Genomic DNA, 72,089 nt, shown 5'->3' with positions numbered 1-72,089 from the left:
AGCTTCACCTTATAACTTATGGGGTTGAATGTTTCTTTGGTATCTACTGAGATTTGCCTTAGATTTACCTTATAACTTATGGGGTTGAATGTTTCTTTGGTATCTACTGAGATTTACTTAAACTTTACCTTATAACTTATGTGGTTGAATGTTTCTTTGGTATCTACTGCGATTTACCTTAGCTTTACCTTATAACTTATGGGGTTGAATGTTTCTTTGGTATCTTCTGAGATTAGCCTTAGCTTCACCTTATAACTTATGGGGTTGAATGTTTCTTTGGTATCTACTGAGATTTGCTTAAACTTTACCTTATAACTTATGGGGTTGAATGTTTCTTTGGTATCTACTGGATTTACCTTAGCTTTACCTTATAACTTATGGGGTTGAATGTTTCTTTGGTATCTACTGAGATTTACCTTAGCTTTACCTTATAACTTATGGGGTTGAATGTTTCTTTGGTATCTACTGAGATTTGCCTTAGCTTTACCTTATAACTTATGTGGTTGAATGTTTCTTTGGTATCTTCTGAGATTTGCCTAAGATTTACCTTATAACTTATGGGGTTGAATGTTTCTTTGGTATCTACTGAGATTTACCTTAGCTTCACCTTATAACTTATGGGGTTGAATGTTTCTTTGGTTTCTATTGAGATTTACTTAAACTTTACCTTATAACTTATGTGGTTGAATGTTTCTTTGGTATCTACTGCGATTTACCTTAGCTTTACCTTATAACTTATGGGGTTGAATGTTTCTTTGGTATCTTCTGAGATTAGCCTAAGCTTTACCTTATAACTTATGGGGTTGAATGTTTCTTTGGTATCTATTGAGATTTACTTAAACTTTACCTTATAACTTATGTGGTTGAATGTTTCTTTGGTATCTACTGAGATTTGCCTAAGATTTACCTTATAACTTATGGGGTTGAATGTTTCTTTGGTATCTACTGAGATTTGCCTAAGCTTTACCTTATAACTTATGGGGTTGAATGTTTCTTTGGTATCTATTGAGATTTACTTAAACTTTACCTTATAACTTATGTGGTTGAATGTTTCTTTGGTATCTACTGAGATTTGCCTAAGCTTTACCTTATAACTTATGGGGTTGAATGTTTCTTTGGTATCTATTGAGATTTACTTAAACTTTACCTTATAACTTATGGGGTTGAATGTTTCTTTGGTATCTACTGAGATTTGCCTAAGCTTTACCTTATAACTTATGGGGTTGAATGTTTCTTTGGTATCTATTGAGATTTACTTAAACTTTACCTTATAACTTATGTGGTTGAATGTTTCTTTGGTATCTACTGAGATTTGCCTAAGATTTACCTTATAACTTATGGGGTTAAATGTTTCTTTGGTATCTTCTGAGATTTGCCTAAGCTTTACCTTATAACTTATGGGGCTGAATGTTTCTTTGGTATCTACTGAGATTTACTTAAACTTTACCTTATAACTTATGGGGTTGAATGTTTCTTTGGTATCTACTGAGATTTACTTAAACTTTACCTTATAACTTATGGGGTTGAATGTTTCTTTGGTATCTACTGAGATTTGCCTAAGCTTTACCTTATAACTTATGGGGTTGAATGTTTCTTTGGTATCTATTGAGATTTACTTAAACTTTACCTTATAACTTATGTGGTTGAATGTTTCTTTGGTATCTACTGAGATTTGCCTAAGATTTACCTTATAACTTATGTGGTTGAATGTTTCTTTGGTATCTACTGAGATTTGCCTTAGCTTCACCTTATAACTTATGGGGTTGAATGTTTCTTTGGTATCTACTGAGATTTGCCTAAGATTTACCTTATAACTTATGGGGTTGAATGTTTCTTTGGTATCTATTGAGATTTACTTAAACTTTACCTTATAACTTATGTGGTTGAATGTTTCTTTGGTATCTACTGAGATTTGCCTAAGATTTACCTTATAACTTATGGGGTTGAATGTTTCTTTGGTATCTACTGCGATTTACCTTAGCTTCACCTTATAACTTATGGGGTTGAATGTTTCTTTGGTATCTACTGAGATTTACCTTAGCTTTACCTTATAACTTATGGGGTTGAATGTTTCTTTGGTATCTACTGCGATTTACCTTAGCTTCACCTTATAACTTATGGGGTTGAATGTTTCTTTGGTATCTACTGAGATTTACCTTAGCTTTACCTTATAACTTATGGGGTTGAATGTTTCTTTGGTATCTACTGCGATTTACCTAAGCTTCACCTTATAACTTATGGGGTTGAATGTTTCTTTGGTATCTACTGAGATTTACCTTAGCTTTACCTTATAACTTATGGGGTTGAATGTTTCTTTGGTATCTACTGCGATTTACCTTAGCTTTACCTTATAACTTATGGGGTTGAATGTTTCTTTGGTATCTACTGCGATTTACCTAAGCTTTACCTTATAACTTATGGGGTTGAATGTTTCTTTGGTATCTACTGCGATTTACCTTAGCTTTACCTTATAACTTATGGGGTTGAATGTTTCTTTGGTATCTACAGCGATTTACCTTAGCTTCACCTTATAACTTATGGGGTTGAATGTTTATTTGGTATCTACTGAGATTTACCTTAGCTTCACCTTATAACTTGTGGGGTTGAATGTTTCTTTGGTATCTACTGAGATTTACCTTAGCTTCACCTTATAACTTATGGGGTTGAATGTTTCTTTGGTATCTACTGAGATTTACCTTAGCTTCACCTTATAACTTATGGGGTTGAATGTTTCTTTGGTATTTACTGCGATTTACCTTAGCTTTACCTTATAACTTATGGGGTTGAATGTTTCTTTGGTATCTACTGAGATTTACCTTAGCTTCACCTTATAACTTATGGGGTTGAATGTTTCTTTGGTATCTACTGAGATTTACCTTAGCTTCACCTTATAACTTATGGGGTTGAATGTTTCTTTGGTATCTACTGAGATTTACTTAAACTTTACCTTATAACTTATGGGGTTGAATGTTTCTTTGGTATCTACTGCGATTTGCCTAAGATTTACCTTATAACTTATGGGGTTGAATGTTTCTTTGGTATCTATTGAGATTTACTTAAACTTTACCTTATAACTTATGGGGTTGAATGATTCTTTGGTATCTACTGATATTTACTTAAACTTTACCTTATAACTTATGGGGTTGAATGATTCTTTGGTATCTACTGAGATTTGCCTTAGCTTCACCTTATAACTTATGGGGTTGAATGTTTCTTTGGTATCTACTGATATTTACTTAAACTTTACCTTATAACTTATGGGGTTGAATGATTCTTTGGTATCTACTGAGATTTGCCTTAGCTTTACCTTATAACTTATGGGGTTGAATGTTTCTTTGGTATCTATTGAGATTTGCCTTAGCTTTACCTTATAACTTATGTGGTTGAATGTTTCTTTGGTATCTACTGAGATTTGCCTTAGCTTCACCTTATAACTTATGGGGTTGAATGTTTCTTTGGTATCTATTGAGATTTACCTTAGCTTTACCTTATAACTTATGGGGTTGAATGTTTCTTTGGTATCTACTGAGATTTGCCTTAGCTTCACCTTATAACTTATGGGGTTGAATGTTTCTTTGGTATTTACTGCGATTTACCTTAGCTTCACCTTATAACTTATGGGGTTGAATGTTTCTTTGGTATCTACTGAGATTTACCTTAGCTTCACCTTATAACTTATGGGGTTGAATGTTTCTTTGGTATCTACTGAGAATTGCCTTAGCTTCACCTTATAACTTATGGGGTTGAATGTTTCTTTGGTATCTACTGAGATTTACCTTAGCTTCACCTTATAACTTATGGGGTTGAATGTTTCTTTGGTATCTACTGAGATTTACCTTAGCTTCACCTTATAACTTATGGGGTTGAATGTTTCTTTGGTATCTACTGAGATTTGCCTTAGCTTCACCTTATAACTTATGGGGTTGAATGTTTTTTTGGTATCTACTGCGATTTACCTTAGCTTCACCTTATAACTTATGGGGTTGAATGTTTCTTTGGTATCTACTGAGATTTACTTACACTTTACCTTATAACTTATGGGGTTGAATGTTTCTTTGGTATCTACTGCGATTTACCTTAGCTTCACCTTATAACTTATGGGGTTGAATGTTTCTTTGGTATCTACTGCGATTTACCTTAGCTTCACCTTATAACTTATGGGGTTGAATGTTTCTTTGGTATCTACTGCGATTTACCTTAGCTTTACCTTATAACTTATGGGGTTGAATGTTTCTTTGGTATCTACTGAGATTTACTTAAACTTTACCTTATAACTTATGGGGTTGAATGTTTCTTTGGTATCTACTGAGATTTACTTAAACTTTACCTTATAACTTATGGGGTTGAATGTTTCTTTGGTATCTACTGCGATTTACCTTAGCTTCACCTTATAACTTATGGGGTTGAATGTTTCTTTGGTATCTACTGCGATTTACCTTAGCTTCACCTTATAACTTATGGGGTTGAATGTTTCTTTGGTATTTACTGAGATTTACCTTAGCTTCACCTTATAACTTATGGGGTTGAATGTTTCTTTGGTATCTACTGAGATTTACCTTAGCTTCACCTTATAACTTATGGGGTTGAATGTTTCTTTGGTATCTTCTGAGATTTACCTTAGCTTTACCTTATAACTTATGGGGTTGAATGTTTCTTTGGTATCTACTGCGATTTACCTAAGCTTCACCTTATAACTTATGGGGTTGAATGTTTCTTTGGTATCTACTGAGATTTACCTAAGCTTCACCTTATAACTTATGGGGTTGAATGTTTCTTTGGTATCTACTGAGATTTGCCTTAGCTTTACCTTATAACTTATGGGGTTGAATGTTTCTTTGGTATCTACTGAGATTTACTTAGCTTCACCTTATAACTTATGGGGTTGAATGTTTCTTTGGTATCTACTGAGATTTACCTTAGCTTTACCTTATAACTTATGGGGTTGAATGTTTCTTTGGTATCTACTGAGATTTACTTAAACTTTACCTTATAACTTATGGGGTTGAATGTTTATTTGGTATCTACTGAGATTTGCCTTAGCTTTACCTTATAACTTATGGGGTTGAATGTTTCTTTGGTATCTACTGAGATCTACCTAAGCTTCACCTTATAACTTATGTGGTTGAATGTTTCTTTGGTATCTACTGAGATTTACCTTAGCTTCACCTTATAACTTATGGGGTTGAATGTTTCTTTGGTATCTACTGAGATTTACCTTAGCTTCACCTTATAACTTGTGGGGTTGAATGTTTCTTTGGTATCTACTGAGATTTACCTTAGCTTCACCTTATAACTTATGGGGTTGAATGTTTCTTTGGTATCTACTGAGATTTGCCTTAGCTTCACCTTATAACTTATGGGGTTGAATGTTTCTTTGGTATCTACTGCGATTTACCTTAGCTTCACCTTATAACTTATGTGGTTGAATGTTTCTTTGGTATCTACTGAGATTTACCTTAGCTTCACCTTATAACTTATGGGGTTGAATGTTTCTTTGGTATCTACTGAGATTTGCCTTAGCTTTACCTTATAACTTATGGGGTTGAATGTTTCTTTGGTATCTACTGAGATTTGCCTTAGCTTCACCTTATAACTTACGGGGTTGAGTGTTTATTTGGTATCTACTGAGATTTGCCTTAGCTTCACCTTATAACTTATGGGGTTGAATGTTTCTTTGGTATTTACTGCGATTTGCCTTAGCTTCACCTTATAACTTATGGGGTTGAATGTTTCTTTGGTATCTACTGAGATTTACTTAAACTTTACCTTATAACTTATGGGGTTGAATGTTTCTTTGGTATCTACTGAGATTTACCTTAGCTTCACCTTATAACTTATGGGGTTGAATGTTTCTTTGGTATCTACTGAGATTTACTTAAACTTTACCTTATAACTTATGGGGTTGAATGTTTCTTTGGTATCTACTGAGATTTACTTAAACTTTACCTTATAACTTATGTGGTTGAATGTTTCTTTGGTATCTACTGCGATTTGCCTTAGCTTCACCTTATAACTTATGTGGTTGAATGTTTCTTTGGTATTTACTGAGATTTACCTTAGCTTTACCTTATAACTTATGGGGTTGAATGTTTCTTTGGTATCTACTGAGATTTACCTTAGCTTTACCTTATAACTTATGGGGTTGAATGTTTCTTTGGTATCTACTGAGATTTACCTTAGCTTCACCTTATAACTTATGGGGTTGAATGTTTCTTTGGTATTTACTGCGATTTGCCTTAGCTTCACCTTATAACTTATGGGGTTGAATGTTTCTTTGGTATCTACTGAGATCTACCTAAGCTTCACCTTATAACTTATGTGGTTGAATGTTTCTTTGGTATCTACTGAGATTTACCTTAGCTTCACCTTATAACTTATGGGGTTGAATGTTTCTTTGGTATCTACTGAGATTTACCTTAGCTTCACCTTATAACTTGTGGGGTTGAATGTTTCTTTGGTATCTACTGAGATTTACCTTAGCTTCACCTTATAACTTATGGGGTTGAATGTTTCTTTGGTATCTACTGAGATTTGCCTTAGCTTCACCTTATAACTTATGGGGTTGAATGTTTCTTTGGTATCTACTGCGATTTACCTTAGCTTCACCTTATAACTTATGTGGTTGAATGTTTCTTTGTTCTTTGGTATCTACTGAGATTTACCTTAGCTTCACCTTATAACTTATGGGGTTGAATGTTTCTTTGGTATCTACTGAGATTTGCCTTAGCTTTACCTTATAACTTATGGGGTTGAATGTTTCTTTGGTATCTACTGAGATTTGCCTTAGCTTCACCTTATAACTTACGGGGTTGAATGTTTATTTGGTATCTACTGAGATTTGCCTTAGCTTCACCTTATAACTTATGGGGTTGAATGTTTCTTTGGTATTTACTGCGATTTGCCTTAGCTTCACCTTATAACTTATGGGGTTGAATGTTTCTTTGGTATCTACTGAGATTTACTTAAACTTTACCTTATAACTTATGGGGTTGAATGTTTCTTTGGTATCTACTGAGATTTACCTTAGCTTCACCTTATAACTTATGGGGTTGAATGTTTCTTTGGTATCTACTGAGATTTACTTAAACTTTACCTTATAACTTATGGGGTTGAATGTTTCTTTGGTATCTACTGAGATTTACTTAAACTTTACCTTATAACTTATGTGGTTGAATGTTTCTTTGGTATCTACTGCGATTTGCCTTAGCTTCACCTTATAACTTATGTGGTTGAATGTTTCTTTGGTATTTACTGAGATTTACCTTAGCTTTACCTTATAACTTATGGGGTTGAATGTTTCTTTGGTATATACTGAGATTTACCTTAGCTTCACCTTATAACTTATGGGGTTGAATGTTTCTTTGGTATCTACTGAGATTTACCTTAGCTTTACCTTATAACTTATGGGGTTGAATGTTTCTTTGGTATCTACTGAGATTTACCTTAGCTTCACCTTATAACTTATGGGGTTGAATGTTTCTTTGGTATTTACTGCGATTTGCCTTAGCTTCACCTTATAACTTATGGGGTTGAATGTTTCTTTGGTATCTACTGAGATTTGCCTTAGCTTCACCTTATAACTTATGGGGTTGAATGTTTCTTTGGTATCTACTGAGATTTGCCTTAGCTTTACCTTATAACTTATGGGGTTGAATGTTTCTTTGGTATCTACTGAGATTTACCTTAGCTTCACCTTATAACTTATGGGGTTGAATGTTTTTTTGGTATCTACTGAGATTTGCCTTAGCTTCACCTTATAACTTATGGGGTTGAATGTTTCTTTGGTATCTACTGAGATTTACCTAAGCTTCACCTTATAACTTATGGGGTTGAATGTTTCTTTGGTATCTACTGGATTTACCTTAGCTTCACCTTATAACTTATGGGGTTGAATGTTTCTTTGGTATCTACTGAGATTTACCTTAGCTTCACCTTATAACTTATGGGGTTGAATGTTTCTTTGGTATCTACTGAGATTTGCCTTAGCTTTACCTTATAACTTATGGGGTTGAATGTTTCTTTGGTATCTACTGGATTTACCTAAGCTTCACCTTATAACTTATGGGGTTGAATGTTTCTTTGGTATCTACTGAGATTTACCTTAGCTTTACCTTATAACTTATGGGGTTGAATGTTTTTTTGGTATCTACTGAGATTTGCCTTAGCTTCACCTTATAACTTATGGGGTTGAATGTTTCTTTGGTATCTACTGCGATTTACCTCAGCTTCACCTTATAACTTATGGGGTTGAATGTTTCTTTGGTATCTACTGAGATTTACCTTAGCTTCACCTTATAACTTATGGGGTTGAATGTTTCTTTGGTATCTACTGGATTTACCTTAGCTTCACCTTATAACTTATGGGGTTGAATGTTTCTTTGGTATCTTCTGAGATTTGCCTAAGCTTTACCTTATAACTTATGGGGTTGAATGTTTCTTTGGTATCTACTGCGATTTACCTTAGCTTCACCTTATAACTTATGGGGTTGAATGTTTCTTTGGTATCTACTGCGATTTACCTTAGCTTCACCTTATAACTTATGGGGTTGAATGTTTCTTTGGTATCTACTGCGATTTACCTTAGCTTCACCTTATAACTTATGGGGTTGAATGTTTCTTTGGTATCTACTGAGATTTGCCTTAGCTTCACCTTATAACTTATGGGGTTGAATGTTTCTTTGGTATCTACTGAGATTTGCCTAAGCTTCACCTTATAACTTATGGGGTTGAATGTTTCTTTGGTATCTACTGCGATTTACCTAAGCTTCACCTTATAACTTATGGGGTTGAATGTTTATTTGGTATCTACTGAGATTAACCTTAGCTTCACCTTATAACTTATGGGGTTGAATGTTTCTTTGGTATCTACTGAGATTTACCTTAGCTTTACCTTATAACTTATGGGGTTGAATGTTTCTTTGGTATCTACTGATATTTACCTTAGCTTTACCTTATAACTTATGGGGTTGAATGTTTCTTTGGTATCTACTGAGATTTACCTTAGCTTTACCTTATAACTTATGGGGTTGAATGTGTCTTTGGTATCTACTGAGATTTACCTTAGCTTCACCTTATAACTTATGGGGTTGAATGTTTCTTTGGTATCTACTGAGATTTACCTTAGCTTTACCTTATAACTTATGGGGTTGAATGTTTCTTTGGTATCTACTGCGATTTACCTTAGCTTCACCTTATAACTTATGGGGTTGAATGTTTCTTTGGTATCTACTGCGATTTACCTTAGCTTTACCTTATAACTTATGGGGTTGAATGTTTCTTTGGTATCTACTGAGATTTACCTTAGCTTTACCTTATAACTTATGGGGTTGAATGTTTCTTTGGTATCTACTGAGATTTGCCTTAGCTTCACCTTATAACTTATGGGGTTGAATGTTTCTTTGGTATCTACTGAGATTTACTTAAACTTTACCTTATAACTTATGTGGTTGAATGTTTCTTTGGTATCTACTGCGATTTACCTTAGCTTCACCTTATAACTTATGGGGTTGAATGTTTCTTTGGTATCTACTGAGATTTGCCTTAGCTTCACCTTATAACTTATGTGGTTGAATGTTTCTTTGGTATCTACTGCTTCTGTCTTAATTATAGAAAGTGGCGAAACACTGAATATTTGGTGGAGTGATACCCCTGAAGATATCACACAAAAATAGCAATGCTCAAGTGTCTTTTTTTTTTTTTTATAGATGCAATCTTAATTCACTAAAAATCTGCATTTTTAACCAAATTTTGTAAAATGTTGACTGTAATGAAACAATTACCATCCCATAAAAGAAAACGTCTACATTTCAACATATGGTTTTCAACATATGGATTTCAACAATAGACATATGTCTATACTGTATATGACAGGTCACAAATAGCACCGATTCTTATGAAATTTTCCAAAGACTTAATAATTATCAAAGGTACCAGGATTATAATTTATTACGCCAGACGCGCGTTTCGTCTAAATAAGACTCATCAATGACGCTCAAATCGAAACAGTTATAAACCAAACAAAAACAAAGTTGAAGAGCATTGGGGATCCAAAATTCCAAAAAGTTGTGCCATATTCGGTTATAAAGGTAATCTACTCCTGATTTAAGAGAAAATCCTTAGTTTAAAAAAACAATTCAAGTGTTGTCAACAGGAAATTTATAAAAATGACCGCATAATTGATATTCATGTCAACACCGAAGTGCTGACTACTGGGCTGGTGATACCCTCGAGGACGAAACGTCCACCAGCAGTGGCATCGACCCCTTGGTGTAAATAGTTATCAAAGGTACCAGGATTTTAATTTAGTACGCCAAACGCGCGTTTCGTCTACATAAGACTCATCAGTGACGCTCATATTAAAATAGTTATCAACCAAAAAAATACAAAGTTGAAGAGCATTGGGGATCCAAAATTCCAAATTTTTTTGCCAAATACGGCTAATGTAATCTACTCCTGGGATAAGAAAATCCTTAGTTATTCGAAAAGTTCAAAGTTTTGTATACAGGAAATTTATAAAAATGACCACATAATTGATGTTCATGTCAACACCGAAGTGCTGACTACTGGGCTTGTGATACCCTCGGGGACGAAACGTCCATCAGCAGAGGCATGGACCCATCCTTAATCCTGGGAGTAACATGATTATGTTGGAGGTTTAACTTATCAGTGATATCTACTCTTATTCTAGATTGATGGAACATGGAGTGTGTTAACCAGTACGATTTTTTTATTTATTTGATTTTTAATAGTATTTATATGCAGAAACCCTGATAATGAATACATACGTCCTTTAAACCACAAGAGGCTTTAAAATATCGACAATGACGTCTGCAATTTAGACTGAGAACTTTTTTTTTCTTCAAAATAAACATACAGACACTATGCAAAGAAGATTGTTTTAGTTGACATATACAAGACCCCACTTACAGTGACTTGACTGTTAGTGTTGTTATCCACCAATTGCAACTTATTAAAAATTCTGACCAAATTGCAATTTGTTTTATAAAATCAAATTGTTCAACTGGTCAGAATTTGAACTAACTGCTGTAGAAAACCACAGTCAAGTTGTGAAAGTGAAAGGTGATAAAATAAAACACACCTACAATTATATAAGATTTTAACTCCACTTTTATGATGTTGTGACAAAATCAGTTAATCATTTTTTTATTATTTTAAATTGCTATAGAAATGTCCAAACTAAGCTTTCATATAGTTTTTCTTTCTAAACGTATATTATATTCATAAGAATCAGACATTATGTGAATTAAAACATTTCATATATAGTAAAATATGTGTAAAATTGCAATATGTTTGTAGAAAGTGTCCATGGGGAGATAATCATTTTTCTTTCAAAAAGTCTTTATTCAAAAGAATAATATTTTAGGTGATCTCCCCATGGAAACTTATCAAGAGCTTTTTGTTATCTCACACATATTTTACTGAATTTATGATGTTTTATTTAAAACGATATCTGATTCTTATGAATATAGAATACTTTTAAAAAGAAAAACTATATTAAAGCTTACTTTGAACATTTATATAGCGATTCAAAATAATATCAGTTCCTTCATGGAAATGCCTATAATATACCTATACAAACTGATAAACTGATTTTGTCACAACATTATTAAAGTGGAGTTAAAGTCTTATAGGATTGTAAGTATGTTTTATTTTATCACATTGTACTTTCACATTTTGGCTGATCAATTTGTTCAATATTTTGACCAGTTGAACAATTTGGTTTAATTAAACAAATTGCAATTTGGTCAGAATTCTGAATGAGTTGCAATTGCTGAATAGCAACACTAACAGTCAAGTCACTGTACATGTAATGTTGGAAGGAATATTATTTTTGCTTTTTTTATCAAGTATATTCCCATCTATTCGTTAATAAAGTAGGTGTTTACATTTTTTAAAAATCGTCTTAACAGAGTTTCGGTCTTCTAAAGTAAAAACATATTTTTTCCATATCAATAAATATATAATTTATGGTTCAATAAACATTACATTGAACACCAAATCGGAGGACTTACCTTGTTTGTATTGGATACCAAAGCTTCATAAAATTCCGTACAAACAACGGTATATTGCTGGCTCATCTTCATGTTCCACTAAAGAATTGTCCATTAGATTGACTAAAATTCTGTCCGCAGTGAAAGAGGGTCTTCAGAAATACTGTGAAACTGTTTACTCGCGTAGTGGTATTAAACATATGTGGATTCTTAAAAATTCTAAAGAACTTCTAGACACTTTTAAATCTCGGTCTTTTTCTGAAATGAGTTTCATCAAAACTTTTGATTTTTCAACCCTGTTTACCACCATTCCCCATGTGAAATTAAAAAATCGCCTAAAAGAAATAATCCACAATGCCTTTCTATATAAAAATGGTAGCATACGCTATAAATTTATTACTTTTGGATTTCACAGGGCATTTTTCGTTAATAGTGACAAACAAAAAGGTAAAACATGCTACATAGAAGAACAAGTGGTCAGTATGAAACAAACTGTGCGCCTCTTCTTGCCAACCTCTTCTTATTTTCATATGAATCGGAGTTCCTCCAGACAAAAACAAGAGGATCAAAGAAGCCAGATTATTTAATTTAACTTTCAGATACTAGTATATTGATGATGTTCTTTCCATAAACAATCCAAACTTTTCTGATTGGGTTCCATTAATATATCCCCCAGTATTAGATTAAAGAAACAACAGAAACGGCTTCCTCCGCCTCATTTGTAGACTTATATCGCGAATTTGACTTACACAGTCATTTCAGTACCAGAATCTATGACAAACGAGACGATTTTAATTTTGAAATTATAAATTCCCCCCACCTTAATTGCAATATACACACTTCACCTGCATATGGGATATATATTTCCCAACTTATTCGATATTCAAGAGCTTGCAGCTCCTACTCAGACTTTGTAAAACGTCATCAGTGTCTGAGTAGAAAGTTGATGAACCAGGGGTATGTCAAAGAACGTCTCGTCCTTTTTCTAAAAAAAAGTTCATCGGAAGGTACCAATACTTTGTTGTATAGATTCTGCGTACCGATGTTGTTTATCATCTTAACAACGAGTTGTATTGTTCTTTCATTTGTCTTTGTTCTATTATTAATATTACTTTTACTGTTGAATGGTTTTATGTGATATCCGTTTGACGTAGATCGGTACTTATACATCTCGTCAATGTGTTTGTATTGGCTTTAACTTTTTAGTGGTTTGTTTTATGTATGCGACTTTTTGTATTTCTATTGTTCTTATAACGTGACTTTGTACGTTAAAAGATCCCGTCAGTATGTTATTGTTCTATTATATGTCATGATATATTTCTATTATATGTCATGATATATTTCTATTATATGTCATGATATATTTCTATTATATGTCATGATATATTTCTATTATATGTCATTATGATATATTTCTATTATGAATTACTATATATATACGTTGAACCACAAACGTCAAAATCATTCAATCGCGTAGTGGAATCAACTGTTTTTGGATTTTTATAAACTCTATATATAACTTCTGGACTAGTTCAAATCTCGGTCTATTTCTAAAATTTATTCTTACATAGTTTTTAACCCAGTATGCTAACATTGCTTATGTAAATTTAAAAATTGTTTGTATGCACATTGAATGACAAATTTATGTGACGTATAAAAAAATTCTGACGTCAGACACTCAAATCCATCAATGTATTCGTAGATAGTATACACAGCCAAATTTTGCTCACATGAATTTTACGTGAGTCTTATTTCACGTTACTTTTACATGAATTTCACGTTAATTTCACGTGATGTAATTTCATGTGAAATTTACGTTAAATTTTCACGTTAATTTCACGTGAAATTCACGTTAAATATTCACGTTAATTTCATGTGAAGTGATTTCACGTGAAATTCACATTAATTTTCACGTGAATTTCACGTGAAAAATATATATAGTGTCTAAGTTGTAAAAAAATAACTTAAAATCAAAAGTTTTGTCAACATCTCATACCTTGTATTATATGTATCATATATTCCCTGGGAATCTTTATTTAATTTTAAAAATTCTAATTTCACGTGAAATTCATGTGAATATTTCACGTGAAATTCATGTGAAAATATTCATGTTATATCCACGTGAAAAATTTCAAGTTAAATTAACGTGAACAATTTCACATGAAACAACAATGAATCAAAACCCCTGTGAAAGTTATGTTTCATTTTATCTGAATTAAAACATGTGTTAATAAGACAAATTTAAATTTATTTAGTTAAATTTTTGCAATATGAGAAACAAATTCACCTGAATTTTACACATACTATTATTCATTCCAATTTTCTTTTTGCAAAATTGAATCATTTCACAGCTGTTTTTCTTTGTGTCTCAAGAAGTACATAAAAGTGGGACATAGAATCAATGTAAATTATTAATATTGATTCTTTATATGTACCCATGTTTTGACTATTTTATTAATTGGGACTGTTTATTTAACGCATCATGTAAATGTAGCGGAATTTGATGAGACTGTTATTAAAGTGAGAGGGTTAGCGCTATAGAACCAGGTTTAATCCACCATTTTCTACATTTGAAAATGCCTGTACTAAGTCAGGAATATGACAGTTCTTGTCCATTCGTTTTTGATTCGTTTTGTTTTTTGATTTTGCCATGTGATTATGGACTTTCCAAATTGATTTTCCTCTGAGTTCAGTATTTTTGTGATTTTACTTTTTTCTTAAGCATGAATTACCTCCCTTGATAATGGTTTGATGGAACTACAAAACATGTTAGTTTTGAATTATATCTTCTATCACTGTTTATATGTATCTCTAGTAGAGTCATTAAATTGGAATTTTGTATACATGTGTATCTCTTATTTGAATTTCAAATTCATAGATGCACTATATTATATTGATGGACTAATTGATTTACTAGTAATGTTACTATAATTATTAACTAGTAAATTTACTTACTTTTACATCTTATGTCTTCTTTACTTTTATACTTTTAAAAAATGTTGAAGGTGACTCCATCTTATGAAATAGAATTCTCACTTACAGTTACTGTCATAGATTCTTTATCATAATTGCAAAGAAATAAAGGGTAACATATATATCATTTACTTCCAAACATGAGTTTTCCCTCTTTTTGACTGTGCATAAAACTTTTCCTCAAACTAATAAATGATAAGAAAATTTGTGAGCAATTTGAATTGCACATAACATAAGGAAATGTGAATAAAAACAGTAAGCATACAGATTTTTTTTTGTACTATTCTTTGTTAACAAATGTAAATTTAAATGTTTATTAATATCTTAAAGTGCAGTATAAAACTGCTATGCTTTTACAAATATTAACTAGAGGCTCTAAAGAGCCTGTGTCGCTCACCTTGGTCTATGTGAATATTAAACATAGGAAGCAGATGGATTCATGACAAAATTATGTTTTTGGTGATGGTGATATGTTTGTACATCTTACTTTACTGAACATTCTTGCTGCTTACAATTATCACTATCTATAATAAACTCAGTAGTTTCTGTGGAAAATGTAACCGGTAGTAAAAATCTACAAGTTTTATGAAAATTGTTAAAAATTGACTGTAAAGGAAAATAACTCCTTAGGGGGTCAATTGACCATTTTGGTCATGTTGACTTATTTGTAAATCTTACTATGCTGAACATTTTTGCTGTTTACAGATTAACTCTATCTATAATAATATTCAAGATAATAACCAAAAACAACAAAATTTTCTTAAAATTACCAATTCAGGGACAGCAACCCAACAACCGGTTCTCTGATTCATCTGAAAATTTCAGGGCAGATAGGACTTGACCTGATGAACAATTTAACCTCATGTCAGATTTACTCTAAATGCTTTGGTTTTTGAGTTATAAGCTAAAAACTGCGTTTTTTCCCCTATGTTCTATTTTTAGCCATGGCGGCCATCTTGGTTAGTTTGGCGGGTCACGCCACACATTTTTTAAACTAGATACCCCAAAGATGATTGTGGCCAAGTTTGAATTAAGTTGGCCCAACAGTTTCAGATGAGAAGATTTTTGTAAAAGATATATAAAATTTACGAAAAATGGTTAAAAATTGACTTTAAAGGGCAATAACTTCTAAAGGGGTCAACTGACCATTTTGGTCCTGATGACTTATTTGTAAATCTTACTTTGCTGAACATTATTGCTGTTTACAGTTTCTCTCTATCTATAATAATATTCAAGATAATAACCAAAAACAGCAAAATTTCCCTAAAATTACCAATTCAGGGGCAGCAACCCAATAACTGGTTGTCTGATTTATCTGAAAATTTCAGGGCAGATAGATCTTGACCTGCTTAACAATTTTACCCCATGTCAGATTTGCTCTAAATGCTTTGGTTTTTGAGTTATAAGCCAAAAACTACATTTTACCCCTATGTTCTATTTTTAGCCATGGCAGCCATCTTGTTTTGTTTGGCGGGTCACGACACACATTTTTTAAACTAGATACCCCAATGATGATTGTGGCCAAGTGTGGTTTCATTTGGCCCAGTAGTTTCAGAGGAGAAGATTTTTCTAAAAGTTAACGACGACGGACGACGACGACGGACGACGACGGACGACGGACGCCAAGTGATGAGAAAAGCTCACTTGGCCCTTCGGGCCAGTTGAGCTAAAAATGTTTGATTAACAACATGCATTATAAAAGTGGTGAATGTTAATAACTTCAGATCCCTGACCCAAATTAAGGAAGTAAAATATTATATCCGGGATTAAAGATAGCAATTTATTTGTTTAAATTGTACACTTTACAAATATTCTATACTGTTTTAGCTCACCTGGCCCAAAGGGCTAAGTGAGCTTTTCAAATCACTTGGCGTCCGTCGTCCGTCGTCTGTAAATTTTTTGAAAAATCTTCTTTTCTGAAACTTCTGGACCAAATTTAACCAAACTTAGCCACAATCATCATTTGGGTATCTAGTTTAAAAATTGTGTCCAGTGACCCGACATACCAACCAAGATGACCGCCACGGCTAAAAATAGAACACAGGTGTGAAATGCAGTTTTTGAGTTTTTTGGTTATTATCTTGAATATTATTATATATAGAGATAAACTGTAAACAGCAAAAATGTTCAGCAAAGTAAGATCTACAAATAAGTAAAATGACCAAAATGGTCAATTGACCCTCTAAGGAGTTATTGCCCTTTATAGTCAATTTTTAACAATTTTTGTAAATCTTAGTAATCTTTTAGAAAAATCTTCTTCTCTGAAACTACTGGGACAAATTTTTAACCAAACTTAGCCACAATCATCATTAAGGTATCTTGTTTAAAAATTGTGTCCGATGACCCGGCATACAAACCAAGATGGCCGCCACGGCTAAAAAGGAACATAGGGGTAAAATGCAGTGTTTGGCTTATAACTTAAAAAACAAAGCAAAAAGAACAAATCTGACGTGGGTAAAAGTGTGTATCAGGTCAAGATCTATCTGCCCTAAAACTTTCAAATGAATCAGACAACCTTATTGTTAGGTTGCTGTCCCTGAATTGATAATTTAAAGGAAATTTTGATGTTTTGGGTTATTATCTTGAATATTATTATATATAGAGATACACTGTAAACAGCAAAAATGTTCAGCAAAGTAAGATCTGCAAATAAGTCAACATGATCAAAATGATCAATTGACCCCCTAAGGATATATAGCCCTTTTCATTCAATTTTTAACAATTTTCGCAAAATTTGTAAATTTTCACTTACATTTCCACAGAAGCTATTGGGCAAAATTCATTATAGATAGAGATAACTGTAAGGAGGAAGAATGTTTAGAAAAGAAAGATCTACAAACAAATTCCCATCACCAAAACACAATTTTGTCATAAATCCATCAGTCTCCTTTGTTTAGTATTCACATAGACCAAGGTTAGCGACAGATAGATGTGTTTGTGTTCTGTTAAATTGTTTCTTTTAAAATTGTTATACGATGATGACTGATGTACCCATATTTTGACTATTTTATTGTTTATTTAACGCATCAATGTAAATATAACGGAATTTGATAAGACTGTCATTCAAGTGAGAGGGTTAGCGCTATAGAACCAGGTTTAATCCACCATTTTCTACATTTGAAAATGCCTGTACCAAGTCAGGAAAATGACAGTTCTTGTCCATTCGTTTTTGATGCGTTTTGTTATGTGATTATGGACTTTCCGAATTGATTTTCCTCTAAGTTCAGTATTTTTGTGATTTAACTTTTTTTTTTAAAACAATTTCAAACTCAACATATCGCTTGTTTAAAACATCGGGTTCATTTTGAAGTATCACAAAACGTGACAGAACAACTTCATATCACTGTAAATATAATGTTATATTCAATTCTTGTTTAATTAATTCTTCATTCATTTGAATGGGATTCAAATATCTTCTTTGTCATCACAACATCTCACACAGATTCAATGACTTCATACCACAAACGATATTATCTTTCTATTTTCTGTTACCAATAACTTTTATTATTGTTTTTTTTTTAATATCTGAATATGGACCTTTTGTACTGCAACTAGTTTTAACATATCTTTAGTATGTTTATGCAATATTTCTAAAAAATAGTAATCTGATTTGAAGAAAAAAGCTTAAAGATTGCTTAAATGAAAGCTTTGTCCGTGTTTGCGTTCTGTTGAGGAAGAGTGTTTTGGTGGAGTCATTTACTTTGTGCCTTAAATAAAAAAATATGCAATAGGTACGCGTTCAGTCGCAACCGCACTATTTCAATCGTCAATTCATATTGTTCATTTAGCAGGTTTCGACTTCAAGCTGTTGAAATATCAACACCGATATAAAAAAAATATATAATCTTTGTACGGGGTAGATACAATGATATATCGACATGAAAGAAGTATATCGACTGCATACAAAGTCGTGATAAAAACGAAATTAAACGTTTATCCATCACATTTCACCATGATTATATTCATGGGTACCACCACGGTTGAGAGTCTTATATATTTAATTCGAGTGGTGCAGCGCTTCGGGAAAGTACAAGGCAACACGAAATATTGGCTCACAATTCAAACGAACAGCAAGCTTTAAAGGACCCCACAATTGTCAGTGTAAACCATACAAACAGGGAAACCAACGGTCTAATCTAAAACAAAAACGAAAAATGAAAAACACTTATGAACCACATCAACAAACAACAACCAACGAACATCAGGTTCCTTACTGAGGACAGGTGCAATCAAATGCAGCGGGTTTAAACGTTTAAAAAGTCGCCGACCTTCATACTACCATGAAGACACACTCTAAAATAGCAATTGAAATGGCTTAACTTTATCAAAAGACATACCAACAAAAACATGTGAACATAAACTAAACGAATAAATTTGATCTATGACACAATGTAAAAATCAAAATTTATACTCTTATCATATATAATGTAAACATATTATTTAATATCAGATGTAACTTTGATTGGATTGTATTTAAAGATTGATATTAACTTCCTCAAATAGTATGGTTGAATCTACAATTGAAAATATTTTCAGTCGTTTTTGATAAATGAAATATATAACTGTTGTGATCAAAACAAAATAAACAAGAATGTGTCCACAGTACACGGATGCCCCACTCGCACTATCATTTTCTATGTTTAGTGGACCGTGAAATTGGAATAAATTCTCTAATGTGGCATTAAAATTAGAATGATCTTATCAAAGGGAATATGTATACTAAGTTTCAAGTTGATTGGACGTCTACTTTATCAAAAACTACCTTGATCAAAAACTTTAACCTGAAATTTGCACTATCATTTTCTATGTTCAGTGAACCGTAAAATTGGTGTCAAAACTCTAATTTTGCATTTAAATTAGAAAGACCATATCATAGGGCACATGTATACTAAGTTTCAATTTGATTGGACTTCAACTTCATCAAAAACTACCTTGACCAAAAACTTTAACATGAAGCGGGACCTACGGACGAACGAACAGACAGACGGACGGACGGACGAACGGACGAACGGAAGCACAGACCAGAAAACATAATGCCCCTCTACTATCGTAGGTGGGACATAAATATAATGGTTCAATCCTTGTACAATTATGCTAATACTTATACTTTATTAATGTTAGAGTTAATTTTATAATCCTGATTCACAACTAGCTGCATTCTGTTCCTGCTAAAATTGGTGAAGAGGTTAATTTCCTATTTACCGCCATTGACGTGTAGATGTGTTATGCTTAGTTTTGAAAAGTGGTAATTTTAGTACTTCTTTTTTGTGTTGTACATCCTTCTCACTCACAGGAGAATCTTGTTTGAGAGGTAGATTAATACTTGGTAATTTTAACTGCTCACTAACTGTCATATTCTGATTAAAGTCGTGAGTAGACGTTTGTCCATTTTGCATACTTGTATTCTGTTCATATTCCGATTGTTGTTTATCAAGAGACGACTCATCTGCTGATATTCCAGAATCTATAAAATTTTAAAGGATATAAATATTTATTAACTCAGATAGTAGGTTTACAAAAATTGTCAAAACTCAAACTTTAGGACAAAATATTGTATATGAAATGAACAGGCAATTTATTTCGTGCGCCGGAAAAGCTCTGCTGGATTTAATTTCATCAGGAACATTGAAACATAAACACATATGTATTAACAGCAGCCAATCAAATCAGACAAATCCAGAAGACAAGTGAGGTAATTTTAAACATTGTATATTCATTCAATTCTAAAGGCAGACAAAAATACAAGATTATTGAAAAAAAAAGAAGCAAGATCACAACCAGTATAAAAAAGGGAGTTATATCTGCTTTGTAAATATTTTGAGTCTAATTAATATGCAATCAAATACTGTTTATATACTTGGCTGAGATATACAAAATCTGGACAACGCTAAATGCCTTACAGACACATTTCGGATACAAGCGACTATTGTAGAAATACGAGGACACACAGAAATATTACCATGACAACACAAACAAACCAATGCAGATAACATTAGATTGCAACAACCCAAAACAGATTAATTTTAATGAAACGTATACGATTTGCACATATTGTTATCACAAGAATATTGTATGTATCATAACATTAGAAAAATAAAAAAAAAAACATACAGATACATCAGTAGAACTTTTCCTCTACGAATGTTTGCTATTTTAAGTGTTTAATCTTCTTCATTTTTTTTAAGCTAGAGCATGCATATTATCATTACTGCTTTTTGCAATATAGCACAGTTTACTTATTGTTATCACAAGTTATAAATTTGACTGTCCTAAATCATTTTTTCCAATAAAATAAAATGATAATTATAATAAGTTTCCATACTACCTTGAAATTCAGAATTGTCTGCCTTTATTCTCTCTACATTATTATGAGCATGTTGTGTTGCTTCAGAAACTGTCTGATATTCTGTGTTGTCGTGTAATGTTTCTGTGTTGACAGTTGAAATAATAGTATCTGAAATACAATGACCGCAAATAAAACAAGTAATAGATAAAGAACAGCAAGATTTTTTTTTACTGGTTTGTTGTTATAGCGAGAATAATAATATTCAACCATATTCTCTCTTTTTTTTAATTGACTATGAAGTACAAAAACCTAAAAATTTAAGGGGACATGACGCAGAAATAGCAACAAACAATGTTCAGATACAAAACACTGTTTTTTAAAAAAATAATGTAAACTTAGCTTAGTCTTGAAACAAAGGCTCAGAAACAAAATTAAGAGAAAAGCTTTTAAAAATTTCACTTAGTTTGTGAGCGGTCGTTCCTGTTAACAAATAAATTGATTAAAATAATCCTATTGAAATTAGTTATTGTTTATATAATTATGCTTATTTTTTCCTTGAAATGAGACAAAATCATTTAAAATATTTTACCTGGACTTTGAGTAAATATACTTTCAGTAGTCTTTGGTGATTTAGTAGACGGACTTTCTACTACAAAATTTGTTTCAGTGGTTTTTGGTGGTCTGCTTTTCGGCTTTGATTTCAATGGTCTCACTTTGTTGTTCGTGACGTTTTTTCGAGTAAGCGGAATGAGTGTTATTTGTCGCACAGGAGTTGGAATAATTGTGTATGGACTCTTCTTTTTCTTATTCATTTTCTTCTTCTTTGTTTTTTTCCGAACTTCAATGTTCTCAACTTTGTGGTTTCTATTAGGCATTGGTCTCAACAGAGTATATGACCGACGTAATGGTTGTGCAAGTGGATTTTGGAATTGTGCCTTTTCAAATTTAGTCAATGAATTGGATCGTATTGGGAACATGTAGTGAGGCACAGGTCTGACAGATGTGTCGTTTTTCTTTATAATCGATGGTATTTCTTTCTTATAGTTAACTTTCTTTTCCTTTATCGACATAAGCACATGTGTTTGTGTTCGTTCTGTAACTAGGGATTTCAGTGATGATGCTCTTGACAACTGTATTCTCCTTGGCGTTGGAGTTTGCAAGTCAAACAATGATTGTGATCTGTGCAGTGATGCAACAGAGCCTGACCTAGATAATATAGTTGTTCTCGATCGAGACATATTTCTCTCAGAGTTAGATATTGGCATGAATCTTGTTGGTGGTCTAGATATTTTGTCATTTACACCATCAACACCAGTATCATCATATCTAAGCCCGTACTTGGAAACTGTATAATCAGCCAAATCTACACATTCTTTGGTAGTTTCCGGAATTGGTCCAAATTTTCGCAAATCTGTTTGTGACTGAAAAGCAGATTTATTTGAAGCTCTCTTAGCTGTTCGCCACGGCCACGGGAGATATTTTGGCGTCGGTGTTTGAGGTTCGGGTAATTGAGGAATGATTTTCTTTCGTTCTTTCTGAAGTTCTGTTTGTGACATCATATCTGAAAATCATTATTTCGTTCAGTACAGTAATACAATTCCACTAAAATTTACATGACCTACATTGAAACAGAGTTCATTATAAATATTACTTAACTTAATATTCAGGAAGAGTTCAGTTCTAATAATTTATGCATTTCTAAGTCAATTTCCCTTGTGTGGACTGTGTATCACTAATATTTAGATACTATAAGTAATCGTATTATTACAATATTTCAATTATGTCAATGAGTTTTAGGATATAATTTCGTCAGTATTTCAGTTACAATGGCAGTTTTGGTTATATGTTATTACAAAACACTAACTTAGAAAACAAAATATCGTGAACTACTAAAAGTGGTCGACTACACAAGCCACGGTTAATCGTTCCATACAAGAAAAAAGACGTCCAAAATATACAAGCAACATCGAACAAAGCATGAGTACATATATCGTCACATAGCACATGCGCAACATGTGGTTGGGTTTGATAAACTGTATTTTTGCGTATGAACAGTGCTACCGTTCAATTCTAAGCCATATGTCTTAGTCTTAAATGTCAAACAGCACCGTCTAGCTACCGAAAGTACAGCAATTAATTTAAGGAAAACGATGAAAGACGAAATGGCTGGGTCAAAATGTGAAACTTCAGGAATAGAGCAAAGATAGACTTGTTTCCTTTGTAATGTAGAACCATTTTGTCAGATACTATTATTATTATTAGCAACAACAACAACATGTTGACTTTAAAAACAATTAACAGATAGAGCATTTTGTTTTCCAACTTACTCTCAATAGACACGTACTAGGCCTTCTAGGTCAGTTAACGTTTCTCGTGTGGAACTTATTGTGGAGGCATACCAACGGACCGAATTTCCATAAACCAAACAACACCCTTGTATTTCAGCTTGATGTTATTTAAAGTCAATAACATTTAATGAATTAAACATTTATTGAATATAACACAATAATTTTGATTCATTGGCGTTTAAAATCAAACAATTAAAATTCTTTAAAAACATATAAGCTACAGCAAATTATCCTACCCTTTGTAATACTTTTCTTTTCAACGGGTGGTATAAGTTCTTGCTTAGGTGCTTCCCAGTAATGTGGAAAATCAGGGTCTAACGATGGTTCATTAAGAATCCTGTCATCATCGTCTGAAATATTCAAAAATATTTTAATTCTTTCATAAACCACAGAGAAGACGTAATATATCCCATTATTGACAAAAATGTTTGAAGAAAAATCAATAAATAAGACGACAGAAGTTGTTAAGATAGGTGTACATGACAGTGTTCTGTGATTATTATTTATCGAATGTGCATACGCAAGGACTCGGTGACCGAGTGGTGTATGTGGCTATAGTTTAATTCTGTATTACTAGTCTGTCGACACTGAGGTTGTGAGTTGAACCACTCAGGTAGTAATTGACAAGAATTATCAGTTATCCTACCCCAGGTCGGAGATTCTCTCCAAACACTCAGGCTTCCTGCAACAATTCAAATTGACCGTCACGACAAAAGTTACATTAAACACTAGCAATAAATCCTTCAATAAATCATTATAAGACTAACATATGTGACAGACATGACACAACGACATGCAACTACTTGAATACAGGCTCTTGACTTGAGACAGGCACACCATACTGTATCAGGGTTAAATATCTTCGAAGGCCACCTCCAACTTTAATCATGGGGTTCGTGTTGTTTATTCTTTAGTTTTCTATGTTGTGTCATGTGTACTATTGTTTTTCTGTTTTTCTTTTTCATTTTTAGCCATGGCGTTTTCAGTTTGTTTTAGATTTATGAGTACGACTGTCCCTTTGGTATCTTTCGTCCCTCTTTTAAACTTGGGACAGTGGTTTAACATTATAACATTAAAACAAGTATAAAAATCAGTTGAATTGAAAAGGCTTTACTCATTAGATCGATACGAAACAGAAAAAAACAACAAGCACTGAATGTGATTAATGATATTGATAATAATATTATATTTTTTAACATGATGCAAATAAATGTTTAGATGATTTAAACTCGGTATATGATGATTTGGAAACTCAGGTCTCTGATGAGATAGATTTACATGCACCCATGAAGTACAGAAAACAAAACTCGCTATCATAAATGAAAAAAGAATAGAGAAAAGCTCTATACCACATATATTGAGATATAAATTGGAATAAAACTCAGACTAACAAAACCTGGAAATAATATTAAAAACAAAGAAATTTGGTAACAAAATTACAAAGTCGTAAATAAATACTTTCTAGAAAGATTACTTAAAAGACTTTTATAGTCATTTAAACCAGTTTTCTCTAAAAGCATAATTACATCCAACAGATTATTATACAAGTGGAAGATGAAAAAATCTTAAAAGCACTTAACATGGTTGTGAAAACTTTTAACACTTTTTTTAAATGTTGCAAATGACATAGGCAATGACACTATTGTTGAAGAAAACACTAAAAATTAATGCTAACACACAATATGATAAACACCTATACATTTTGACACTGCAGACAAACTGGCGAAAAAGATCAATATAAATATGAAAAAGCAACGTAGATGAAGTATAATATAAGCTAATACCGTTGGTGCACCAATATCAAACAATCATATAACATTACTTATATACAACATAATAGTATGAAATGAATATCCAAATTTCCAAACAGACTAAGCTAAAAGAAGCAAAGGTCGTAAGTATATGAAATGATTATGTCTGATTAATTATTTGAATTTTATTGAAAACATATTTCATGCATTTGTCTATGCATTTAGAGAAGGTTATGGATGTCAGACATGAACAACATGTTGTTTAGCCACATTCTGTATGTGCCTGTCCTAAATCAAGACCAGTAAACATAACTATACATTTTCGAACATATGCTGTGTAACTCACCTAATCCTTGAGCTTGTTTTATCTTGAACAACTTAAGTCTTCGGTCGATGATGGCCCGTTGCTTAGCAACAACCTTATGTCTATGAATGCAGTACAGAACCAGTAACAACAAAAGAATTATAAATAATATGGCTCCTAGTACTCCTCCAATAATTGCACCAACATTAACACTATCGGTTGTTAGAATGGGTATTGGTGATTCTGTTGTTGTTGTAGATGTCTCCGTTGTTGTTTCGTCATTTTCAGTTGTTATTTCCTCAGTTGTTGTTGCTTCCTCTGTCGTTGTTGTTGTTTCTAAATTAAAAAAAAAATAGTCTTAATATTTTTGTTGTTGTCAGCTCTATGGTCGGGTTGTTGTCGCTTTGACACATTCACCATTTCCTTTCTCAATTTTATTAATATTTTTTTTGTAAAGAAAGCTTTTAATGGTACAAAATTAGTGATAAAGAGTTCATAAAAAAGTAGAGGAAGATAATTGCAAAACATTGTGGATTGGGAAACAAAGTATTGAAACTTATATTAATCCCTTTCCACTTTGCGGTGCGAGTGCTGCTTTGTAGCGGCATTAGCGTGCTCTTTTTCGAAATCTACAAGGGTTTCTTTAATGTGCAAGCGATATGACTTTCTCTGAATACGGGTCAGCCATTTATCGTCCCCTTCCGACGGACGATCGTCGTTTCCTCAAGACCATACTCGCAAATAGTGTCAAGGGAGAGTGTGTATTCAAATAGATAATGTGGTCTTTTTATTTTCAAGAGACATTATCTATTATACGCCTTTTTAAAAGATGACACAATGTAAAATATCTATGTAATATGTACTATTGATTGGTCGAACTGCATTTAACATATCTATGTAATATGTACTATTGTTCGGTCGAACTGCATTTAACATATCTATGTAATATGTACTATTGTTCGGTCGAACTGCATTTAACATATCTATGTAATATGTACTATTGTTCGGTCGAACTGCATTAAACATATCTATGTAATATGTACTATTGTTCGGTCGAACTGCATTTAACATATCTATGTACTATGTACTATTGTTCGGTCGAACTGCATTTAACAAATCTATGAAATATGAACTATTTTTCGGTTGAACTGCAACTAACATATCTATGTACTATGTACTATTGTTCGGTCGAACTGCATTTAACAAATCTATGAAATATGTACTATTGTTAGGTTGAACTGCATTTAACATATCTATGTAATATGTACTAGTGTTCGGTCGAACTGCATTTAACATATCTATGTAATATGTACTATTGTTCGGTCGAACTGCATTTAACATATCTATGTAATATGTACTATTGTTCGGTCGAACTGCATTTAACATATCTATGTAATATGTACTATTGTTCGGTCGAACTATATTTAACATATCTATGTAATATGTACTATTGTTCGGTCGAACTGCATTTAACATATCTATGTAATATGTAAGCTAATTGTTCGGTATAACTGCATTTAACATATCTATGTAATATGTAAGATAATTGTTCGGTATAACTGCATTTAACAAATCTATGAAATATGTACTATTGTTCGGTTGAACTGCAACTAACATATCGATGTAATATGTACTATTGTTCGGTCGAACTACATTTAACATATCTATGTAATATGTACTATTGTTCGGTCGAACTGCATTTAACATATCTATGTAATATGTACTAGTGTTCGGTCGAACTGCATTTAACATATCTATGTAATATGTACTATTGTTCGGTCGAACTGCATTTAACATATCTATGTAATATGTACTATTGTTCGGTCGAACTGCATTTAACATATCTATGTAATATGTACTATTGTTCGGTCGAACTATATTTAACATATCTATGTAATATGTACTATTGTTCGGTCGAACTGCATTTAACATATCTATGTAATATGTAAGATAATTGTTCGGTATAACTGCATTTAACATATCTATGTAATATGTACTATTGTTTGGTCGAACTGCATTTAACATATCTATGTAATATGTACTATTGTTCGGTCGAACTGCATTTAACATATCTATGTAATATGTACTATTGTTCGGTCGAACTACATTTAACATATCTTTGTAATATGTACTATTGTTCGGTCGAACTGCATTTAACATATCTATGTAATATGTACTATTGTTCGGTCGAACTGCATTTAACATATCTATGTAATATGTACTATTGTTCGGTCGAACTACATTTAACATATCTATGTAATATGTACTATTGTTTGGTCGAACTGCATTTAACATATCTTATATCGGGTTTGTTACTATGTATATGTACTATTGTTCGGTCGAACTGCATTTAACATATCTTATGTCGGGTTTGTTACTATGTAATATGTACTATTGTTCGGTCGAACTGCATTTAACATATCTATGTAATATGTACTATTGTTCAGTCGAACTACATTTAACATATCTATGTAATATGTACTATTGTTCGGTCGAACTACATTTAACATATCTATGTAATATGTACTATTGTTCGGTCGAACTGCATTTAACATATCTATGTAATATGTACCATTGTTCGGTCGAACTGCATTTAACATATCTATGTAATATGTACTATTGTTCGGTCGAACTACATTTAACATATCTATGTAATATGTACTATTGTTCGGTCGAACTGCATTTAACATATCTATGTAATATGTAATATTGTTCGGTCGAACTACGTTTAACATATCTATGTAATATGTACTATTGTTTGGTCGAACTGCATTTAACATATCTTATGTCGGGTTTGTTACTATGTTTATGTACTATTGTTCGGTCGAACTGCATTTAACATATCTATGTTATATGTACTATTGTTTGGTCGAACTGCATTTAACATATCTAATGTCGGATTTGTTACTATGTATATGTACTATTGTTTGGTCGAACTGCATTTAACATATCTTATGTCGGGTTTGTTACTATGTAAATGTACTATTGTTCGGTCGAACTGCATTTAACATATCTATTTAATATGTACTATTGTTCGGTCGAACTACATTTAACATATCTATGTAATATGTACTAGTGTTCGGTCGAACTACATTTAACATATCTATGTAATATGTACTATTGTTTGGTCGAACTGCATTTAACATATCTTATGTCGGATTTGTTACTATGTATATGTACTATTGTTCGGTCGAACTGCATTTAACATATCTTATGTCGGATTTGTTACTATGTATATGTACTATTGTTCGGTCGAACTGCATTTAACATATCTTATGTCGGGTTTGTTACTATGTTATATGTACTATTGTTCGGTCGAACTGCATTTAACATATCTTATGTCGGCTTTGTTGCTTCACAACTTGGCTTAAATATTGTTTTTTTAAAAAGCAGATCTTCACTTTTTTAGATTTTGAAACTGACTGTTAGCATATTTGTTAGTAATATTTTTACGCTGTAGTAATGTTGATAATATGGAATAATAGAAACAACCATTTCTGATAAATTACAAAAAAGTAACAGTTTTCTTAACATAAAAAGGTAGTAAGATTTTTTTTTTTAATTTACTCACCACAAGTACCTGTAACAGAAATTTTTCTATCATAGATATAGTATTAACATTTTTGGGTGTCGTTAAAAGAACTCTAAGTCACAACGATCTTTTGTTTTGTTTTGTTTTGTTCATTTGTTGCGTCAAGTTTTCACCTCCTTATAATAAGTATCTCCATTTTAACATATCCATACAGAGATATATAATTGTTTGAAGTGTTAAGTAATGATTGATATGTGACATTATTCAGGTCATTTTTTATGTATACAAATGTCAAATACATGTTTATTTGTGTCTGACCTGCTGGCGTTTCTATATCTTCGTGAGGCCAAAGTTGAAAAAAAAATGTTTTTTAAATCATTGATTGCTGGCAAAGCTAAAAATGAAAGGAAGCCAAATATATGAAGATAAGGAAAAGCCAAACTTGTGTTTCACTTTCGTCTGTTTTTATAGATGTTTAATCGTAATTTATCAAAATTTAATTCAAATGTGAACCTCTTTTGAAATAAAAAGTTATAAATTAATCAGTCGACAATTCACTGGTTGTTTTTGTTGCTGTTTATCATCATAAATCAGGCCATTAGTTTTCTGATTTGAATTGCGTTTCATTTAACATTTCGGGACCTTCTATAACTCTCTGTGTGGTATAGATTTTGCTAATTATTGAAGGCCATGCAGTGACTTGTTTATTTACGTGTACGTCAGTTTATCTCTGTTGGGGAGTTTTTAATTGGAAATCACAAAACAACTTCCATTTTTAAATTAACAAATTTTTTTTTCATTTTGACACAACATAGATTTTATATTTTGAAACCTACATCTGTTATTCCAAAGGTTAATGAAAGTCCACAAAAAGATTTTATACAAATATATCATGCTTACAAGGGGTATTTGCCGGTTGAGAGGTACAAATTTCCAGAGCCGTTAGGCAAGGTGGAATTATGCCCTAAAAAAGTAAAGCTTAAATGTTGTCTGCCCTTTATAGAAATTATTGTGTTATCACACGCCCTGAACATTGCTCTATCATTGTTTAAGCGTAAATCCATTCTCAAAATTTGAAAAAAAAAGCCCTACGAATTATTCAGAATAATGAATACTAATTCAAATGTAATCATTTTAAAACAGATATAACCAAAAAGTCAATTACTCATCGCAGATAAACCATATGTCATTTTCATACAAAACGCTGGCTGTAATATTTGATATCAATGAAGATTTCGATGCCGTATTCTTCTCCGTGTTTCTTGAAAGAGCACCGATTTTGAAAAGACGTATCTTTACATGATACGAACATTTATAGATCATTCAGTATCAAATAAATAATTCTATACATTAAAATATGTTTACTAGGTTTTAAGGGTTCAAATGAGTTTTACTGGAATGGTCAATGCGTTTTCATTTCACTTGATATTAATGCACCGGTCTATCTCATATAATAAAATCTGCTCTTTTAATACTACTTTGACATGACAAAAACAAACTCAAATGTGGAAACTGAGGAAAAATGTACTTTAAATCTGCGCATATCAGTTGAAGAATTTGATAAATATATTTTATGTTTTATATTACGTAGATGAGTTTCCGACATATACTCAACACAAAATGACTCTTTTGAACCATATTCTATGTGCTATTATGTAATCCTACGTAGGCTTTATTAACGCGAAGTAGTCCACAATGCACTGCGGTTCCTTGTGTCTTTAAGTCAACTTCACAGGAGCATGTTTACTTGTATTTCGGATATTACTATGCACCAACAAACTAAGTATTGCTATTATGTACTTATGAACATTCACACCACTGTCCCAGTTATATTGAGGATTTAGAGACAGTAACCTAGTGTAATTCTAGATGTGCATGTCACAAGTTATTATGATAGAGACTGTGGTTGTCGTTTGTTGTTTCATTTAAAAAAAATTGTTATCGTACATTGTTTTGTACATAAATCACGTCGTTAGTTTTCTCGTTTAAATTGTTATACTTTTGTCAGACCCATACCTTTATTGCGGTATGGGGTCAAATCATTGTTGAAGGCCGTACGATGACCTTTAATTGTTTACTTCTATGTCATTTGGTGGAGAGTTGTCTGATTCGAAATCGTACCAAGTCTTCTTTTTTCATACAGAATTCTAGCGATCTAGACCTCTCAATTAACAACTTCTGTGATTTTCATATCGGATAAGAGTTGCTGACCTTACCGTTAGGCGTGAGTGTCAGTAGAGCACCATCAGGAGGTCTAGAGCTGTAAGGCTGATCGGCATCACATCGTTTCTTCGCATAACTAACTTGTACATCTCCTGACGTCACACCCTGAACAGCCTTCAGTAGAAAAATATTACTTACATTAATATTTAGATGTGCTGGAGGTAATTGACAATAGCAAATATCTTTCAAATTAATTTATTATTTCAGTACATGTTACATCTTTCTATCCTTTTCTAAAACGACGAAAAAACTACCATAAATAGTCCATAAAATTCTACATATAAAATTAAATACTCCACAAAATAAACCGAAGGTGGTCTCAATTTGACAAGTGTTACTGAAAGAGAAATCAGTTCCTATTCATTTATGCATACACATTACAGTTCTTTGGTCATGCAGAAGATTTCTTTCTATTTCTTTATTTTTGAATTTTGCACATTTATTTTTATTTCAGGAAATGTACATTAAATTGAAACGTGTCGTGTTTAATCTATGATCTTACGTACAGCGCATGTAAATCTAAAAGTAGTTAACCCATTTACACTGGCATCATAATTATACAGCGATGTGTATAGAGTGCCTGAGCCATCATCTATAGTGGCAACACAACCAATTCTTCCTTCAGCTACAAAATATATATGAACATTACTTAACTTTCATTGAAAACATCTTTTTGATAAGAAATGATTATACTTTTGGCAGTTACATTATTGCATGAATACAGTAGTGAAGTTTTTTGTTTTATTGTTGTTGGTTTTTTTTCAGGTTCTTTTAGTGTTTTTTGTTGTTGTTTTTGTTTGAGTTTTTGCTTGTTTATTTTTCTTTTCATTTTTTGAGAAAGGCGTGAAAATTTCACGAAAGTAAGTTTAACAAATGTAGGTACTGAAACGTAATTTAAGATTTTATAGATTGTTGTCCCTGATAGTATCTAGTGAAACGAGAAACTGCATAGTAACAGGGAATGTTGTGTATACATCAAGCAAACATCTCAAATTAAATCGTTCATAGAGTGTTAATTTACGTTTTTGAATTGAGTTAAGCCTTTCAATTGATATTTTATCGTGTGTTTTTCTATGTTGTGATGTTATACTATAATTGTCTCAGTAAAAGGGAGAAGGTTTGGTACCATTAAAATGTTTAATCCCGCTGCAAATGTTTGCATTTGTCCTAAATCAGGAATCTGATGTACATTAGTTTTCAGTACAGTAGTATGTAATTTATATATGTTTCTCGTTTCTCGGTTTTTTTTATAGATTATACCGTTGGTTTTTCCGTTTAAATGGTGTTACACTTAATATCTAGGGGCCCTTTATAGCTTGTTGTTCGGTGTGAGCCAAGATCCCGTGTTGAAATCAGTACCTTTGTAAGAGATAAATTTGTCCTGGTAAAATATGTCTGGGCGGACACATATAACTAGTAGAAAAAGTCCATGGTTACAAAATTTACTTGTATTTTTTTGTCCGATGTAAGTAATTTATGTCCTCTGACTAATTTTCCTAGGTATTCTAGTCCATGTCATTAATATTCCTAGGTAAACACGTCCATGTCCTCTTTATAGGAAAAATATTAATGAATGAAATCATTTACGTTAAAACAATGGAAACTTATGAGTTTTGTATTTATATTTTTTATAAAATGTATGTCCACAGACTAATTTTCCTAGGAAGTCATGTCCGTGTCATTAATATTCCTAGGTAAAAACGTCCATGCCCTTTTGTTTTTAAAGGTAAATAAAAATGTTATCTTTTGATATTGTTATAAAGAGTTGTGTAGCAATTCTTTTAATAAAGTTTATGTTCCCAGACTAACTTTCCCAGGAATTTTTGTCCATGTCATTAATACTCCTAGGTAAATTCACCCATGTCCTGTATTCTAAAAGGAATGTTTTAATGAAACGAATTATTTACATGAAAATGCAATTTTTATGTTTTAAAATATTGTTCGGATCAAGAGCTCGGGCATTACAAATTTAATGAAATGTACGTTCCCAGACTAATTTTCCTAGGAAATCATGTCCATGTCAATAATATTGCTAAGTAAAATGTCAGACCTTTATTTTAAAAGATAAATATAAATGTAATGTTTCAATATTCAGTTTTAGAGTTGTGTTATAATATCAATACAAGTGATGTCCTCAGACTAATTTTCGTAGGAAAATCGTGTCCCTGTCAATAATTTTTGGCTTGGTAAAATCGTCCATGACCTTTGTTTTAAAAGATCAATATAAATGTTATGTTTCAATATTCGGTTATAGCGTTGTGTATTAATATTTTATTAAAATATATGTCCCCAGACTTATTTTCCTCATGTCCATGTCATTAACATTCCTTGGTTATTACGCCACTTTCCTTTATTTTAAAAAGGGGAAAAATAATGAAACTTTCAAATCCTAACTAAAAAATATGATTTTTTTATTTTCAATAATTGTTATAATATGAAAAAAAATACTAGTATAACATCGTAGGACAATTCTACCTTAGAAAATAAGTTCCGGACATATTTTACTACCTATGGACTTATTTTCCTAGGAAAATTTGTCCTGTGACTTAGGTTCCTAGTAAAATAATGATCATGGACTTGATTTCCTAGGAAAAAAAGTCTGGCGGACAGATTTTACTACCCGACCAAATTTACTGTTACACCTTGACCTATAATGGTTTACTTTTATAAATTGTTATTTGGATGGAGAATTGTCTCATTGGCACTCATACCACATCTTCCTATACCTAATTATACAATATAATTAAGAAAATTATTTTAGTGTTCCAAATTACATGTTTTCACTTACAGGAGTATGCAATACGCTCAGCACACTTCGTATAGTCAAAGTTCATCTCTTGTTGTCCAGGACAGGCAGATATAAAACTGTTTGCAGTGCACTTGTCTCCATTGCCATCATTGAAGATGTAGGTAAAGTTTCTGTGTAGCGGGTATGGACAATCGGTCAAAGCATTTTCTTCAGAACCTGTAATAAAAGTATTAAATAATGAATTACTCAAAATATAGGCAGCAAAAGTGTTGATGTTGGATGCACAGGTCATACTTACGAAATTAATTTATAATGATAAATACGATTACCATTATTTCCTCACCAGACAATACTCTATTTAAAGAGATATGTTTGCACAACTGGCCAAAATCAAATTAATCAAAGAAGAAAGTCATTTTAATGGTTGACACTCGATGTTCTGCATGTCTCAAAATTGTTTTGCAATGAATATAAATTCTTTCTTTCACATTTGTTAATTCCACTGATCCAAAAACAGTTCAACCTCAACTTCCCACGACAAACTACACATGTGCCTTATCCCATGTCAGATGCATCGTCAATGGTTGCAATGGTTGTCTTCAAATGTAAAATGTATTCTTACTGGTTTGGTTTTGTTTTGATCTTTTTTATTACTTTTTGCTGTTTTAAAATGACGGTGTTGTGTTTTAATCAGTTAAAGGATAGTAGGCACTGATGGCTGATATTTGATAGGTGTTATACTGGCGTGACAAAAAAGTTCTAGAAATTGGTCAATTTTGTGCTATATGTATAGATCGTATGTTGACTTTTATACATCTTTTGACTTATTTGAGATTTCGGTTGTTGTCTCATTAACGTATACATAGTACCTTCTTTTATTTCTTAATATTTTTATTATTACTTAGTAAAGTGTAAAACATGTTCAAATCCAATGGGTATGATATAGTAATACGTGTTGCCATGCACCTTAGTTCGAAGCTTTTAGATACATTCGATATTCTAAAATCATTGATAAACAGCAGTTAGATTTGATAACTTGTTTTTTGGTGTGGCTAAGATGTTATTGGTTTTAATGAGTTATTAAATTGAGGGGGGGTGGGGGGTCAGAAAATCGTAATGAAAATAAGGAGAAACTATACTCAGCCATACACAGCCTTACAGTATTGAATAGTAGGCGTTCAAAGTCAACATTAGTTACATTTATTTTAACGCATTTCCTTTGTTATAAACTATATGATACAGATAGTTTTATTCACACTATTTCCCATGTTTGATATGCATGATGTTAATATCATATTATTAGTCATTGCATATATGTAAGATGGTCTGGATAAGAGGGTCTATTCATTTCTTTATCTCTAATTTTTAGACTTAAATTATTTTTTCTTCATTTGTTGTGCCTTTTACTCTGCATATTTTGTCCATTTTTATCTATTATGTAAACCCAATTTAATCTCTTATAAAACATGCGAAAATGATAGATTTGTTAGCATATGCGTTCCTTCGATGTTTAAAACTTTCAAAACAGTACAAAAAAACAGCTATCACAAAAATCACAGAAACAAAAACAAAAGCAGACGTTGAGTTATGTAATATGAAGCACTCCATATCTTTTTTTCAAACAGGTTAAACTTGTACATATAATTATAATACCTATTTTCACCATGCTAATGAATTCCGCGGTAGATGGCGTATCTGTACACAATGCTACAGCAGGATTCCCAGGCGTTGCTGTGGCAGCATAAACATTTATACGTTCGTTAGAAAACTGGTTATTTTTAGCTATAATAAAAAATAGATATAAACTAAATCAGATTTGTAGAGACGTTGCTTTTTGGCTTTTATGTAAATATAGAGAGATAAAAGATGAAATTACTATCGGATCAAAAACAAATTATAAGCTCTGACTTTCCAGCATTCATATGACATATTTGCAATTGACATTAAACAGGCAATACAAAAGTCAAAACATTATTAATACAGTTTCTCTCTATTCGTTTTATCATATTTAAGATCTAGTTGTTAAATTCAGACTGAATTTTTTTACAATTCAAAATGCATTTAAAAAAAGATATGTAGATAGCTCTTTAACATCCAGTAACAAATATTAGATGCATATTCAGGATAAGCAATTTCAAATTTGATATGAGTACCAACTCTACTTTATACGAAACCGTTCATCATGATGTCTTCGAGAGGACAATAGATACTTGATTGAAGATACTTTATTATGCAAGTCTTTGGATTGACTCGGCTGGAGTTCGAACCTTCAATCACCCTAGGCGAATCAAAAGTTCGGTTGACTTTAAGAAAAACTACGGTAGTGTATGTTGTATCTTCTCTTTCTTATTGTCATGGATTGAATGCACATAAAGCCCCAGTCACACTGCTACGTAATACTAAGTTTTGACTGACAGCGTAGCGAAACGGGAATATACGTACAACGAAGCGTATCGAAACGTAGTGATCCTTTGTACAAAACTGGGCCTGCTCCGTATGGGGACCGTATGTTTTGAAAATTCAACCAACAATCGTAGCGAAAGTAACGAAATAGAAACCTAGTAAATACGTATCAAAGTTAAGCGGAACGCAACAAAACGTGCTAACTACCTATTGAAAAGTAGCAATGCGTGGTGAAAACGTGGATCTACACGTTCTAATACGTAGCAAACGTGATTAGAACGTAGCACAAACCTAGTAAAACCTATTTTGCAAAATAACGCGACATTTTTGTTCAAAACGTAGTTGAAACGTAGAATTTTTAAACGTAGTTAAAATTGACAGTGTGACTGGGGCTTAATTAAAAGATTATTTATTTCCATGATTATTTTGGCTGAAGTTCATACTTACGTGAGTGCATATAGAAATAATAGCTGTTGGAATTTTCGGCTTGAATATTCATACATATATAAGCGTAGGATGATGTAGAAAAATATTGAAAAAGTTCCGACCTGTAATTAAAAAAATAAATGTTCTACTTACTTTATAAAGGGGTTTTATAACAAGTCGACAATAAGTAAATAAGCCTATGTGAGTCTTCAAGATTTCAAAATTAAGACACTTTTATATAGAATAAGGAATACAAAAAGTTGCCCAAAAGTTTAAACAAACGCTTGCACTTCTTTTGTTGTAGTCAAAAGTTTACAAAGATACCATATTTCCGGAGTTTCAGTAACACAAAAAATATATGTGTAGTTTGAGTTCAGTTATATAGTTTCATATACTTATTATCCAAACATTATGATCCTGCTAAATATTATATGTATTCAATGTTCCTTTAAATCTTTTGACAAAATGACCATCGTTTTTCTTAATTTTCTTTAAATTATTATTTAAATGAGGGCTCTCCCGCTACTTTTGTATTATACTTACTGCAATATAATATATGGAGAAGTAGCATCATTAAAGCATGTCCAATCGGTAGACGTTTTACTGTTTATCTGGAATGCATGTTCTCCTAAAGTTAGTGTATTACTGGTTATGGTGATTGTTCCATATGCATTGCTGTTCCATGTACCAATAAGACCACTGTCAAATGTACATCCGTTTACTGAAAACACGAATTCAATTAATATTTTTATCGCTGAATTTTGAGACCGATTTCATAAGCTACAACTATTGATAATACAAAATGGCATATCGTTAGGCAATTTTAGAATAAAAGAGAGGAAACAAACAAAACAAAAATATTCTCTATAAAGTAATTCACACTTTCTAGATTTACTATTATCTACTGATTTTTATCCTTCAAACTGATTTAATTTGAAAACGAGTGCATGGACCCCTATTTCTTAAAACGACATTTTGTTTCATTTTGCAGGGAGATTGTGCGGACCAAATTTTAAAAAACTGTAAATAGTGCAAATTTTTTTAATTTTGATAAATATACAGCAAAAAAAGACGATTTTTTTTTCAATTCATGACCATTTGATAAATATGATTTATTTCTGAATAAAAAGTGCATACACTTTAGGATACTTATAAAATACAGAAATTGCAAATTATTTAACAAAAACAATTTGTGCTTATCTTTTAAAACAAAAAAGTTGTCTTTCTTTCGAAAGGAAAAATGCGGCCACAAATCCGAATTTTGAGCAAACATACAAAATTTCGACCTCATTTAGCCCAAAAAGTAGCACATTAAGGTATATTTTTATTACATATTTGATTTAATCAGGCCAAAAATAGCCTATATGGACATTTTTATCAAACTGTAAATACGGGATCAAAACTGGATCGTATGCCCTTTAATAGTTTGTTCCGTTCGCGCCTTCTTATTGATTGTAAACTCATCAATTAATATTTTTGATAGGTGCGCATTTATATGTAGGTCTCATGTTTTAATAACGTTATATATTAAATGGTGAAAAGTATAAAAGCAGTTAAATCGGTCAACAAACAAAACCGGTCAAAATGTCAAATATAGAAATACATTGATGAAATATGATTCCAGTTGCCAGTTTTCAATAAAAAGTGGCATGTCACATAATGCTTTATACTTTTTCACAATCCTTCTTTTTAGCGTTTTGCTAAAAAATAAAAAGTTTTGATGTTTAATCAGTGTGTCTTAATAGGGAATTAATATTTATTTGGCTTTGAAGCAAGATTTAAAAGGTGTTTTTGTGTATTTTCTTCATTGAAAATCTGTATATTTTAATATTAGCATGGTACGAAATGGCGTCTTCTTGCACATTGCATGTCGTTGGTGTATGGTGTGAAGTCCTCTATAAAAGTGGCACGAAAGACACCAGAAGGACATTCAAACTCATAGATCGAAAATATTTAGCATGAATGGGAATTCAAAATTGAAAGAATGGCTTACCATGGTTGGTCGTTTTGTGCAACCGATATATTACAAGATACTCTGTTTGTTTAATTTCCATTCGTAGTTGATTACAATTTACATTTTGTCTTTCAAAGAAGTCTTATAACTTAACTTTATACCTACCAGCAGTTGTAAAGACAACAACATACAGTATTGTATGAGAAACACAACTTTTCATTTTTCGTCCACCATAATTTCCATTCGGTAAATATTTGATTTTTCTATTGTTTTGAGGTAAATGGACTGATTAACGACGAAACAAAAGAATTATGTTTAAGCTTTTACCCTGAGTAAATGAGCGGGAACAATAAACATATGTTTCAAATTAAATGGGTTAATTAAATGTGAATGATTAATTAAATCACCGTTAAATATATATGGACTTTCTTTGTTAAAGTGAAATTAAGATCCATTTGGTGAATATGTATAGTAATAATGCCGTGTCCAATCTAAATTTAAATATCTAATATAATGTTATCTCTAATAGAAACTTAAGTATAAACAATAGTAAAGTTACATACGCAATGACAAAAAAATAAAATAATATTAACTGTTAGCACCTTGCACCGTATTTTCGGCACTTCAGACAATTACTGATAGAAAGGGGCAACATATGATGCTAAAACAGTTGTAAACGGACCCAGCAAAAAGGTGACAGACAAGTTAAGAGTATGATATGTTGAATAAATTCAGTTGATGTGTTTCCCTCGGTTTTAGTTTGTAACCCGGATTTGTTTTCTCCCAATCGATTTATGTCTTTTAAACACCGGTAATCTACTGTTGCCTTTTTTCAAAGTATTAAAGGGTCAGACATATAATCACAAACAACAGATAAAATATATAGTAACTCGAACGAAAACCTTTTGGTAACTTTGAAACAGCGACAGACATTATCATAACAGAAAGGTGGAATAAAAAAGCTACTAGAAACACTAAACCTACATAAAGCAGAGAGCCCATGCAATTTAACACATAGAGTATTGCAAGAGATGGCATTACTAGTAACATCAATCCTAACAATGATATATAGAAGAACATATGTCACTGGAAAACAGCAAGTGTATGCCTAGTTTCAAAGAAAGGCAAACATTTCAAAGCTATTAATTATAGACATGTACATATTACCTCCATCTCCTGCAAAATGCTGAAGCATGTAGTTGCCAGCCACATAATGAACCATGGAGATAAGAATAACATCCTCTACAAATGCAGCATGGATTTAGAAAACAATTGGCATGCGAGGTATAACTAATGGAGTTCATCGAGGACAGCACGAAGAACATTGACAATGGACAAAAAACAAACTGCCTCATCGTAGATTTCTCGAATGCATTCGGCAAAGTAAGCCAAAGTCTCTTTATTTATAAACCTGATCAGTATAGACACAAAGGAAACCAGATTGCTTGAATGAAAGGCTTTCTTTCAGATAGAACACAGCCTTTTGTCATAGAAGGTTAGGTTACACCAACAAGCTAGTTAAGTTGGGTGATAAATTGATGATGCAGTTCAATTATAATATATGTGCAATTCTTCCAATCACAGAAAAGAAGAAACCAATGCAACAAAATCACTTCCTCCATGGACACAACTTAAAAAATGTATCATCAATTTAATTCAATCATGTCTGATCGATCTATATGAACATTGAAATAATTTGTGACGGTATGATTACCAACTCAATATCTCATACTGATAGGATGTCAAGACCACTCAGTTTAAGCTATTAACAAATCCAGATTCAAGTCATCATTTTTATTTATAACGTCCTGTACGAAGTCAGGAATATTCCATGTGTTATCAAAGAGTCCGTTTCTATGTATGTTGGTGTTTGTTTTTATAACAGTTACGTGTTTCTGTTGTAACGTTATTTTCCTCTTAAAATAGATGTGTTTCCCACGGTTTTTGGTTTTGACCCGGATTTTTTCAGTTGGATCAATTTTTGACTTTTGAACAGACGTATACTACTATTTATTAAGAATCTGTATTTTTACTGTTAGAAATGGAGCATATAGAGCCTGTTGTGAGGCATCATTTTTGTCTTACAGACTTCACTTTTAGTTTAAACATATTTATTTATAGTGGATTGGAAAAAAAAGTTTTTCAACTTGTATTAATCCCTTTCCTCTTTGTGGGTACGAGTACTGCCTTGTAGCGGCATTAGCCTTGCTCATTTTCGAAATCTACAAGGGTGTCTTTGACGTGCAAGAGATATGGCTCTCTCTCTAAACACTTTTATTTTAGTATTCTGAGGCAACGCGCCCTTATCAATATCAACCATTCAGACTCAATCCCATAATACATTGCCAAATTAATCTCATTCTTTATAATTCTGACATAGATTACATATAATTAAATGTATTTTTAAAGTGTCCTTTCCATTTAATGAAGTTAAACGTTTGTTGACACAGTAACAGCTTTCCCTATATTCATAAGAAAGGTTACAATTATCACTTTATCTCTGTGGGGCATTTCGTGACCAATTTTTCTAAGGTGATGTTTTCATGAGATGGATATAACTTTGTTCGATATACATATATTCCATAAACAGATAAGGAAGTTAGATCTAAGAATCAATCAATTGAGACAAAAAGTATATTTATCTGTTTGAGAGTCTTCTATTTGAGATGGGGATATAACGTTACATAAGTCTGCCTCCCCATACTTTAAGGCTAATTAGTTCATTACCTACAACATGCTTCTATTCAGAACCGGATACTTAATCATGGTTCCATCCCATTTGTTTAAATTAAGCACACATACCAGTACGATATTAAAACTATTGGACAATACACCAGTGCCCAATTCAATAAAAAACAATATGTAGAATGACAAACATGATGACATAACTAATGGTTCAAATAATGTCGGGCAGTATTTGCGTTTGAATAAATTCAATTTAAAATACACACCATCATCCCTTTTAACAAGTTTACAGGACTTCAACTCGTTAATTGTTTTTTTTGTCAATACAAAAAACGAGGGTGTCGCACGAACTCTAAGAAGAGCGTATCCGGATCTATTTACAGTGTTTCATTCTGACTGTGAATGCATCACTTGCAATTCGAATTGAAACACAAAAGTCAAAGAAACCATCGTTTATTACGAACTTATTATAATGTTAATACCAAAGCACAAGCTAATGAGCTGATTGTCCAATTTGTGGCTAGTAATTCATAAGCAATAGTATCGACTATCGAGTACCAGTACCAGTAGATGAAATTGATACTTAATAAATTTCGTGCGTCTGAAGCTTTACTAGATTTACTATCATCTGGAACGCTTAAATTCAAATATCTAAAAGTTGAAGATGTATAAAAACTACTTAGTCCAAAGTGGCAATATCTCTAAAAGACCAATATAACATGTTTTTATGGAACATTAAAATTCAATTGGAACATGTAAGTGTTAAAAGATTTAGTGAAACACCTGTGTTAATATACCTTCTATTCAAATATAGAAATTAATTGATTTCTTTTATGTAAATAAATTTGATTCAAATATCGTATTGATATTTTCTACCAACAGTTTTGCATGTTCTATTGTTTTTTCAATTTATCTAATAAAACATTTTTAAAAGACATAATATTATCAATATTAAAAATTCCGTCTTTATTGTTTCTTTTTTCACACTTTCATATACTTTATCGCCACGGTCTCACATAACTCTTCTGTTTTGTTTCAAGGTCGGGAAGTTTGATTAGTTCATCATTTTTCTGTTGTTCATTATTGCTAACTTCTGAATGTGTCGTTATACTTGGAAGTTTAGTAGCACAGTACGATCTTTGTCTATCTAGTGATGACTCATCGGCAGATATGCCAGAATCTATAATAAAAAGAAAGTACGTTTGTAGATAGATAATTTTGTGTTCTGTTAAATTGTTCCTTTTAAAATTGTTATACGATGATGACTGATTTACCCTTATTTTGACTGTATTATGTCTGTTTAGTTCACGCATCATTGTAAATATAACGGGATTTGATGAGACTCTCATCAAAGTGAGAGGGTTAGTGCTCTAAAACCAGATTTAATCCACTATTTTCTACATTTGAAAATGCCTGCACCAAGTCAGGAATACGACAGTTCTTGTCCATACGTTTTTGATGTGTTTTGTTATTTGATTTTGCCATGTGATTATGGACTTTCCGATTAGATTTTTATTCAAAATTCGGTATTTTTGTGATTTTACTTTTTTCACATTCATATTAAATAAAGGAGTAAACCAATAACTGTTGCATCATTTTTTCTTAAATTGAGTTTGTAATGTTAGTGTAATTCTTCGTTCAATGTCATGATTTTGGACATGAAAATAATGATATTTTCCTTTTTTTTTTAATATAATTTCGAATCATTCAAGGAATTATCCCCTTCATGCAGACTATAATTCTTAGTCTTTAACATTATTTTGAATTCAAGCATTACTGAAGAGACATTTAGAATTATCAAAACGCACTTCCGATGCAATACATTTGGTACCGTTAATATTTTACTATCTCTGCGTCGATGTCTGTGCGGATGGACGTATAGTTCCCGAGGATACCACAAGCATAGAACTTCGGATACTTTGAGACCAAAAATACAGATGTTTTCTTTTTAGATTTGTTGTCATAATTTTAAGTAATAATTTAATTTTGAAATCAAGTAATGGTCATCCCTGGTGTATCTTTATTTTTTCTTCAACGTTTGTACTAGGTTTTGCACTTCAAATTTTTAGGCATTGGGCCTCATCGAAAGTACATTAACTTCGTAATTTGGTGCAATGAAATGTGTACCGGTAATCTTTTTTATAACTCGGACCTGTCGTTAACTATGCTAGTGGACTGCTATTTCCGGAGAGTGTGACCAACCAACCCAGTAGCCAGTACTGCGATACTTGGATACAATTAAGGAAATTAATTTATTTGAATTTGCTGTAATAATTTATAAATTAGTTATTCTATATCTCCAATGCAAAGCTCTGATTTCATGTCCTCGTTTGGCTATATGATTTGGATCTTTTTGGTTTTATCTGTTCTTCTGCTTTGTGTTAGATTTTGTGCTTCGTATATTTTGAAATGTGCATCTGATTAAATCAAATTACATTTTTTTCCAAGAAAATATTTGCATTTTTTCCCAAGAAAATATATGTATTTTTTTCCAAGAAAATATATGTATTTTTTTCCAAGAAAATATATGTATTTTTAAAAAAAAAAAAATATATGTATTTTTTTCAAAGAAAATATAGGTATTTTTTCAAAAAAAAATAAATGTATGTTTTTCAAAGAAAATGTATGTAATTTTATTATTTCAACCAATAAGCTTATAAGTCAATATCTACAGTATCTATAAAAAGAAAACATGAAAAATGAAATTGATTTTTTGGCACAGAACATTACCTTGAAAATCCGTCGCAGATGATTTCATTCTATGTAAAAAGTCAGTTGAAGGTGGTATATTCTCAGTTTGTTCTTGTTTTCTGACAAACGTTTCAGATTTCATTCCAAGGTTTGGAGAAGGGTGATCTGTTTCTTAAAATATAACCATGTAGTTGAGGATAGAGTTATACAAATACAAATGAATAAAATGGATTGGCAATATATTTGAATAAAATAATTTTCATCAATTATAATTTTTGATATGACATGTACAAGTGTTACACAAGTTTTATGTTGTCTCGAACATTTAACTTTTTTCATTGCTAGATACCGTTAAAATAATTTTGTGATGAAAACACGTTACTCATTTAATTTGCATTATTACGGTTTCTTAATTCCTCCCTCATACTTGCATAATTTACCGAATACACAGACACCCAATTAACTAAACGCGAACAGCAATTAGTCGCTTATTGTTTTATGCATGCATCAAGTCGTAAATTTTCTCTTCAGGTTTTGTTTTCATATTTGAGATGGCGTAGTCATTTATAGTTTAAAATATGAGACCATGTTTTATTCTGCATAGGCCTTTCTTGATTTATCTATTTCTGCACGTTTTATATATTAAGATATTAAAGTTTTGATCTTAATAGAACCAGATGAATCGTATTGTAGAACCATATTATGCCAATGAAATCGTTTCATTAATATAGAAATAAAGTTCAAACTACAAAAACAACTTAATCAAAAGTTTTTACATTGATGGCAAGCTTATACTGTAACATATAAGCAATAATTATTAGTTATCATAAATAATAATACCTGGCGTGTTATCATTTTTTGCTGTTGTCGACTTGTTTGACGCACTTCCAGTGTTAAAGTTCGCATTAGTCTTTGACTTTCGCTTCTTGTTTGAGTCTACAGGTTTAACTTTATTGTTAGAGCCTTTTTTCTGGCTTAATGTTACAATCGGAGGAAGAGCTCTTGGTGTAAGACTGTCCATATATGGACTGTTCTTACTTTTCTTTCCCTTCTTTTTCTTTTTTTTCAATGTATTTTTCTTCGGTCTATTTATTTTGTCCGACAATGGTACCATTTCTGTTTTCGATCTTGGTAGAGTCTGTGAGAGAGGATTTTTGCCCATCTTTTTCTCAAATTTGGTAAGTGAATTTGATCTAATAGGAAACATGTAATGTGGAACTGTTTTATTATATGGTTTTGTTTGATCCATTATGGAGGGTCTATCCTTATCATTTATTATTTCTGTTTTATTCACTACATCTGCTTCATTTATTCCCTTCTCTTCTTCCATTAATATTTCTGTTTGTGTTCTGTCTGAGAAAGTTCCGATTGACCCAGTAGATAATGCTCTATACATTTGTATTCGCTTTAGCGCAGGTGTCTGTATATCTTTTGTCAAAGCAGCTGAACTAACTCCAGTATTAATAATTGGTTTGTGTATTATTAACGGTAACTGTGTTCCCTTCGGTGGGGCAAAAGAATTAAATGTAGTACTTGGTGTTGGTATCTGAATGTCTTGCATTGATAAAGGATCTATCGTCGATACCACCTGACTATCAAGATCAGTTGTTGATGTAGCCGGAATATCTTCCATTGACTGAGAACGGTAGAAAGACTCATCAGGACTAGACATGCGTGTTTGTGGGGAAATTTCGGTCGATTGAGACTCTTTCAGAGAGGGAAGCGAGTTTGATCTTGAGATAACTGAACTTTCCCTAGACATGCGCATCAAAGATTTTGGTGGTGGTATAAATTTTGTTGCCTGTCTAGATAGCTTTTTGTCAGAAATGGGAATGCCTGTGTCATCATATTTTATTCCATATTTAGATATTGTATAGTCTGCTAAATTTCCCTTATCTTGTTTTGAACCTAAGGCAGAGGCTCTTTTTGCAGTTCTCCAAGGCCATGGCATATATTTTGGTGGTGGTGTTTTTGGTGGTGGTGTTGGCGGCGGCGGTGGTGGTGGTGGTGTTGGAGGTTTTTCTGGTTCTCTAAAATTTATATTCTTTAGTTTTTTTAGAAGTTCTGTTTGAGACATCGTATCTATAAGATAATAAAAACAACTGATTTTTTAGTATTCTTAATTCTACTGGTCGAATAATAGTTACAGTCACTAGTCACCGCCATCATTTATGCATAACGTGACTATGACAAATAGCTAATATCTCCATACAAAAATAAACCAGTTTTAGAAACTGTGTTTTATTTTATCCGATTCAGTCAAGGAGACGCACGCAGAGTAGTAGGAAGACAATTGTGCAAATATATGATGTGATAAACGTCCTTGATTTAGATAATACAACTATGCTTTTAAACCAGGTTCAACCCATCATTTTGTTTCTTAAAATGTCCTGTACCAGGTCAGGCATATGGCACTTATTATCAGATAGTTCGTTTTTTGTTTGTTTGTGTGTTGGCGTTTGTTTTTGTTGCACTTCGATGTTCCTGTTATACTTTTGTTTTCTTTTATACTTGATGTGTTTCCGTCGGTTTTGGTTTGTAACCCGGATTTTTTTTCTCTCAATCGATTTACGACTTTTGAAACTGGTGTACTACTGTAGCCTTTATTTGCCTTTTATTGTTGTCCATACTATACGTGCTCAATTAAAATGTCATAGTGACGATCTTAAATGAAATAATGAGTAAACAGTTTGAAGATGTAATGGAACCTAGTGTTACCTGTTGTGACGTATCGCCTTAAAGGTCCAATGGGATCTTTTGTGGGCGTGTCCCATGTCTCTGGATATTCAATAGATGGTATTGATTCATCATCGCTCGGATCATCGTCTGAAATATTTGAAAACTAAATAAATTAAACTTAGTTAAATGATATAGTGATATATGTAAAATTAAAAAATCAAAATCAAAAGTTTTTCTGTGTTTTTTAATCTTGTTCTTGGTCATCAAATGGTTGGTTTGATTTTGATAACACAAATATCTGCGATTCTATCTAAGTGTTATGAAAAAGGTATGGTTCCAGCCCACTCTTCTAAAAGTTTTACAGGATTATGTATGTTTTATGTTTTTCAAGTTTCAAGTTTTAATTAATTATCTTTATATTCCGCAATTTTTCTTTTCAGTAGAAAATTCCTTATAACTATCATTACATTTCCAACGACCACGATATGTAATCAACAATTCCGATAAAAAAAAACATCTTCTCTTCAAAAATAGATATGAATAACCTAAATGATCTGCTTTTCACACAAAAGTCTCCAAATAAAAACAAATATGTAAGTTTCATAATACAAAATGCATGATGCGATTTTGTCTAATCAAATCAATTTATTATAACACTAACATACCTATAGTAAAGTTGGTACGTTCGAATTCATGTTAACGCATGTTAAACGCATGTTCAAATATTTAAACTCCAATTTTTTAGCGACATGCAAGAGAAAAAAACGTACCTGTTTATAATTTTACGGAAATAGTTCTAGACACGATTTTATCACTTACCCAAACCATCTTCAACTTTTACCAAGTCATCCTTAGCATCAGGCACTTTCTTTTTCCGCAGAAGACAATACAGAATAAGTAACAATAATGAAATAACTAGTAAACCACCTAATACGGCGCCAACAATGGGCCATATATTACTATCGTTGGAATCAATAGTAGCTGACTCTGTTGTGTTAGTCGTAGTTTCTATCGTAGTTACTTCCGGTGTTGTTGTCGGAGTAGTCGTTGTTGTTGTTGTAGTTGTCGTTGATGTTGATGTGGTTGTTATTTCTGTCCAAATGATTTAAAGAATATTGACAAATGAAAAGAAATTTCTGTGGTGAACATTTTTACTTAAACAAATACATTGTATCATATTTTTATGTGGTGTATAGTTATATTGTCAATCATTTAAGTTCTAGAACAGCACTTTTCTTTGGTTTATACATTATATAAGAGGTTGGATTCATAAAAGTGAAACAGTGATATGTTTCGTAATGATATTCTGTTGAATGAATAAACTTTAAATCAAAAAGTGTGATTTCAAAAAGAGATTAATGCTTAAACCTTTGTTTTTAGTTGGAGAAAATATTGATCGAGTGTTGTTTTTTTTTGATAATGGCAATCGGTGTAGAAAACTTGCCTCGTTATCTTAGATTCAAAATATAACAACATCTGAGACAATATATATATTGCGATAGTTATCCTCTTCTCAGATAACATGTGGCGGTTATGTTAATTCTACGCTGGTTATAGAAAACAAATAAAATGGAAACAAAGGTTGGTAATTACAAAGTTCCGTTAGCAAAGCTTTTTCCTGATTTTGGAAGAATAGTTTACAACTTACGCCAGTTGCAGAGTGTATTACTTTTCTAGTGTAAGCTTTACTATACATTAAGTTGAATACATCGATTGTGAATACAAGTATATAAAGAGGATAATCCACAACCATGCACAAAAAACAAAGATAAAGATAAAGACCATTAGGGGTCAGTGTAATAGGATGTACTATCATTTTTTTTTAAATTAGTGCGTGTGTCGTGTTGATGGCGTATTTGTTATATTCTCTGTAAAAAAAATAGTCTCTAAATCAAAAAATAAACTGTTTCATTTTGCCAAAATCACAGGAACGATTGATAATTAATTATTTGAAGGTTTCTTATATAATTCCATTTCTTCTTTTCGTTATTGTCTCCTATTATGAATATGTTTATGTATCATGAATTATGTTGGTGTAGTTGCCTTTTTTAAGTGTTTATGGCTGCAATGGTTCTCAAGCCAATTTGATTAACTTTATCCATACATACCACATGTACCTGAAATTGTTTTAAATATGAATTAGTATGACGAACAAAAATACGTTCTATCGTTTTCTTAACCCATGACATTTTAAAGCAACCCATCTATATAACTAAATATTTAAGCAATCTCATACCGCCCCGAAGAAAGTCATTTTGGAAAAAGAGAATGATAATTACATTTATTGTAACAAGAATTCGCTGTGTATACATGATCATACCAGAACAAAGATTTTTAATAAATATATGTATATCACACATTTTAATTCATTAAATACCATTAGGGGTCAGTGTAATTAGTCCTCCAGATGCGGGTTTGGTGTTGTATGTCTGATCAGCAACACATTGACCACCCTGTGTATAGGTCACCTGAATATCTCCCGAGGCTGCATTTTGGACTGCCTAAAAATAGAACAACAAATTTACTATCATTTTAGTGGGGTTAAGATTTTGTTCATCTAATGCATCATAGTCAGAATATGAATAACTGCTAAAATTATTGTTGGAATACTAAATAAAAATTAAAAGAAGTTTTGTGATATTTTTCAATATTTGCAAATTTCATTATTTTGTGTTAGAAAATGATCACCAAGCGTTCAAATTTTTCTTTAACTGGAGAATTTAATCTTAAAGGTTTGTGCTGTTTGTTGTTATTGTTGGATTTTTTTGTCTTATTAATGTACTATAATATCTTCTTTTTTTTTTTATTCACTGCTGCCCTTAATATGTTAACTCAGTTCACATTATATACACACTAACTGTAGTGTGGCTATTGATGAGCTTACCACACAAGTGAATCTGAATGTTGACAGTCGATTAACTGTATCGTCAAAATTATACAAAGACGCATAGTATGTTCCTGATGAATCGTCAACGATAGACGCAACACAACCAAGTCTTCCAAATGCTGCATAAAGATAAGAAGATTTATTATGAAAACATGATTCAACTATGCAAGATCTTGTCCTAGACGTTTATGTTTTATATCGCTTTCATTTGTTGATCTAAATAATGTATTTGTTTGTCTCCATATTTTATGTTTTTCACATTAATTGTCATGTACATTGGACGTTTTGTAGCTTATCCTGTGATCTATGTCATTGTCGATAAAGGTAAAGATATTGAAGTTGTCTTGATATCTTGATTTTACCCTTTTTTACATCAAAGTGAGCACCATCTTTTTTTTATTGGTTGATATATAATTATTTTATCAAGCAAAAGAAGGGATCAAGACAATACTGGATCCAAATTCGTTTCAAAGCCCAAAACATTCATTCATAACAGATGTAACATTAAAAAAAAATGGCATCGCCGTAAATATCCATCCTTCATTGGGTGCAATTAAAACTAAATTTTTACATATTTCTTATTGCATTTAATTAGTTTGTCAACAGATAAGAACCAGAGAAAGCTAAGTTTTGTAAATATCACAAATGTAGCTAAATATTTATGCAAGCGCCTGACATAACGCGAGATGAATTGATTTTTTCAATGTGTTGTGTTGTTGCCTCATCGACGTTTAACCCACATCTCATTATTTTATTTTGTTTATATCTATATTATAATTCTAACACATACTCGTATACGCTATTTTATTGGCACATTTGTCGTAGTCAAAGTTCAACTCTTGTCTGCTAGGACAAACTGAAACAAATCCGTTGTTCGGCGAAGAACATATATCTGTTCCACCAGTGTTGAAAATGTAGGTAAAATTTCTGTAAAGTGGATCTGGACAATCAGTTAAAGCACTTTCCTCTGAACCTTTGAATAAAAAAAAGATATTTTAAATGTCAATTAGATAAAACGTGTATGAGGAAATTACTGCACAAAGTTGTTGCAACTAAATTATTAAGTTTATTCTTTTGCTTCTTTTATTCAGATATTGAAGATTATCCTTTTATACTTATGCATCACGTCTTATTTAACTGTCCCATCGGTCTAATGGGAAAACGGTACTATTACATTTTCCCAGCATTAGGTTGGCCTTTTGTGTACCCAAGGCAAGCGAAGGAAGTCAAATTAGTAGCGCTGTGATTGGATGTAAGGGTACAATATATTTTTTTATTTATCTATGAATAACTGCAGTGTGTATATCTACAATATAAATTTTGAAACCTATTGAAATATTTTCTAGAGAATTATTCGAAAAAATTGGATAAATTTGGTGCAAAATGACGGTGGGCATGAATAACATGAACAAGCTCTGTTGGAAGTTGATCATATTACTATTTGGCTTTAAGTTTTAAAACAGAATAATAAAGTACTAACACCACATATAACTGTTTTATCCAAGGTTTTTATCATAAAAAGTGGTAAATTCAGATATAACTGTTTTATCCAGGTTTTTATCATAAAAAGTGGTAAATTCAGAAAATGTTAATATTGTCGCCTATGGCAGAATAAATAGTACCGTTTTCCCTAATGTTCTATTCGTCGAAATAGTATGAAGAGCTGTTCCTGTTATAATGGTGCACTACGCTAGAAGTACTTGTAACGGGTCGTTCACGTACCTCAACTGATATTTACAGGCGAATAGATGAATGGTATTGTTGTATCACCAAATGTTCCATCATTATTACTAAGATTTTACACAACTCAATATATAAAAAGTCTTCTCATGAATGGTATTATCTGCTAAACTGCTAGATTCCATTCTCAATTTTATTTTTATGTATATCAAAAGCAAATTTTACCAAAAAAAAGCTTGGAAATTAACATAAAATCGGTGTTTTTGTATTTTAGACGCTTTCATGCATGTGTGAACTGCCATTTTCTGTGCATATTTTATAATCTATCATGGGCAATAAATCGTGAACCGCAAAAATGAAAAATTTCAATGTCGTTCTTTACCTCGATTTTGTCACAAGTTACAAGTAAAATTTAACTTGAACAATATTCGTCAAACGGTTCATAAATAATTACACGGAAACTACATAAATTGTCATTCTCAAAACTATCAAAGAACTTATATACCTATATGGAGTAATTTTCATTTAGAACGATAGGTCATTCTTTCGAAGAATCTACCCGGACGATACCATGTTTCAATGATATATGGTCCAAGGCATAAAATAATGACCAGTGTGATGTAATATATTCCTTGATAAACATGCGAACTATAATTTACTTAGAATACCCTTAGAGTATGCATTATCTATAACATGACTCTTGAATGTTAAAGAAGAAAATTTACCATAACAAACGTGACCTCATTTTTTTCAACAACTTTTTTAATCAGTTATTAACGGTACCAGGATTATAATTTAGTATGCCAGACGCGCGTTTCGTCTACATAAGACTCATCAGTGACGCTCAGATGAAAATATTTATAGAGCCAAAAAAGTAAAAAGTTAAAGAGCATTGGAGACCCGAAATTCCGTATTATCCTAAAGGAAAACTCAATTTACATATTATAACTTGAGACATAAAATTGCGCTGGAAAATGTTTTGTCATACTGTATACTCCAAAGTAGACAAACATATATTTTGTTCATCAAAGCCAGATTTATTTTTGTGATAATAAAATGAATATTTACCTGTCCTGACAATGCTTATAAATTCTGCCTTTGATGGTGTTTCTGTGCAAATTTCTGTTGCATTTCCCGTTGAATTTGATGCTGTTCCAAATATATGTATTCGTTCACTACCTATAAAAATATTTTTTGCTGCAATGGAAAAAAAAGAACTACAACAACATTAAAAAAGTTAATATGATAAAACAAAATTATTACATTTTTATATAGTTTGATTACCAATATTAACCCCATTATTGTTGTTACTATTTTAGTAATGGAGGGAAAGTACATGTTGTTTCTTTATTTTTGCATTCTTTATGTTCCCTTTATTTTTTCATGCTTGTTGTTGTCTTACTTGTTCATGCCTGTCGTTCTTTTTTTGTTCATGCTTGTTGTATTCTTTATTTGTTCGTAGTTTTTTGTTCCTGTTTGTTGTTCTCTTTATTTGTTCACCCGTGTTATTCTCATTTTTTGTGCATGCTTGTTGTTCTTTTTATTGTTTCATGCTTGTTGGTCTCTTTTTTATTTATTTATGAAACAATTTCTGTCTATGTCTCTTTAATTTATAAGTTAACGTTTTTTTAACCTGTCTTTTTTTACTTTTTGGTGATTTGGAACATAATCGAATATGATTTTATAACATTGAATAATTGCTGAATGTTCGTTTTTTATTTATTTTTTTGTCATAAAAGCTTCTAACTGAAAACCGTTTAACATTTTATTTAAATTTTCATGAGGTATTATCCATGAAAAAGAGACGAAGTAAATTAAAAGAAGAAATATTTCAAATTTACAATTACAAATATATCAAAGAATCAATAATAAGTAGTATGTTTTGTTATTTATTTTGTACTTACGAGAATTCATATAGAAGTAATAGCTATTATTATTGACTGTTGTTGCCTCCATGCAGATATAAGCAACGGACTCAGACTTATATAGTTCAAATATTTCAGACCTGTAAAACATTTAAATGGGTTTCTTTACAATTGTGTAAGTTATTGGTAAGAAGCTTTCTTTTTTGTCATTATATTTAGTAGAATTTCTAAATGATGCAAGCTTGTGTTTTTTTGCTAACCAGCATAAAGAAAAAGACCAATAAATAAATTAAAATCTACAAACTTTGGTGTACCAGAAAGGTAATTTACGTACAGGAATTATTGGTTTAATAGTAGGACAATTAAATAACGCGATAATGGAAGCTAGTAATTGTTTATTTTTGAAGACATGAAAGAGATTGAAAATAAAGATAAAAAACCGTATGCATGATGGAACGACTTTAAAGAGGTTTAAAAAATACTGAACAGACAGTTCAGGTTTGTCCTCGCGTAAAATTGATTTTATCCACAACATGTATATCTTTATTACCAAAGTCTATATAAACTATAATTAGAACATTTTGAAGAAGTATACAACTCATCATCATTCTATTGTTTTTGACAATCAAACAAACGGTGTTTTATGACAACCAAAATTTATATCAGGCAAGTCTAAAATAAGGGTTTGGCTATACCAGACATCACATAAACCTCATTCGATAAAAGAGTTGAATGTGTCACAGACACTTATCTCCAAAAACAACTGTATTCCAACATGAATTTCATATAAATAAAAAGAAAGTCTATGCACTATTCACTTTTTATCAACCTATGCTGAATAGAGGATACTTATATATAAGATGTAATTATGATATAAAAAAAAAAAAGAAGAAACTCGAAAAAGGGTCGTTCACTTCTTAAAAATACGAAGCTGTATCCAATTTCATTCGAAAATAAATTTAAAAAAATGTTTATAATGGGGGGGGGGGGGGGGGGTCTCATGTTTAATTGCGAAAGAGTGATAAATACTCAAAGTAAGCTTAATGTTGCACTTTAACTTATAATACACATGAAAAGTCACATTACATAGTTAAAAAAAACTGAATTTTATATAAAAGTATATAAATACCTTAAAATAACATACGGCTCTGTGGAATTATCATGACACGTCCAGTCGGATGTAGTCTTTCCGTTTATATTGAATGTATGACTCCCTAATGTTAATATGCTACTAGAGACGGTTATTGTCTCGTAATCGTTACTCGTCCATGATCCAACAAAGCTACTATCAAACGTGCAATCAGCACTCACTAGAAGATAGAAATTATACAAGAATACTAATGAGATTCGGAATAGAGCACAAATAATGGCTGTAACCTTGTTGCGCATGACAATGTACAAAATATAGTTTATTGGAAAAATTTGATAACATCATTGTATAAATTCACTTCGACTAAGGTTTTATTTCCTTTATTAAAATAATACAAGTTAAAAGCTATTTTTACATGGTTGAATATTTGGTAAACTTCTTACAGTATGCTTTGATCAGGAAACATTTTGGAACAATAGTGTATAAACAACAACTATCACACATGTATATGTGAATATACAGTTTGATCGCAACAATCTAGGAAGAACAAAATTAAAATCCGACAATTACTATAATAATGAAAAAAAAGTTTTTGTAATAACCTGTAGATTTTAATCATTCCGATGCCCAAAACGGGAGTGAACACAAAGTTGGTAAAACTTCTATATATTCAATTTTCCCAATTCTATGGAATAAAATCATTTTTCTTTTCTCTTTACGTAACCTTTAATTAATTTTCTAATTTGAATCTAATATTTTTACAAAACATGTATGAGTATAAAAAAAAATGGGTTGTCAATTGTGAGTAAGTAAAATAAAGAAGTCCATATAGTCGGTGTGTATTGAATCACAATTGAAACTTACCAGACTGAATGTGTAGAACAAACCAAAGTTCTGATAAAAATGAAATGCATCCTTTCGTATCCATTTGTGTAATGTTTATAATGTCCTTTCCACCATTACTATTTAGAAGTTAGTGTTACAATAAAACTCATTGAATGATTTAGCTTATTTGTTTAACACAAACGAAAAGGAACGTAAGTGATATTCAACGATTTCATGGGGTCACGGGTACGGAATAAGACTTACGTTAAATGCTTTGACTGTGTAGATGTTAATCGAATGTTTAAAGATTTCATTGGTTTCCATACAGTTTGTCCCATAACTTTCCCTTGTTTTTTCTTATGATATTTATCTATATTCTCTCTCAATATGTTTTTATTCTAATTTAGTAATACAAGTGTGCTCTTACTAAAACAACATTCATATAGGAAACAAGTGTGAATACTGAAAATATTTATATTTTCAATTTGCTTATTTACTTTCTTTCTGTTATGGTTATTTATTTATCAGTTTCTTTCTTCCATTCTTTTTCCGTTCGGTCTTGCTTTTTAATTTACCTATTTAATTTTACCAAATTAAAATTTATTTATTTACTAAGTGATTTGAAACTTACAAATCGTAAGTTAAGTTCTTTTTTAAGGACGAGGTACATAAAAGGAAAGAGTCTGGTGCATCTAAGCACTAGAAGATGAGAAGTGTTTGTACAAAACACCAATTTTGGACTTAACAGTAAGCGCTCATATAAAAAAATGTCAAAATGAAATTTGTTTTACTTTTTAAAGTGTAGTGAATGTTTTCAATGTTTGAGTAATAAAATCATATGTTTGTTTTTGGTTTGAATGTGTTGTGAAATGCTATCGCATTGATGAATTGTTACAAACAGTGTCAATAATTAAAAACTCGAGCCATCCAATTATTTTTACACATCTTTCAATATATTCCTTAGAAATTCGTCTACATTTTTGCCAAACAAAATGTCGACCCTTCAATTGAAATGAATATACATTCTATTGGTCTATTTAACAACCTCTCTTTTATGATATTCATATTTAAATACTTGGTGTTTAAAAAATGAAATTATTTTTACGACTTTTAATTTGTAGGTAATTAATCCGGTTGTTAATATCAACACATAGATACTAAACATGAACAATGGTAAAATAACACATGCAATATTAAGTTACAAATTTAAAATCTTGTCTTTTGTTTAAACAATAAAACATGCGAAAAATTATCTAAAATTGTTAATTTCAATGGCAGGTTTTTGCCATAGGTTTAAATAACCATCCTTTTGTAAATTATCAAAATGAAGAAAAAATGTTACATGTTATTTTAATCTTTGGAATATTTCTGATGGATCAAAATGGTGGTACTTGACGTAAGACTGATTTATGGATTGTTCCTGTTAATACATCAAAGTTGTAAGTATTTTGAATGTTTTGTTTCATAATAAATATAAGCTGTTTCAGATAATTCGTTTGCTGTTGCAACTTAAAAGACATGTCGCATCAAATTAAATTATCACAAGATTGACGCTGGTACCAGAAAAACCATAACTTCTTATGTAACATCACTAATAAAAGCAAAAAACTCCCTTAACGACTCACAAAACAATGAAAGTTATGTTTTCTGTTATGAATGGACAGTATTCAAAATTGATAAATATTTTAAATAAGGTGATGTTGATTGATTTCAAATAAAACAAATTTGAATCAGAGACAAAAATTACGTTGAGGTTAGCAACTATAAGTCACCGAAAAGACGTTAACATTGAGCAACACTCATACCGTATAAGCAGCTTTAAAAAGGACTCGACATGAACAAAACAATAGAAACAACGGTCTTATTAATGACCTAAGGACTAACGAAAAACAAATATAACATACCGCAATAAACAACAGTACACATTAAGTCAACAGTAGTATACCACTGTTCGAAAGTCATAAACATGCCACTTAAATCTATATAAAAATCTACTTTTAACATCAAATTGAAAAATCTTTGACATGTTTTCCTCTCATTAAACTCCTAGCTAGTTCAGATAACCAATTGTCAAACATTTCATTGGAAGTTGATTACTTGGCGAAAGACACGTTATTTTACCTTTCTATATGTTTTTAGGTGGACTATGTACTTACCCAAGTGACTTACGAGGAACATGGTACGACAGCGTTTATGGTACTATCGCCTTTACAGATTCTTCTATGAACATGGAGACGAAAAAATTCGTTACTGGTTTCACAAATACAAACTTTACTTGTCAACTAAATAATGGAGATATGTATGTATCAAAGTAAGTATATATATATATATAACAAGGTCATAGTGTTTGTACATGTATGAACAGTAATGTCTTACAGTTACTTTGCATGTATGTACATAGTGTGGTTTTTGTTATGTTTTGTTTTTGATGTTTAATGGTTTGCTATTATTTTTATTTTTGTCTTGTTTTGTGTTTTGGATTTTGATGTATTGTGCTTTTTTTAATTTAGTTGGGGTTTTTTTTGGGGGGGGAGTGCTATTAGCCTTCTAAATCTCATTGAAGTTTATTTAATATTTCTCTCATCCTTGAAATTCCGCTTCTTTATTGAGTCTTTTGTAGATGTATCGCCTGTCATACATTATAAGGCTGGAATCTTTGATGAGTTAATAATATATTTTATCATTTTAATGGCATATTTGTACGATTCTATTTTTGTTTGTTTGTTACAAATGAATTTTATTTTGAAGAATATGGATATAGGACGATGAGGAATACAGGGCAAAGGAAAATCTCATCAAACATAGAAATGACATTAAGATACCAAAACACGGTCTTCGACAATGCAATGAATGTATATTGACGACGTGCACAGAGTTGACGGCCACTGTAAAATACGCTTTTAAAAGTAGCTTTATACAAACGTGTTAAACAAATATTTTAAATAGGAAGTTTTTTTTATGATAAAATGTTTAGAGCCAGCTATACAAATCCACATAATTAATAAGGTTATTAAAATTAAATCTCTAAAGAATGAAACGAACATGAAAAAAACGGCAAAAATATGTGTAACTTGTAACATTAAATAATAATAAAGTATAGTTTTTGACCTGAATTTTGTACAAATTCAACGTATATTCCTGCATTTTCATACAATATTTTTTTCCGTATTCGGACTATGACATCATACGATCCTCATCTAAAAAAAATCAAAATCGGCCATTGTGATTGACTTTGGAATTTAGTTAGTTATATGTAAGAAGTAGTAATTTGGAAGGATTAATATTAGCAAATGGAAGAATCGGTGAATAAATATGTACTTGCTAAAAAAAATTATTTCGAAATGACTCGATATTCCAAATGTGCATAACAAGAGGTTTTGAAAACTCTTCAAAATATGAATGATTCGATAGTCAAGGCCGAACATCTGATTTTTTTAAATGTCCAGCGATTATGTTACAGTTTAAAGAATTGACGTTTTAACGCTATTTTATGAAAAGGGTCTACGACATAGTCGCTTTTTATTTCTTTTACACCGCTCTTAGCATGTATTTTCTTAGATTTTCAGAATGTGCATTTGCTGTACTTTGTTGTTCGGAAAAAATTAAACCTGCTGAACGTTTATTTTTAAAATTATGTGATAAACTACGTGTCCAGTGTGTTTGTTACGCTTACGTTTTCTGGGGTGGAAAGCCGACGTCGTATATGATTTTAGCTATTTGAAGACGTTACGTTTGTGGATCTGTACCTGAAATCAAAGAGATATGCATCCTATAAATGCCTGCTATTTATTTTATTTTTCAGAAGCGTTGAGGCTGTCACGCTAGGTATTCTTGGTGGTTTCACTGTTAATGTATGGATATGCTTCGAAATAAAATCATTAACAACTTCATCATTTTATTATTACCTCAGATCAAGTAAGTGATTTTTGTTCTTAAAAGCTTCCAATTGATATAAGAATACACTCCTATTTTGTCACCGTTTTGGGATTTACATGTATCTGCTTTTAATGATCTTCAACTTCGCGTTTGATTCGGCCTTTCTTCTGTATTGATTCATGTGCTACTAACGGGTCTGACATATACTTAACGCGCATCTGGCTCATCAATTATAAGACTGTTATCTTTGAAAAATGTTCGTGTATTTTTAAATAGATAAAAGACATGTTCGTTAAAAATACATATAGATTAAGTCGTTGACATATCATTTCAGGTGATCAAGACAATTTAAATTTTGGCGATGTAGTCCCCGTTGCAACAACGGTTACAACTGTAACAGAAGCAGATGTGTGTAATACTTCACCAGGCGTCGGTGAATTCCATATGCTTGTAAATCCTGGTGAGTTGTTTAGAACTTAACTCATATAAACATAACAAGACTATTCTTTTCCAAATATTTCATACGCATAACGATAATCAATGCTAAATATTTCCAATTGCATTGAACAAATAAGACTAGAATACTATGTCGAACGTTCATCATACTGAATCAGTATATTTCTAGGTTTTCTGGATCATTTCGACTGAAAACCCGACTAAGAACGGCATTTCCATTTAGAACAAAATCACAAAAAAGGACACGAAACTCTCTCAATCTTATGCACTAATGATTTCTTTCAATTTGAAAAAAACATACAATTTTGTTCAAAAGCGATTTTTTTGTATTTACCTTTATACAGAACTTCACGCCCAAAACATTTAAAGCCAAACATGCATAGCTACTCAAACATTTGAAGGTCTATAAGACCGGAAGAGACATAAAAGAAGAGCGAAATCCATCTAAGGTCAACATTAAGCTATGATTAATATTCAATTATTAAAATTATCAGTACGTTGTTTCAACGACGGAGAAAATCCTAGCAGCAGACTACTACAGTAATAGTCAATAGGAACTACAAAAGCGTCATATCAAAATGATTTTTTTAAATATATGATAAAATAATACTTTAATTGTTAAAATGTGTGCGTATGCCTGAAGTACTATTTATTTATATATTATACAGCTTCTGCAAAGGAAGGATTAAGCGCTGTTCCTGTACCTTTGCTTGGTGATTTTACTTATACCATGAACTTTGGAACCGATTCATCGCAATGTGGGGTATCTGCTTTCTGGGAAGGATGTTCTAATACAACTATTATTACTCTAAATAATACTGCCTGTGGAAGTCAGTTCGTTGGATATTCAGGTAAATGTATAAAGTAGCTGTATTTTTCATATGCAACACAATGTTTAGTAGGTTTTAATTAAAACAATGTCTTACAATATATAACTGATCGAATATCTTCCTTTTTGTCTCTTCAGATTGATGAGATCGTGTAAGGAACTTGAAACTCTGTTTTTCACCTTATACATTATATACACTCACATCTGATAACCAAATATAGTTTCTTCGTCATTTCATGCAACCAACATAAGATATTGGAGAGTACCAGTATGGCCTGACCCATCGAAAATTTGTCATTAAAAGTCACGATCAATATCTTTTGTGCTTTCCGTCTACATTATTTATTTTTTTAGTGGGGGTCATGTTTCTAGGTTCTTTTTTTTTAAATAATGTTTTTTTTTTTTTTTTTTAAATAATGTTTTTTTGGGTTTTTTTTTAATAATTTTTTATATAGTATAGTCTGTTTTTCTTCCCGTGATTTCTTTGTATTTTTGTTCACCAGATCCTTTTTGTAAATTTCTATTAGTTTGAATTTAGACTAATTTTAAAGTATAATGCATTTTACGATATTTTCTTCCCGTGATTTCTTTGTATTTTTGTTCACCAGATCCTTTTTGTAAATTTCTATTAGTTTGAATTTAGACTAATTTTAAAGTATAATGCATTTTACGATATTTTTGAAATATTTTTACGAAGGAAACAGCATAGCAGCAATCAGACGAAGTATGAAGAATACGTGTGTTCAAAAGACACATTGTGTTTATTCATAAAATGAACAGTTGTTTACTGATGTTTTAATCTCATAAATTCGTTTAGAGCATACACACTAAAGGGGATATAAAGGCTTAGGAAATCGCATTAACTCCAAAAAAGGGCACCTTTTGATGATTTGACAGGATAAGCGTCATCTGATATGCATGCTTCACTCAATATGCGAATCAACATTTGGTCATTCCGCGCCAGTGAATATTTGAGGCAAACGTATGACAATGCCAGTATTTATTTTATTGACGCACAAATGTAGCAAATAAAATGATTTAAAAAAATCTCTTTAGTTTACCATAAGAGTACTAGTAGTTGCAATTTATGATCGAGTAGTTTATCAGTGAAAGTCTAAAATTGTCCTAGTAGAAAACAATACTCTTTTTATATGGTTCAAAATAAAGATTCACAGATTTTCATAAACTCAGCTTTTATTTAAACATATTTATAAATAGTAGATTGGGAAACAAGTTATTGCAACTTATATTGGTCTCTTTCCACTTTGCGGGTGCGAGTGATGCCTTTTAGGGGCATTAGCCTGCTCTTTTTCGCAATCTACAAGGGTGTCTTTTACGTGCAAATATAAGACTTTCTCTTAACACGATTCAGCCATTTATCGCCCCCCCCCCCTCTGACTTTATTAAACTATGATCCAAATCCGTATGAAATACATGAAGGTATACAAGTATCTCTATGAAATCACACATGTAACTTACCAAATTAGTCTCTTTTAATGAAGCAAAGTTATTCATTCTTTTCACTAATAGATAATTTTATAGCTGATGACATATTTACGAAATTTTATGTTGAGCTAATATCTTCTCTACTACACTACCAAGAATTTACTCACGTTATTTCTTGTATTTTTGAGCAAAAATTTGATAACTCTTAATTACCAAAACAAAACAAAACAAACCAAGCAGCAAAAAAGCACAACGAACATTCAAATTCATCACACATTTTTATAAATAAATTAATTATCATTATTCATTCCAGCGTCTGGTTCATTAGGTTGTATCACATCATTCCAAGACACAACAAGTACCAGTGTTTACTATGTAGGTGTTTACAACTTTGATACTACTGTAAATGGAGCGTCTACAAAGCGATTTACGTGTTTTGTGAGTAAATCAGACATTTTTTTTTATTCTGTTTGCTATCATATTATTGCTTTACATGGAGTGAATAGAGTGTTCATACACAATCATTCGCATGCGCACCTACATATACGCATTTACTGGTAATGATAAACACAGAGTACTTCATTTTGTAGTATTGGTTGTTGAATGCCTAATAGAAATTTAAAATTGCCTATCAAAGTTCGAATATTTACAAATCCCTCACCCCACCCCCCAAATGAAATATAAAACTGTGCTAAGAGCCTTCTTACACTTACAGTGAGATACTCCGTGTTTAAGGCCTAAATAGGATTTTGATAGAGCAAAACTTTTTTTTATTTTTCAATGTTTTTTTGCTGTGCACATACTGATTTTGTGTCATGAATGTAAAACTTAGAATATGATTCCTAATAATTTTTTTCTTATTATTTTTAGACGGTGGAATTTGATACCAATATTACAATGGTCAGTCAAAGTCCAAATAAATGTTCATCAGGTTCCAGTCCGACGGTTCTTCCTACAGATGGTGCTCTTCTTCAACTCACAACTGTCAGTAAGTTGGTATAAAAAGAAAAATCATAAAAATACTGATTTGAAAAAAAGTCCCTAATCAAATGGTAGAATCAAAAGCTCAAACACATTAAACAGATAATTAATTACATTTAAAACAAATGATATCAACAAGATGCTATTTTTTTTTAATTGACAACTCCTTTGTTACGTTTTTTATGACCTGTTTTCAACAGACAATCGGCATGTATGTAGGTACCAACTGGTCACGTCTTCATGTCGACCGGTTCATTTAATTTATATACTTGTGCTTTATACAGAGGCTTTTCAGTGACATTTCATCAGCGCCTGTGTAGGGAGTAAATATCATCTCCCAGTTGACACGATACACCAAAGCTTTAGTTTTCCTTCCTGGTTTTCCTTGATAGCTGGTTGCTGCTGTCAAGGAAGCTATTGAACCAAAGGCTCTTAGTGGTAAAGTTGAAGCAATCCCATCTAAAGTGTAAAGAATGCCATAATGATTATGTTAATTAATATGGAATACCCGTGCCTCAATGACCAAGATATGTACAAATGTTGCCTTTATATATGTTCTGATTGTGGTAGCTAAATCCCGTTCCTATTGTCCAAGATTAAAACATCCCCAAATGAGACTTACACTATAATGCCAATAGAGAAGCAGGATCTGTTTGTCCTCCTGATGTACCTAAGATCGCCCTGGTTTTTCTTGGATTATTCTTTTTATCATGTTTTTGTTGGTCTCCCTTCGGTATCTTCCTATGAACACATTTACCAGAGTAATCAGTAATTATATTAGGACTTTTCAAAACAATTCGAAGGTTTAGGTTTATAATGAAGGATGATTTTTAAGTGTCATACCGAAATACTTTTTGGATGTGTTTTCTGTTTTTTTAAGAGCACACGCAAATGCATAGCCTTAATTCAGGGTACTAGCGATAGATTTCATGAGTAGTAATACCACCATTGTGCTCTGATGAAATTGATATGTTCATTTTAACATTATTGCTGTCATAAACCATATAAATTTAAAACTTGCCATAAAGTGTTTATCACGAACATAATTTACATTAGAAATGTCTTTTTCTGAAAAGATCACAGGACTACTTGCAATCGAGCTTATATTTTAAGGGAAATCAACGTTCAAACTATCATGAAGCGTAATGATATACATGTTGTACTTGGTTATGGTGATGCAAGTTTTGCTTGTGTTTAGAAAAAAACATTTCATTAATCATTTTAATTAATACCTTTTTAATTCTAATTATACACTATTTTCAGCATCCTGTGGTGAGTATTAACTTGCTTTAAACTATCAGTGCACCTGATTGAATACTTTACAAACATAATTTGTATACAACAGGCCTCAACTGGTCACATCAACGGAAATTTTCTCAAGAGTTATATTGTTGTCAATTACTAGTAATTGCTATGGGTCGAAATCAGTGACACAGCAGTCCATATCTTGAATTCGCTCTAGTTCTACCTTACCATTTAAAATACTAGTTTAACTGACAACTAGCGAGATCATTGGTTCATATCTGAATGCTGCATTAAACTTGTAAACCAAATGTTATGTTTAAAATAATTATTTCTAAAATTACTATACCTTTTCTTAACTTTGATTACAAATGTTTTTACTTTTCGGTTTATGCTCTTTAACTTCGTTTTCGACTTGGACCTCGAACTGTTTTGATTCTCATTGATGGGTCGTATGTTGTCTGGTATCTTTGATAAACAATATTCATGTAATTTTTTTTAACATCAATGTTATTTCTTTAAATATTTTCAAAAGCGTACAACATATGTTGTGGATACAATGTTTAGCCTAGTCATCAAATTGCATAACTTTGTTTTCACATTTGTATGCAAACATAGCAATTATCCGCAATCCTTTAGAATGTTAAACGACGAATCAGCCCGAACATCATTTTGATATCTCTACTTTCAGCACCAGTAACCCCGCCAGATGATCCGCTGTCAATTGCAGCAATCTTTGCAATAGTTTTCAGTCTAATGTTAATCATATTTCTGGCTCTAGTAATTGGTATTTGCTGTTATAGAAGTTATATTAAAAAGCACACAAAGAAAATCATTATCAGTAAGTATAGGCTAATTTCAAAGCTCTTGTCAAACAGCAAATTGTAAATTGCACTAGATATATTAGAGATAACAGTAGTTTATCGATGTTCAAATCTTATTAATGCGTTAATCAAATAGATAATAATTAACGTAATAAAACGAAGAATCGCATGAAATCAAAAGAACAGGTTATCGGCTCGTGTCATGCATGCATCTAACGCCAATTGAATCCCCTGTTATATTTAATTTTAAAAAATCTACAGTATTTATGTAATCAGAGTTAGCAATTAACCATGTCACATATTGTTTCAAGTAATTAGTAGGAATTTCAACACGATGACTACTGACAGCATTAATTCATGTGTTGTTGTTAGTCAAAATGTAAAAGGGCTAATGCAAAGAAGGAATAGAAAAAGTCTGAGATAATAAAAAATTAAGAGAACAATATCTGAAAACGCATATTTCTGAAGACCATACGAACCAAAGATAACAGTATTTTAAATCAGAATTTGGTGCGATCTTAGATTAGATTAATACAATATGATATCTAATCATTTTATATCAAAATAGTATTAAAAGTTATCAAAGGTACCAGGATTATAATTTAGTACGCCAGACGCGCGTTTCGTCTACATAAGACTCATCAGTGACGCTCAAATCAAAATATTAATTAAACCAATGACAAAACCGATAGTTTATTATCATTTAGTTAGAATGTTATCTTATTTAAAATTTATTCATGCATCTGATTTACTGCCATGGAACAGATCTTTTTCCCAAATGTGTTCAATCCAAAGAGAGATAAATTAACACAATATTAGTGCAAATTAATAAAATTTCAAACAGTTTGAGAAATAACTATACAACTATACAACTTGAATGATGTAACATCTTCATTCCTATTTCATGAATATTTCAAAAAGGATTTTTAACCAAAGCTGTTGAGGCATTAACGTCAATACGTACAACACATTATATATTATAGTGAATCAAAACATGTATATGTATGTGCTTAATCAAATGAAAAATGTTTAGAAATTTTCCACTTAGATTAGAGATAGAGAATAAGTCCAATTAATAAATTAATATAATCGTTTTTGATTTTTTGATTTTATAGTTCCAAAAACACTTCCTAGAGGAGCCCATACTGTGTTTACTTTGTCAGACACCAATACCATGGTAAACAAGGAAATAATAACAGAGCCTAAACTTGTAGTAAAACCAATCAGGAATGGGCAACCACAGAGCATGGAACTACAACAATGGAAACAAAACTCTGAGTTTCAAGAACCAGAAGGACAGCTTAAATTAGTAACAAAACCGCAACCACCCATAGCGACAATAGACACAATGAAAAGTCGAGTTGCTACCCAGATGCGTGAAGACAGTGAACGTAAACGCAACCAGGCGCTCGTTATCGACAGAGTGAAAACTAACTTAGAAAGGGAGTTGCGTGTTATAGCAGTGTTAAAGGCTAAGGATGCTGCGAATAAAGATGCATATAATAGAGAAGCAGCAGCCAGTAAAATGAGTCAGGCAGCATCAATTTTTCCACCTAAAAGTAGAATGAGTCAATATGTTCATGACCCTCAAGCAAAAAGTCGAACAATGAGCATGCGCAAAAATAAAATCACAAATGGAACAATTAAAACAGCAGCTCATGACAATAGTTTTAACAATTCTTTTAGTTATGATCCTAGAACTTCAACACCGTTATCGATTCAGAGACCTTCTAGTATTGATATGGTTATGTCTGAAGCAAATTTATCAGTGTTTTCAGTTGATTTGAAACACAGATCTTCTAAGACCCCTAGACCTCAACCAGATATAACGGTGACTAAAAGAATTAGGGATACAAAAAAATTCCCAACCATTAAAGAACTAAGTAATATGCCAGGAGAATTTCAAAACTTTGAACGGTGAATTGTATTTAATAGAATTATAAGAAACAATAGTCATATAACAATTTACTTACCATTTTGTATGTATTAGTTTTATATTTTCCGTTAAGAAATTGCATCTTTATTTATCATAAACTTGTTTAAACTGAATTTTAAACTGTATATGTTTTTCGAGTGGATAGAAACTTCTGCGAGTAAATTCTGGTTTCCATCACATCAAAGCAACGAATGATAAAGAACAATGTCGTCGGTAAGTTTACGACATAAAAAACATCAATCTTGAGAGAATCTGGTAAATGTTGTTAAAGTTCATTCTCTGTTCGATTTATATTGGAAACCACTGTTACAAACCCTCATTCTAACCAATACAAATTTACAGCTATCATTTTGGATATTCCAAGTTACAGACTTTTCAAACCAGTTCGCATTGGAAAAGATGAAAAAGAGAAAGAGATCCTTTCTTAAACTTTCCTTTGCCAACAAAGGCCTCGATGCCGTCAAATTGGGCAATATCCTTCATCATAAATTAGTTCAAACACAAATATCTCCCTATTTTACAGATCCGTCTTATACCAATACCAAACCCATTGCAACTAAGATTTTCAACTACAAGCAGGTTTTGCAGGATATCAATATTGACGAATTCAAGTCTAAAACTCCTGATTGCAGCTGTGCTAGATTCCCTCTCATATAAAATCCGGCTGGTCACGTTATTACTGGTGACCTCGACATTGTCAATAACCCTGCGAAATGTGTAATCCATAGATCCAAAATATCGTGAGCTTAAATCCGTCAATTAGAAACACAACTTTGAAATACTGATGGAGTAAGTCAGGAATTATTCCAGGCGATTGGTTAAACACTAGAAATAAGACGTGATGCTTTTTTCCATATGAATTAAGACTGTGAGGTCGTTGATACAAACCAGAATTAAGCAACTGGTTAGGTCTATCAATACCCACGTTATGTCAATCTTTAAATACCCAAATGTTGCAAATACTTGTCCTACCTCCATGGCAAATATGTTGTTGTTCCCGCAATTCACTTAGAAACTCAACATATATCCACACGACAATTACTGAAGAAGAAATCCTGGATAATCTTTTCTTTATTCTTTTCTATGTTCCCTTGGAAATACAACCAAAGATTAAGAAAAGAATCTTCAATCATTGTATTGGATACCTAAATTACATAAGTGCCCTTACAAACAACGGTATATTGTTGTGTCTCCCAAGTTCTCCACGAAACCTCTTTCTTAATTATTTACATCGCATTTATCAGCAATCAAAGCAATGCTTCAAAGTTATTTTAAAGCTGCCTATTCTAAAGGTGATGTGAATCAGATGTGGATACTAAAAAATTCCAAGCATCCATTACATTACATCGATCCAAGACTCATCTTCCATTAATATTGAAATAGTTGACTTTTCTATACTTTACACAAGTATTTCCTTTTCCAAGCTAAAATACAAATTGAAAGAGTACGTATTGCTTTGTTTCATAAAAAAGAAAAGCCAACGTAGATGCAAGTATCTTGTCTTTGTGAGGGATACTTTCTTCTTTGTAAAAAAATCACTCTGAATCAAACAAAAAAAATCTCTGAAACTGACATTATCAAGATGCTTGATATCTTGATTGACAACATATTTGTTACGTTTGGAGAACTTTTTCAACATACTATCGGTATTCCCATGGGAAACAACTGTGCCCCTCTTCTTGTCGAATTGTTCCTTTATTCGTATGATGCTGACTTCATACAAGAACGTCATAGGAAGAAAGAAAAGAAGTCAACAATGTCCTTTAACTTTACTTTCCGTTGTAAAGATAATGTTCTCTCGCTAAATAATTCAAAATATTGTGACTATGTTGAACGCATCTATCGATTCGAACTAGCGATAAAGAATACAACAGACACAGTTAATTCTGCCTCATATCTTGGATTAAATCTCGAAATTATCAATGGGGTCGGTTGGAAATAAAAAATTTCGACAAAAGAGATGATTTCCTTGATAGAGGATTGCGCGCTGGGTGCCACACAAGCGACAGGAACTGATTACCCTTTTGTATGTGCTGGTTTTATTCTGTAGTTAGTCACCACTTCGGTTTTATCATGTAAATCTATAATAGAGGCATTTTTTCTGTTGGCAAATGTATGAATTGTTCTAAATAATAAGGATGTTCTTATCCAAGGCAGAAAACCCTGGCAGTATTAGGCACAACTTTTTGGAACTTTTGGTCCTCAATGCTCTTCAACTTTGCACTTTGTGCTGACATGGATTATCATTGATATGGTAATATTTATAAATTACCTGTTTGCCATATTTTAAATTTTTCTAATACTAAGGCTTTTCTACCTCAGACAAAGATTACCTTAGCTGTATTTGGCAAATCTTTTAGTAATTTTGGTCCTCAATGCTCTTCAACTTCGTACTTTATTTGGTCTTTTTACCTGTTTTGGATTCGAGCGTCACTGATGAGTCTTTCATAGACGGAACGCGCGTCTGGCGTATATACAAAATGTAGTCCTGGTATCTATGATGAGTTTATTTACAACCACTTGGTCGATGCCACTGCTGGTGGAAATTTATTCCCCCGAGAGTACCACGAGCCCAGTAGTCAGCACTTTGTACTGACATGAATTATCTTTGATATGGTAATATTTATAAATTACCTGTTTACAAAATTTAAAATTTTTATAATACTAAGGCTTTTCTACCTCAGGCATAGATTATCTTGGCTGTATTTGGCAAAACTTTTAGTAATTTTGGTCCTCAATGCTCTTCAACTTCGTACTTTATTTGGCCTTTTTAACTTTTTTGTATTCGAGCGTCACTGATGAGTCTTTTGTAGACGAAACGCGCGTCTGCCGTATATAAAAAATTTAGTCCTGGTATCTATGATGAGTTTATTGTACTTGTTTTGACATTCGAACTATTTTCTTATGTGCGTCACTGGTTAGTCTTGTGGGGACGAAACGCGCGTCTGACGTATTACATTTTATACCTGGTACTCTTTGTAAGCTATCATTCGCGTGTTTCTCTGTCCTATATGTTCTCCTATTTATTTGTATTGTAGTCCTGTCATGTAATGTTGTCATTTTAATGCTATATTTAACATTGCCATAAAAGTGGGAGGTTTGGCATGCAAAAAAAACCAGGTTCAACCCACCATTTTTTTCTTAAAACGTCCTGTACTAAGTCAGGAAAATGGACATTGTTATATTATAGTTCGTTTCTGTGTGTGTTACATGTGAATGTTGTGTTTCTGCATGTTATATCGTAGTTCTCCCCTTATATTTGATGTGTTTCCCTCAGTTTTAGTTTGTGACCAGGATTTGGTTTTTTTCTCAATCGATTGATGAATTTCGAACAGTGGTATACTACTGTTGTCTTTATTTGCCCTTCCGGAGCATCGGAGATCACCTCAAGATTTTGATTTCATTGCTTATTCATTACGTTTTTTTGTTGTGTCTGGTGTATTGTTGTTTGTCTGTCTGTCTGATTGTTTGTTTTTCCCCCTATTTTAGCCATGGCGTTGTCAGTTTATTTTCCATCTATGAGTGTGGATGTCCCACTGGTATCTTTCGACCCTCTTTTTTGTTGAAGAAACACGAGTCGTCCGAAATGAAATTGCTATCATATGACAATAATAACTATTTTGGTTTCAATGCTTGTGGACTGTCCATACCCGAAGTGACCATTCACCTTAAAGGTATATGACTAGAAATCATTCATTTTCGTCTCATACAAGTTGTTTTCCAAAACTTTTGATCTCGATTGCATCTAATGAAAGTTATGCCGGGTTGAGAAGAGAGAAGTTGAAAATTCCAAAACAATATTCAAACTCATTAGCCAACGACAAATTGATAACACCATAGCAAACAAAAATTACCTTCATCAGGAAAGTTGGGTTGGGTAGAGTACAGTTCTTTTCGTTCTCAATCTGTACATGCATGGACTGTCTAGTTGGTCTTAAGTTGAGTCATTCGTATTATTTACCGCTCTAACTGTTGTGGGTTTGCCAGTGTCATGATATGCACAAGAGTAACAATAATTTCACGAATGATACTTCTACTTTATAAGATAAAATAAGAATAATTATTTATTAATCATTAATTTGTTTGATATATTAGCCCACAGGTAAATTGGCGCTAAAGAGTTCCGAATATTGGCGCAATTTCTGTTGGTTTTTTTTTTTTGGCGTAAATGGTATCCCTGACTATTCCATTCACAAGGGGGACAGTAATTGCAAAGTTACAACTCGAATATCGCATCAGTCTGCGTCATTACAGACAAGACGCCGTGACAACAGGTTTTGCATGCTCTATCGTATCCAGAATGAGCTGATATACATCAACAAGAGTGCCTACCTTAAAGGTGTCGACAGTAGACTCAGGCCTACAGACAACACATTAATACCAGACTGGACGATTGTACATAATTTTAACTGTAACAACCTGCCTGAAGAAGAAGAAGAAGAAGAAGAAGAAGAAGAAGAAGAAGAAGAAGAAGAAGAAGAAGAAGAAGAAGAAGAAGAAAATCACTATCAGTAAGTATAGGCTAATTTCAATGCTCTTGTCAAACAGCAAATTGTAAATTGCACTAGATATATTAGAGATAACAGTAGTTTATCGATGTTCAAATCTTATTAATGCGTTAATCAAATAGATAATAATTAACGTAATAAAACGAAGAATCGCATGAAATCAAAAGAACAGGTTATCGACTCGTGTCATGCATGCATCTAACGCCAATTGAATCCCCTGTTATATTTAATTTTAAAAAATCTACAGTATTTATGTAATCAGAGTTAGCAATTAACCATGTCACATATTGTTTCAAGTAATTAGTAGGAATTTCAACACGATGACTACTGACAGCATTAATTCATGTGTTGTTGTTAGTCAAAATGTAAAAGGGCTAATGCAAAGAAGGAATAGAAAAAGTCTGAGATAATAAAAAATTAAGAGAACAATATCTGAAAACGCATATTTCTGAAGACCATACGAACCAAAGATAACAGTATTTTAAATCAGAATTTGGTGCGATCTTAGATTAGATTAATATAATATGATATCTAATCATTTTTTATCAAAATAGTGTTAAAAGTTATCAAAGGTACCAGGATTATAATTTAGTACGCCAGACGCGCGTTTCGTCTACATAAGACTCATC

General features: G+C 31.9%; 5 protein-coding genes across 5 annotated transcripts; 2 read left to right on the top strand and 3 right to left on the bottom strand.

Annotated features, from left to right (window-relative positions):
- Positions 1-19,458: 19,458 nt before the first annotated feature.
- LOC134705916 (uncharacterized) lies at positions 19,459-39,218 on the bottom strand. The gene is made up of 12 exons (XM_063564631.1): positions 39,126-39,218; positions 37,550-37,727; positions 37,028-37,128; positions 35,831-35,959; positions 34,217-34,393; positions 31,935-32,053; positions 31,422-31,542; positions 25,716-26,009; positions 23,855-23,968; positions 21,860-22,831; positions 21,310-21,438; positions 19,459-20,448 (listed from the first exon to the last, which is right to left on the bottom strand). The coding sequence occupies exons 1-12, from the start codon at positions 39,178-39,180 to the stop codon at positions 20,183-20,185; spliced, it is 2,655 nt and encodes an 884-aa protein (XP_063420701.1). The 5' UTR covers positions 39,181-39,218; the 3' UTR covers positions 19,459-20,182.
- Positions 39,219-42,082: 2,864 nt separating this feature from the next.
- Positions 42,083-49,204, bottom strand: LOC134705915 (mucin-2-like). The gene is made up of 6 exons (XM_063564630.1): positions 49,177-49,204; positions 47,835-48,107; positions 47,055-47,162; positions 45,177-46,418; positions 44,376-44,507; positions 42,083-42,825 (listed from the first exon to the last, which is right to left on the bottom strand). The coding sequence occupies exons 1-6, from the start codon at positions 49,202-49,204 to the stop codon at positions 42,644-42,646; spliced, it is 1,965 nt and encodes a 654-aa protein (XP_063420700.1). The 3' UTR covers positions 42,083-42,643.
- A 3,291-nt stretch (positions 49,205-52,495) lies between these two features.
- On the bottom strand, positions 52,496-55,520 carry LOC134705914 (uncharacterized). Its single transcript, XM_063564629.1, has 5 exons — positions 55,402-55,520; positions 54,577-54,757; positions 53,487-53,587; positions 52,651-52,779; positions 52,496-52,500 (listed from the first exon to the last, which is right to left on the bottom strand). The coding sequence occupies exons 1-5, from the start codon at positions 55,463-55,465 to the stop codon at positions 52,496-52,498; spliced, it is 480 nt and encodes a 159-aa protein (XP_063420699.1). The 5' UTR covers positions 55,466-55,520.
- A 1,009-nt stretch (positions 55,521-56,529) lies between these two features.
- Positions 56,530-63,420, top strand: LOC134705913 (uncharacterized). The gene is made up of 8 exons (XM_063564628.1): positions 56,530-56,801; positions 57,502-57,673; positions 59,165-59,277; positions 59,573-59,698; positions 60,363-60,545; positions 62,283-62,407; positions 62,840-62,965; positions 63,343-63,420. The coding sequence occupies exons 1-8, from the start codon at positions 56,744-56,746 to the stop codon at positions 63,418-63,420; spliced, it is 981 nt and encodes a 326-aa protein (XP_063420698.1). The 5' UTR covers positions 56,530-56,743.
- Positions 63,421-64,888: 1,468 nt separating this feature from the next.
- LOC134707701 (uncharacterized) lies at positions 64,889-66,970 on the top strand. Its single transcript, XM_063567698.1, has 2 exons — positions 64,889-65,033; positions 66,132-66,970. Exons 1-2 carry the CDS (start codon positions 64,949-64,951, stop codon positions 66,935-66,937), a joined length of 891 nt encoding a protein of 296 aa, XP_063423768.1. The 5' UTR covers positions 64,889-64,948; the 3' UTR covers positions 66,938-66,970.
- Positions 66,971-72,089: the final 5,119 nt, after the last annotated feature.

Source organism: Mytilus trossulus, chromosome 2, assembly GCF_036588685.1.
Source record: "Mytilus trossulus isolate FHL-02 chromosome 2, PNRI_Mtr1.1.1.hap1, whole genome shotgun sequence".
NCBI classification, from domain to species: Eukaryota; Metazoa; Mollusca; class Bivalvia; order Mytilida; family Mytilidae; genus Mytilus; species Mytilus trossulus.
Note: the sequence above shows the minus strand (reverse complement) of the source record. Positions and strands in the feature narration are given on the sequence as shown.

What these genes read in the sequence shown, in the direction of transcription:
- LOC134705914 (XM_063564629.1), bottom strand. Translation starts at nt 55,465, where the DNA reads ATGGATACGAAAGGATGCATTTCATTTTTATCAGAACTTTGGTTTGTT. An exon ending in TGTTCTACACATTCAGTCTG is followed by an intron (nt 54,758 to 55,401) that starts GTAAGTTTCAAT and finishes TCTATCTTCTAG; the next exon opens with TGAGTGCTGATTGCACGTTT. An exon ending in TTACTTCTATATGAATTCTC is followed by an intron (nt 52,780 to 53,486) that starts GTAAGTACAAAA and finishes TTTCCATTGCAG; the next exon opens with CAAAAAATATTTTTATAGGT.
- LOC134707701 (XM_063567698.1), top strand. Translation starts at nt 64,949, where the DNA reads ATGTTAATCATATTTCTGGCTCTAGTAATTGGTATTTGCTGTTATAGA. An exon ending in CACAAAGAAAATCATTATCA is followed by an intron (nt 65,034 to 66,131) that starts GTAAGTATAGGC and finishes TTGATTTTATAG; the next exon opens with TTCCAAAAACACTTCCTAGA.
- LOC134705915 (XM_063564630.1), bottom strand. Translation starts at nt 49,204, where the DNA reads ATGTCATGGGTTAAGAAAACGATAGAAC. An exon ending in GGTTAAGAAAACGATAGAAC is followed by an intron (nt 48,108 to 49,176) that starts GTATTTTTGTTC and finishes TCATTTGGACAG; the next exon opens with AAATAACAACCACATCAACA. An exon ending in AAAAGTTGAAGATGGTTTGG is followed by an intron (nt 47,163 to 47,834) that starts GTAAGTGATAAA and finishes CAAATATTTCAG; the next exon opens with ACGATGATCCGAGCGATGAT.
- LOC134705916 (XM_063564631.1), bottom strand. Translation starts at nt 39,180, where the DNA reads ATGAAAAGTTGTGTTTCTCATACAATACTGTATGTTGTTGTCTTTACA. An exon ending in AAAGAAAAGTATTACAAAGG is followed by an intron (nt 22,832 to 23,854) that starts GTAGGATAATTT and finishes AATGATTTTCAG; the next exon opens with ATATGATGTCACAAACAGAA. An exon ending in AGACAATTCTGAATTTCAAG is followed by an intron (nt 20,449 to 21,309) that starts GTAGTATGGAAA and finishes AAAATTTTATAG; the next exon opens with ATTCTGGAATATCAGCAGAT.
- LOC134705913 (XM_063564628.1), top strand. Translation starts at nt 56,744, where the DNA reads ATGGTGGTACTTGACGTAAGACTGATTTATGGATTGTTCCTGTTAATA. An exon ending in GGAGATATGTATGTATCAAA is followed by an intron (nt 57,674 to 59,164) that starts GTAAGTATATAT and finishes TTTATTTTTCAG; the next exon opens with AAGCGTTGAGGCTGTCACGC. An exon ending in CCATATGCTTGTAAATCCTG is followed by an intron (nt 59,699 to 60,362) that starts GTGAGTTGTTTA and finishes TATATTATACAG; the next exon opens with CTTCTGCAAAGGAAGGATTA.